The sequence below is a fragment of the Microchirus variegatus genome, assembly GCF_963457635.1.
Source record: "Microchirus variegatus genome assembly, chromosome: 9".
In the NCBI taxonomy this organism is placed as follows: Eukaryota; Metazoa; Chordata; class Actinopteri; order Pleuronectiformes; family Soleidae; genus Microchirus; species Microchirus variegatus.
This window is the reverse complement of record NC_139810.1, coordinates 12,134,464-12,206,552: the sequence shown is the minus strand read 5'-3', so window position 1 is coordinate 12,206,552 and position 72,089 is coordinate 12,134,464.

Sequence of the window (72,089 nt, the reverse complement as noted above, 5' to 3'; positions counted from 1 at the left end):
TGAAAAGAAGCTGTGTTGTTGTTGTTGTTTCCTTTATACACACAGTCTATCGCTGGATCTCGCAAACTCGCGTCCGTTCAAGATTATCGCGCGATCTTCCGTGAATACCGCTGGCTCCCAAGGCTCCGCGGCGCTGCCGTAACGCGCCCGGTGGGGATTGACGCTGGGCAGAGGACGACGCAGAACCGTGCCGGTGCCGTTCCGCGGCCGTTCCGCGTCCAGTGGAAATCCAGGGTTACTCTAACCTGTTAGCGCGTTTGGTTGCACAATGTTGCTGTTGCCTCCGTCTGTCTTGAAATAAAACAAATATCTGTGTGTGATTAAAATTGATTATTAAAATAGTTCGCAACTAATTTAATAATGAATTAGTTGGGTCTACGTTATTACACGTACAGTTGCTACCCACTAATGTGGGGCAGTAAGCCAACCAAAACAGTGGCAGTAAGTGCCGTTAAGCTGTACGCCGACTGCTGTAAAAGAAGAAGAAGAAGAGAATCAATGCCACGCCTTGTGTAGCTCACGTGACGTGATTCTGGAAGAAGTGTTTAAAAAATGGCGGAGGCAGACACAGCGAAGAACAACATGTACGACCCAAGTGGTCAAAAGTATGGCCGCACTGTACATTAACACCACATTGCTGCCCCTAAAGAAGAAGCATGTTGGAGCCATGGGTGAAGGAGATTCACGCTAAGTTTGTAGCAAGTTAATTTATCACTTATCCATCAAAAGGGACACAAATTTGCAGAAAAATTTAGATGGATTTGGCGATAATTAGTGATTAAATTGTGCTTTTTTCCCCTTTTTATCCAATTAATAATCGAAAAAATAATCGTCATATTACTTGATTATCAAAATAATAATGTGCTGAAACAGCATCGTGTAAAGTAACTGAACAGTGGTTTGAATGCAACATATGTTTGTTTATATTTAAGTTTATGCAAGAAAAATAAAAATGTATGTATTCTGGCATGAAAAAAAACTGATATATTTTCTAATTTATCAGAATAAACTGTAAGAAGCCATGCAGCTGTAGGCTTTTAATGTTTGATAACAAAAGTTTTACAGAGCGACTGAGAGAAGCTGGTATGCAAAGACAAAAATCTGATGTGAATGACAATAAAAGAGGCGGAAAGGACGGAGAGAGCCAGATACATGGAGAAGCAGGACAGATCAAAGCTGTTTTTCTCGCTTTTTGCGGCGCTTGATTCAGAGCTGCGGGTGGCCATGCGATGTGAGCAGCTTCATCCCCAGTCATAGCTCTCCGGCTTTGGTGTCGTTCGGAGAGATTCACTGTTCCCCCTGGGCTGTGCTCTTGTTAGCCAGGCAGACAGCACAAGCAGACCATGCAGAGGAGAGAGAGAAAGTTTTCTTCCATTTCCAGTATGCACTTCCACTTGCTCTTGGATCTCTTTTTCTTCTCTTTTTTCCTCATAGTTTCCCTTTGTATTTCCCCTTTCTTTCTCTCCTCCCCTGCTCTACCTTCTGAAAATCTCTTACCTTGAAATCAATGTTTTCTTTCTTCTGTGTTTTCTTATCGGTAGAACTTTTTTTTGTCCTCTAAGGATGAGTGCACATCTCACCAGAGGTAAAAAAAAGAAAAAAAAAAGACTTTCATACAGTCAGACAGTTTGCAGCACAGCGGAGGTGCGTTTGTTATGAAACTTTTAGGAGTGCGAGGTGGTGATTAAAGCTCGGTTTGCTTCTCTGCTTCACTGATCCCCTTGCTGCTTCATCTTCTTCTTTTTTTGTGCTCTTTCTAACCTTTTATTCTGCTTCTCTTTTTTCCCCTCTTGATGCCACACCATACACTAAGCTTTGAAATGGGAGGTTTTTTCTTTTTTTTTGTTCTTCAAAAAGAGCAATTGGGGGCAGCCAACAAAAGGGGGCCTCTAATAAGCTGCCGACGTATCACAGCAGAGGGTGAGTCCCGTGTTGTGTTGGCAGGATGATTAAAAGTTACCTGTGCCAAATGATTACTACTGCTCTGCCCCGGGTTCAGCTGCATTGAATGCAAGGCGGCCTTTTACTTAGCCAGAACTGTTTAATTAAAACACAGGCAAATGAGATTTTGCCACAATAAGGGACAATAATGGGTCAGCTAACTGATAGGGAGAGCTTTATCCATTCTCATTAACCACTCCCTTGATAGCATTCATGAAATGGAGGAGTCCATCACCCCGTCTCATTTGGGAGGGGAAAAAAAGGATGGAGCGGCGGAAGGAAAAGGGATGGCAGAGAGGAGGAGGCAGTGTGTTGGAAATAATACAATTAGGAAATGCTAACACTTAAAGACTTATTATTCCTCCAGGCAAACATCATGGGATGCGGCGCGGTGGTTTTGTAGAGAACACATCACCAAAGCTCTAATTGCTGTCACACGTTTAACCGCATTGAAACCAAGTCTACCAGATTTGAGATTGTATTTTCCATTTGTACACACACACACACACACAGTTGCAGTTTGAGTGCTTTGGAATTTTTGTGCAGGCTTCTCCAGTCAGCAGAATAGGAGAATGGTGTCGTAACACAAGAAATAATAATCTGTACATTTTATGTATCTATTTTATTTAATCTAAAATACAATAAAATAAGTGCCTTTATGGTCAATACAATGTTATCCCTGGTTCTGTTCAGGATTCTTAAAAACTTGGTGCCACTGAAGAAGCCTGCATTTAGTAGGGATGAGTAAAGAGAAACAGATTAAAATGAATACCTGTACCTCACTGGAATACTGAAATATCAAATGATACCTTATATTCATTCTAACTTTGCTTTAGAACCGTTGAGAATATGAAAAAGCTAGCACAGTTCGATATCATTTTCAGCTTCCCAACCATCTCCAAATAATGGTGATGCTCCCGAAATTCGGCGATGGCGTGATGACGCGTCTTCTCTCCAGTATCATGGCAAACCAGACCTCAAAAGTAGAGTCCAACAAAAGAGCCTGCCCTCTGTTGGTGAGGTAGTGCTTTTCTAGTCTTGATGACCACTCAAAGCTGCTTTACACTACAGTTTTGCCATTCACCCATTCACTCACACATTCATAGGGCACATTTTTCTGTATGTGCAGTGCATTACCTATCACTCATCTTTCATTGCCATTCACACGCTGCCGCCACAGCCGTCAGGAGCAACGTGGGGTTAAGCTTCTTGCCCAAGGACACATCGACATGACTAAAGCGGAACCTTCGAGTTGAAAGACGACTCGCTCCACCACTGAGCTACCGTCACTAGGCCTGTCGCGATATTCAATAAATCAATTAATTGCACGATAATTAAAATTAGCTCGATAATTTTTCTGGCCGCGATAATTGCATGCTTTTTTTGTTTTCCCAGTCTCTCTCTCTCTCCCTCTGTCTCTCGGGTCCTAAAGTGTGTGAAATTTGATGTAGTATGCATGCCAGGTGGCTAGGTGGCGCTGTGAAGCAATGCCATACAACAACACAAGGAGCGCGCGCATGCGCTGAAACTTCTTTCTACTTCTTTCTAGTAGCGCAGAGTCGCCCACAGACGAAAACCAAAACATTAACTCGGCGTAATTGCTGAAATGACTCCTGGATCGGTATCACCCACCCTCCAGAGTGGAAATCTTAAAAACGCTCTGCTGTCAACCCTTTAGACGGGAACGCGCCAGCGCTGCTCACGCTGACACAACGCTGAACCTGGGGCGAATGTGGTGCCAACTTCAGCGTCGTGTCAGCGTGAGCAGCGCTGGCGCGTTCCCGTCTAAAGGGTTGACAGCGGAGCGTTTTTAAGATTTCCACTCTGGAGGGTGGGTTCATTTTTTTGCGTTTTTAAGCCCCAAAAACGCCGTCGCCGTCTAAACGAACGGCACATCTGATAAAGTATTGTGTCGGTTTCACCCGGGAGCGTTGCCGTGTAAAGCCAGAGTAACGATGAGTGAACCCTCATGTCAGTCACTTGTCAGTCACATGGTGTGTGTGGAGGCGGCTAACCCATTTTATTTATTGCTTTTGCTTGTTTGTTAATTTAATGTGTTCTAGTGTTAAATATTCTTTAAAAAATAAAAGTTTATTTCTCTTTGAAAAGGTGTACCTGCATTATTATACCATTATCATTGTATTAGATGAAAATTATCTCAGAACAACAATATTATCGATTATCGCAATAATTTCTGAGACAATTTATCGTCCAGCAAAATTTGTTATCGTGACAGGCCTAACCGTCACCCTCCAATAATATATCAATAACACCAGCTGTATCAATACGCAGCAAAGGTATTGTTTAAATCTCAACCATACCCATCTCGTAGTCAACACGAGTCTCGAGTGGAGCCAGCGCAATTTACACAAGAAGTGAACGGGCACTTGCTGTATAACGTTACTGAAACAGCGGCAACAGCCGAAAACCAACGTTTCAGATTTTGAACAAATTCACTTGCCGTTTGTAGTCAAAAATAAGGGGCAAACCAGAACCAGCTCCAAATACTTGGCATAAAAACTGGTATGATAGAATAGAACCAAGATTCACTGGGTGCCTCAGTTGTCACCTCTAAATTTGATCCATCAACTACACAATGAGGATGCACCAATCTGTAGTGAGCCAGTGTGGCGGTCAGACTGATCAAAGGATACCAAGGCAAAGTTGGTCTGAGGAGTTCGTTATTTCAGCGTTTCACACTAAAAACATAGAGTACCGATCCCCACAGAGGAATACTTTGAAGAAGCATGGAGTAGGAATTCTGCCTCTCAGAGACAACATCTGCTAGAGAGACTGTCAAGAATGGTATATAAACCACAATACACACACTTTAAATAAAGCAACAGAAAAAAAAAAATCTGAAATCCTTGGTGTTTCAAGAGCCAAAGCTTTAAAACACATCAGCTGACCCTTGAGACTGCACTTGGCGACAGGCCTTCGAATGGCTCTTATTCACCAAACGGCTCATTGTATGCTCATGGAGGGTCAATTATGATTCTGACCTTGGATGAACACTTTGAACGAGGACAAATAACTGGTGCAGCTGCAGAATTTCCAACTGAAGAAAGACGCGTACGTTTGTGCTACAAGGGTTGATGGGAACAATGTCAGGACGTGGTTGCATAAGATGACTGGAGGAGGTGGCCTTGCACTGAAAAACCTGCACTACAAAAAAAACAAAAAACAGAATCAATTTAATGCAAGTGTTGAAAATCCTTTTTGTGAAGTGTTAGAAATAATTTCATCTTCTCATTTATCAATATGATCTTGAAAAAAGTGAATGTCACAAAGAAAATCACACCACATTTCATAGTTCCATGCCTCCATAGAAAACCTGAGTACATCCAGTACTTTTCATAAAAAAAACACTCACATGTATGTCCGAGTGTTTAAAGGGTCAGTGTGTAACATTTAGGAGGCTTGTGTTAGCAGTTTGTTTTACAGTGTTTCCAAAACTTCTATATGAGGACCCACTTTTAAATGAAATTAGTAAACTATCACTCAAAACTCAATATAAATCATTACAAGAGCAAATAATTCCTGAAAGATGTTTGGTAAATTAATTTAAACTTAATTTTATTCTTGTTATTTAACCCAGCAAGTGCAGGAACACATCCAGTGTCCTCCTAGTGCCGGTCCCAGACCTGGATAAATGAGGGTTCCATCATGAAGGGCATTTGGCATAAAACCTTTACCGAATCAAATATGTGGATCAATCAAAAATACTGCCATACCGACCAATACCGTTGGTTGAAACTCTGGTTAATAATGACATCGATTCTGTTGACAAACAGGTTGCCACAGGTGGAAACTGTGCTAATGATGGCCAGAGGCAAGATAGAGGCAGATGATCCACTGTGGCAACCCCTAAAGGGAGGAGCCAAAAGAAAGAAGAAGTAGATGCATAAATCATGAGTTAAAGGTTGGGAAAAATTCTGCTAATTTGATTTGGGACTCGAAGAGAAATCTCCCGTGACCCATTTGTGGGTCCTGAGTGACCCATTTGTCTTTGGCAATCACTGCATTAGACTGACATTTGACAGGTGGTTTGTGTTTATGTGACATAAAACAAAGCAGTGGCTGGTAACATGACAAGGGCTGAGTTTTTACCTGGAATCATTTGTTTCTGAAAAATCCTTTCCAGAAGAAAGGGTTTTTCAAGGGTTCTTAGTAACACGAATGGTTCCAGTAAGAACCATTTTGATCCAGAGAACCCTCTAAAACCCCTTTCCTGAATAAAGGGTTTTAAAAGGGTTCTCCTATGAGGACAAGCCGAAGAACCTTATATGGTTCAACTTAGGACTTTTATTTCTAAGAGCGTATGTTTGTCTCTCTTGAGAATGAGACGGCATGTCTCAATGAGACTACCTGTATAAATAAAAGGTTAAATGAATATGCCTTCCTAAAGTGGACATATTATGCTTTGGCATTATTCTCCTTTCATCTTTTGCGTATGTAAACGGTGTGCCATGTTAAAAAAGCACAAAGCGCTCTCTCAAAATTCTACTAGAAAATGGCCAGCCAGTGTTCCAACAGATACTTCCATAAGTTTGTGACATCACAATGTCACTTAAGTGATGGATACAAACACACAAGGAAATCCCCTCCCAGACTTGACGTGACCTCAACGTGACCTCAGACACGGATATCAATACTGCTATGTAGAGGAGACGCTGTGCAATAAGTGTGAGGGCAAAGGTCTCTCTTTAATCACTGTGACAACAGTTGGGATGTGGGAAATGTGGCGTGAGGATGCAGGAAAAGGAAGACAGAGGACATAGAGAGATAATGATCACCTGTTTAAAACATTATAGACAGTAACTGGCTGAAGAGGAAGAATATTGTGCAAAGAAAGAAGAACATCATCCTTTCTGGTATGCAAAGGCCACAGCAGTCACGTGGTGTGCTCAGGAAAGGGACGAGTGAGTGGAGGAGCTGTCTCTTCATTAGATGTCATTCATTCCTTCACACTGGACCTTTACGTTCACAAAAAGGCGTCTCCGCTGGTAACAAACTTAACTTATTTTTCCTTCCACTTTTCCTTCCTCCATGGTGGGAGCATGCTAAGCAGCTCGGCTCTCATCACTGTCTAGTGACAAGTAACTGTGGCGCGTTTTCACTTCTCGTCTTGCAAACACAACGATGACCTGGCTCTCGGCAAGAAACTGCGCTTATTAGAAAATGTACAAACATCCCCTTCAAGCACACAGCAATGTTCTCCAAAATAAAATGAGTTTTAAGGAAAAAAATAAATAAATACTGAAAGCCTTATCCTCGGCTTCTGTTGCTTGTAAAATGAGACATGCTGATGCTTTGTGTATTCTTACATGAGACAAAGACTTGAGTGTAAGAGTGCACACTGCATAATTATCCTCTGGTGAGCTGCGAGCATTTGAGAGCTAATTGTTTGTGTGTACCCTCTTTCAAACTCACCACCCCCTGTCTGTTATTATCAGAATCATTAGGCAGCGGTCGGGAACTGCGCGTCTGCTTTTTGTGCGCAACAATGGCACTGAACGGTGCTAAAATATAGCTGGCTGCTTGAAAGTCACTAAAGTGATTTTCAAATTAAAGAACAGAAACTTATGGAGGTGTGGGAAGATTAAAGATTATACTCTCTCCATGGAAAATCCATCCATCCAATTTTGCTCCCATTTTCAATAAAATATGTACGATTCCGACAGACAAACCAAAGACTTATTTCTCACATTAATGAGCACTGCACCAGCAGGAACATTACACAGGTGAGTTGCAAGCAGTAGAGTGACCAAGTTATATTTATGCAGTTTAAATCAAAGGAAAGTCATTCATATATATATATAAACACTAGGGCTGTAACGATACACAAACTCACGATTCGATTTGTATCACAATTTTTGACCCACGGTTCGATACATTCCATGATTTTTTTTTAATTTAAAAAACTTTTTCTTTAAACAACATTTAATTATATAGCAACTTAATGTAACATTTAATAACAAATATTTTGGAACACTGTGAACAGATTTGAGCATAAACAAATAAATAATCAAAGATTTCTCTCTTTTCTGTAACAAAATAATACTGTTGAAAAATACAAAGTAAACGATCAATCAGACTGGGATTTGTCCCCAAAGCATGCTGGGAAGTGTAGTTCTTCATGAGAAGCAGTTTTGTTCCGGTGGAAATAACTTGTTTTGACAAACAGCAAAGGTAAGACAACATTCAAGAAATACAAGCAGAAATGTTTGATATTGTTTTATGGCGCTTTTGTCGCTGAGTAAAATTACATAATGCGTTAATGATAACTGCAATTAATTAATCACAATTAATGCGATAATTGTGATTGTGATAATTGAATTTCGCGATTCTGTTTTCTCTGAGTGTCGCGATTTCGATATGCATATCGTTACAGCCCTAATATATATTCATACATCATATATTAAGTACATATAGATCATGTGAAAATGGCAATCAAGGCCCATGGTTCAATAATAATATTAATGTTGATGATAAATGCTGCAAGTAGCACTACCGTGCCCTCTGAGTTTTTTGTAGATTTCTTGATAAACGTGTATGCGAGTCGAGCAGGTGGAAACACGCCAATAGAGACCAATGGAGTTTGTATGGTCTCTCCATGTGCGCGTGGGTTTTCTATGGGTTCTACGGCTTCCTCCCATAGTCCTTAAAACATGCATGGGGATTGGGTAAATTGGACACTCTAGATTGACCGTAAGTGTGTGTGAGAGTGGATGGTTGTTTGTCTCTATTGGTATTTCCACCAGCTCGCCACGCCACGGTTAAGTTGCGGTTCCACTAGCATAGTACCCGGTAACAGGTACTTTTTTAGTACCTGCTCTGGCAAGATTCCAAATGTGCTGAGCAGGTACTATGCATGATGTTGACAGACTGACAGCCACTGATTGGTCAGAGTGCCGTTACAGAGAGAGACGTACGTCACAAGAATCAAACCGAACAATGCCGAACTGTAGATCTGTTAAAAACACTCCTAAAAACGTTGGTTAATCTCTAACAATTACAGGGGGAAATGTCTAAAATCTCAAAATTTAAAAAAGGAGTCTGTATTCCTGTATGTCAGACGGAGTCTGCGCTCTGTTCATGGAGGAAGTACTGAACAAATAGTTTTAATTAACTGATTCTAATGATTCAGTTACACTGAAAACAACTGCTTTACAAGTCACTAGTCACTTATTAGTGTGTCATGTGTAAAACAGTCACTGTGTTGACTCCACCAACGTTGTGGGTATCTTTTTTGTAGTGGATCTTAACTTAAACCGTGCCATGCCGACCATAGTGGAAAAGGGCCATATGTGTACCTCGTCTTTTGCCGTGTCAGAGATTTGCACAGCACCCCCCACAACCTTCTTGTGGAGGATAAAGCGGTAGAAGATGGATGGATGGATGGAAAATTAAGTGATTTCCCAAAGTTTTGAGTAATGTGTTTTTAGGCGAGTCATCAGAATCGGCTGTATTTTAACATCATGTTATATATAATAGAAAATATATAATGACTAGTGCCCTGGTTAACAAGATAATTCCTTATTCTATGGTGGTAGTCCAGAAAGTGTTGTTATTTCTCTGTTTAAAGTAGACATTACACCCTATTTCTACAAGTTAGCCTTGTTCCCTGGTGTCCTAATGAACATGTCTGTGACATGCTTTGGTCAAAATACCTTAAGGATGAAGCATCATAGCAGTTCAATCATCCTGCCAAAACAGCCCTGTTTTATGTCAGCGTCACTGAGGCTCCGGCAGCTAACAGCAGTTAGCATTTGGAAACGCGATCATTTGCCGTCTCTAGCCGGCACATTGCCGTCATATATATAATGTATCCACTGGATACGTACATTCTCTGAGGCTGGAAATTTGTGTAGAACTCTGTGCTGCACTGTGCAGCCAAGAATAGAACACTTTGCAGACTTCCACTCTTCCAGATACTATTGCCCTCCTGTAACACTTGAATAGCTTGTTAAGTGTCTAAAACAGTCGTGCATATTAGCATTAACATATAATGTAATATTAGATGTTGGTGTTCTGTTTAGCTTCGAAGAGAGAGATGCTGTTCCGGGAAATAAGCCATTCCAGTAAATCCATTTGGCATGAAATTGTGGTTATTATAATGAAAACGCCATTCACACACTCTCGACGACCAGGTTTTATTGTCACCAACTTGTCTTTAATACGAACGTGTGTGTTGCATCAGATCCTGTGTGCCAGTAAATGTCACAGCAGCAACAGATTTGTTATGTTGTAAGTTAAGAAAAAAAAAAAAAAAAAACACATGTCGCATGAGAGTAAATAAGCCTCAACAAGTTGGCAACTGCCACCAGAGCCAAGTGCATTCACAGTACTTAGAATTTAATTATCTCTACCTCCGAATGTAACTCAATGCCAAGACTTATACAGCACTTGTCAGGTGAAAACCATGAATCACCTAAAAGTCAGCATCTAGGGAGCTGTTTTCAGCTTGATGACAATCTGCCCGACACATTTTAATGGGTTTTGAAAGGACTATTTGAGCTTGAGAGGTTATATTTCTTCTAGCTCACCGAAGAGCAGAATGCCCTTAAAGTTATCTAAGAACAAGGCCGTTGCTAAACTACAAGACTTCCACTAAAACATGGATTATTCACACATACATCCACACGTGTTCCACCCACACAGTCACAAGAACAAAAGCCACTGACACACACACACACGCACTCACGCTGCAGTTTGCCAGCTGGATGAGTTACATCAGAAGTTTTATGGTGGCTTCACAAAAGTTGTGCCATAACTTCTGTGTTACAGTGTCAGCACATTTCTTTATAGCGGAAGACGGCAGGACAGCCAGAAGGCCGTCAGCTGCTTCATTAAGGATCGCAGCATATCCAATTACAGAGTTACGACTGTTTGGTTAAGAGACAGAGAGCTTGAGAGGAAGAGTGGGTCATAAAATAAAGGGAAAGGGAGTGACGGTCAGAGAATATATAAGAGCAGGGGATAAAGAAAGGGAAGCGGAGAGGGTAGGAAAAAGGAAGTGACAATACAGTAAGTAGAAGACAAGGAGGGAGACTATAAGTGAAAGCCTGGAGTTTGAGAAATTCATAATCAAATACTTTTTTTTTATGGAATTATGGCAGCACTCCAGTTTACTGCATTCTTCATCCCACCCAAATGTTTTACGGTGATGATGAGTAAAGCCAGTAATAAACAGTAAGTACTCTCAGCCAGAGAACTAAGGTGTCTGACAGGGAAAAAACAGAGAAAAATACTTACTTTGAGTAGTATACGTTATACTTGTGGAAGTGATCATTTATATTATATGAATAACTGCATTTCTTAGTTTTGAATCAGGTTTTTGGACAAGTCACAGCATAGGTATCTAGTCTCCATCGTAAAAGGTCACAAATGATGTCTTTCCCCAAATGTCTAGTTTCACTCTCAATCTGAACACAGTTTCTTCCTTTAGAAACGCAGGCAGGTTTTATGTGTTTCGTTGAAGTGGCAACATGGTTGTGACACCACACATAACAATCTGAACTACCGTTTGTGCCAGTGCTATGTAGCGTATTCAGTGGAAGTGATCATTTATATTATATGAATAACTGCATTTCTTAGTTTTGAATCAGGTTTTTGGACAAGTCACAGCATAGGTATCTAGTCTCCATCGTAAAAGGTCACAAATGATGTCTTTCCCCAAATGTCTAGTTTCACTCCCAATCTGAACACAGTTTCTTCCTTTAGAAACGCAGGCAGGTTTTATGTGTTTCGTTGAAGTGGCAACATGGTTGTGACACCACACATAACAATCTGAACTACCGTTTGTGCCAGTGCTATGTGGATGTTTTGCAACTCGACGCAGACGTCACCTGCAACCAGGCTCCTAATGGACCATACTGGTTGTCAATCACACTGGTGTTCAATGTATATCATCTATTGTCCTTTAAACAGAAGCATTTTATACAAAATGTACTTCTTTTGAAGAAGACCTGAAACCTGTGATTGAGACCATTAACTGAAGAAAAGATGAAATGATGTTGTAAAACCGAGGGAGAGGTCGGGTCAATTTTCAAATAGACTTCCATTCACATGTAGCCTGGCTAACACCAGACCACATCTCAGTCTCATTTGAGGTTAGGAGGAGACTGGAAAGGGTGTAGTCACCTCCCACGTCTAAAAGGTGTCACCAGTAGGGCTGGGCGATATGGGCTAAAAATCAAATCCCCAATTTATTTAATAAAAAATAGATTTTCGAGTTAAAACGATTTTTTAATTTTTTTTAAACTACTAAAGAAGACAAAATAATTATTCATATGATGTATTATGTGTAAATGCATGACATTTTACACACACATACACAGTGTTTCAGTGTCAGTTAATTAAAATATTTTAAATACATCCTCCATGACCGTAGCACAGACTCTGACTGATCTAGGGCCCTATGAAATCCGTTTTATGCTGGTCACATTTAAAAGTAAAATAATTAACTTGAATAAAACAGTGGTAGTGCCCCCTTATCTGGTGCAGACCGCCCCTGCGCTGTTCTGTTCTCCTCCTCCTTACCCCTACAACTCTGCAATTAATGGAATAACAGATGCATCAGATGAGCCGATGTCTTTAGTTAACTGAAGTAAATAAACATGCAATATGCACTGGGGGAAACCCTGGCCGTGTGAGTGTTTGTGAGGCGATGGCACGGGTGGTGCCACGAATGAGCGTTCCCCGGAAAAATTTCCCCAGTGCGAACATTAAAAAAGTGCGCCGTAGTAAGAGGAGAAAAATAATCAATATTTTTATTTTTAAAATCGTCGGAACAAAAAAATCGAATTAAATCGAATTAAACATAAATAAAAACACCTCTGTACCTAATTGGACAGACCTACAACCAATGATCCAGATAGTGTATGGAGAGCCACAGACAAGGGTTTAATATAAGCATCAGCTGAATCAAACAAACAGTAACAGTAGATTGCTGTTTGTGTCGGTGTTATGTCCGCTATTCCTCTGTCGAGGGTCTGTTTTACATCTTATCTTACTCGTGTGTTGTTGATTTCCGTTTACAAGCTGTCTCGCTGCAGACCCCGTCACTGCCATTTGCCCTGCAGTTCCTGCTCCGCTCAGCTCACACATCCAAACGCTGATGATGCTGGCCTCATGACTCGTCTATGGTGTATATACCAACCTCGTTCCTGTAATCATTTGCTAAAATGTCTTTATACCTGTGGTGCGTCTCAATCTCCGAGCCAATCGGCTAATGCCTGGCGACAAATTAACCTCTGAGGGCATCAGCCGATATTTTGGGGCTTCCAACGTAGACGGCAGAAATGTGGGCCAAGATTCTGTCTTCCGTTCACTGTGTAAGATTTACAGTCTGACAAGCAAATGAGATGAGAAAATAGAGTTGGAGTTGAAAGACAACATTGGATTTTTTTTTTTTAACCACTCGTGCCATTTTGGCTACTTTCTACTAGGAGCTATCAGCATATGAATGCAGATCAATTAAAAATCCAATATCTGATGCGTTTCACTCACTGTATTTCTCCTTTGCTTGTCACATGGAGCAGAAGGGGGAAAAAAGCAGAGTAGGTATTGCTGTGTTTCACACCAGACCTTTATGCCATCTGTAGCCACCACATCATAACATTTGAATCCTCACTTCATCCGTGTCACTGCTGAGGTCGACGTGCTCCTCCACCTCAGACTGCAGCCTCAGCGCCTCAATCACATCTGATGTGGAGGCCGACAGACTGATTTCTACAGCTGATTAATCACTTTCGATAGGACATTTTAAAACTCCCTACCCATCATATGAGGACAGGGATTACTGCTCTAAATATAGGCTCCACAAATATGGTTGCTAATGGCTACTGTTAGCAAACCTTCTACAAATTATGGGTCAGTGGCCATTTCCGTTGTACACTGCATGCACAAAGTGTGTTCCTGAGGATTAATTTTTATTATTGAACAAATACAGTTCTCTCAGTCAATCCAAACTTGTACCATTGCTGAAGAAATTATCTTCAAAAAAACTGGCAGTAGGTTTGGTTATTAGTTCATACAGCTTGGAGTTGGAAAATATGCATACAAATTACAATAAGCCCAAATACTTAAATTATTAATTAGTGCTGCCAAACGTTAACGCATCAACGGCATTTAATGGCGTCAACGTTAACGCACGTTAACGCACATCGCGTTACCATGACGACTGACCGGAAAAAGATGCACGTGGCGTCATGTTTACGTAACTCCGAATTGTTAAAATGAGTCTGTAAAGTAACTTTAAAAACTTTAAAAACAGAGGCACACATGACTGCTCCAGAGTCCAGTGTCTCTTGCACGTAAGCATGACGTCATGCACCTCTTTTTCCGGTCAGTCGCCATGGAAACGTGTCGTGCGTTAACGCATGTTAACCTATTGCACAGCACTATTATTAATACTAAATTAAGGTTCTCATTAGGTCACTGGAGAAGTATGGACATACACTTATTATTTATTTTATTTGTTGAATGACACTTTCTATTTCTGATGTTTTTGTTTTCCTCTGGGAATGAAGAGCACAATGGGATATTAGATGGTTAATCAGCTATTGGGATTTTTCATTCTTCAAACTATCATTATTCTCTCAGCCTTTAAAAACCTACAATCAGTCAACTCTAATCTACTATAAACAAAGTTGCAAACGGTGCAGTCCTGATATGTCTAAACCACATCTATCCTCAATCTTCATTCCATATTTCCCTACATACAATTTATGAGCTTGAGATATGATCTGTTGCGTTTTCTGTTAGCAATTTCCTGTATATTTTCCGTGTTGTTTCACAACAGCATCCACAGGTTAATGTGGCGACTGGATCCGGTGCCCAGTGCCAATACCCAGGCAGTGCATTTCCAGTCCAGCTTGGCACAGAGCCTGGTGCTGGCAGTGGGCCGTACCTGGCCAGCACAGCAGAGCAACATGGTCCAAATACCCACAGAGCCCCGAGCAGCTCACCCTCACATTAGCAGCCAGCTGATTAGCATAGATGCTTTGATATGAAGAAGCAACACACTGATGTCCCTCCACTCTGTTTTCTCTCTGCCACTTCTTTTTTCTTTTCTCATTCCAAATTTTTAATTTGGCACAACAGAGGAGGATTGTGAGAGTATCATTGTGCAAAAAATGGAGTGGGGTATTGTTTACTGTGACCTCTGATTATTATTGTTATTGATTGACTCCTCCGTTAAACATTCTGCCACTGATTTACTAGATATTTTAAAGCGAACCGCCGCTGCAAGTTTAACTGATCGTTGTGGAATAGTTTTCACTTGACTGCCAGTGTTCTGCAAATAAAAAAAAAGGGGAGCATACTGCACTGCAAAGGCAGTGGATAATGAAAGCAGCCTGAGATCAGCTCTATTGACATTTACAGTGAGTGATGACAAGAACAAAAGGCTGTCATATTCACGCACAGCCACTAAAGCATCGAGATGAAGTGAGAATGTTTTTCAATACACTGTAAAAAAGAAAAGAAAAAAAAAGAAGAAATATTTATATATATATATATCTCAGCACTGTGTTGAAAATGTAGCTTAATGCCAGATCTCATGAAAAGAGGTTTTGCAGAGGGCTATACATGAGGAGATACTGTACTGTGCAGAAGTCTTAGGCCACCATTAGATTTGTTGTTTTAGCAATGCTATAACGACAATAGAGGATAATTATTTCTATTTCACTTTACTGGAACACATCCAGAAAATATGTATGCAGTTTTTTTTTGTTTTTTTTGGGGTTTTTTTTAAAACAAAACAAAAAACCATCCTCTACAGGTGACAAGTAGTTAGCGTGATCAACCCTTACACTTGAACAATTACACAGCTCTGTTAATACCTGGAGTGGAACCTTAATTAATTCACATGAGCACAGAATTTGACAGACAGACAAAAGAACAAAGCAGGTGGTGCCTGAAACTTTTGCACAGTACTGTACGTCACACAGACCATCGCAGAACACCAGCAGGTTTGTCGATAGTTAAACTGTAAATTGGCCTTGAGAGATTAAACCTCAAGCAAATGATTTGAAAAGACCTATCGCTGCTGGCTACATGATAATTAAAAAAAAACAAAAAAAAACAAAGAATGTGGAAAGTGTTGTACTTTATACATTTTGGTTTTTTGTTACTAAAATCTAATGGTTGAGATTTAATTTGAGATACACATTTGCAAAACACGCGACTGACCCTAATTTCAGTATGAAATCAACCCTGAGCAAGCTGTGGCTCGACGCAGATAAACAAAAAATACTAACAAAATCATGTGGCTTTTTGTGATATTTAGTTTTTCTTGATTTCCTTAAAACTATTGTCTGTTACTATTTTTAGGGATGAACAACAAGATGCTTTAATTTAGTAAAGCATCTAATAAAGAAGCAAATGAACTTGAACTGAATACTATATAATAAAGGAGATTGCTGATGATTACTTTCGCACATTATGCACATGAAGCACTGCAGACTTTGCATCCCTTCTGGCTCATCGTGTGTTCTAAAAGCTGTTCCTCTTTGTCTCTGCCTCGGATTGTTTTGGAAGAGATAAAATCTACATGAGTGAAAAAGAAGTGAGTCAACAGCTGAGCCTTCATTGTCATTTCTACTCTTTCTTCCCACCTGTGTTCCCCCACTCTTGAAATCAGAGCTACATCACAGACTGATGTTCTCTTAATTATTTGGCAAACAAACAAGTTGCTTGTCATTCCATCTCAGTCGATCTCTTTATCTCCAGCTTCTTTCGTTCCCTGCTCTCTTGGCAGATTGCTGAATTATGGAGTGGCTTAGTCTAGTAGCCAGGGAGAGTGTGTTTATTTAGCAACCTTGATAACATTTATATTAGGTGTGTGGGGTAGACGGCAGAGGTGGTTGAAGGCTGGGGGGTAGAGGGGGTCATCTCCCCAGATTGGTGTGGAGTTGATGCCTGAGGGTTGTCCTGGAGCTAATCTCCAGCGCCCTACAGCTTGACACACAAACACACGGGTTTGCACAGCTATTATTTTGAGGACAGTGCATCAACTCATCCATTCATTTGGACACCATAACCAAAGCAATGTCCCTAAACTTAACCTATAACCACAATTCAAATCTTAGCCCATAACTTAAGTCACTTATTACTCACTGGCAAAATATCACTAATGCAACATGTATAAACACAATAAATAGAGATCAAGATGAGACATGGCACAATTTCCAAGAAGTAAATTGAGCATGTTCAGCTCTGTGAAACTGGAAAATCTGTTGACGTTTTGATATTCGATGCAATTTTTTTAAATAAAACTTATAAAAAGCCGGGTGGATAGAAATCAGTTATACAATAACATGTGACTGCAGCACAACTATGCTTTGCCGTACGTGTTTAATACGCGACACAATCGCTATGGAAACAGTGACACACAGTAACACATAGCAACCTAAATGTCATTGTATTATTTCACAAATATCCCTTTCATCTCTATATTTAAACAGTGGTGGTTTTTCCTTCTTATGAAAATATTTGATGTTTTGCGTCACATTTCATTAATTGCATGTTGAATTTGATATCATATCATTGGATTGTAAAGATATAATTGCAAATGTGATGCAAAATTGGTGGTTTTTGCAGGTGATTGTGTCATAATTGTGAAGAAAGTGTTGTTTAATGTTGCATTGGCTGTTCAGTTAGACACAACGTTACTTCAGTTCAGCTCTAGCCTCTTGGGGCAATGGTCAATAGTTTAGGTGTAGACAGCAGATTTCTATGCAAAAAGTCCAGTTTTTCATTCGCTATACACTGTTTACAGCCTGAATAGCAATGTGAGAGGCAAGAATGGAGTTGCAGTTGAGAGACGCCGTCGACACAGCTGCAACATTGTTGACCCATTCATACTCACAACTATATGGTTGTGAATACAAAAAGACGACAGTTGTTTCATTCACTGTGTTTTGCTCCACTAATTCTGCTGCTAACTCTGCAACTCCAGTCCACAGACTTCTTCTTCTTCTTCTTCTTCACGTTGTCATAGAACCAAACATTCTTCCACAAACCGCTTTCCAGATGCCTCGGTTTTATGACATGCACACTTTCTGTAAATCATATAAACGTTATTTCACTTCTCAAATATCACTGTGTTTGTCTCCTATATGTCATATTTAACTGAACTTTCTTATTTAAACAACCAATGTTTTATAAAGGAAAATCATCAAAAGTTACAGTGCGCAAACTTTTGCATACCACTGTATATTGTTCATCACACACATATTCTGCATATTCATGAGCTCTAGACATTGCAGTGATTTCCTGATGATGCATCCCATTATCATGGCAGAACTTTTAGGAAGCTGCTACACAAACATTAGCTTTTACTCAGTTGGAACAATTATCCATGTATCATTTAGTTAAGAGTCAAATGTAACACATCTGACTCCGATTTATCCGTGAGCTGCCAGTGATTCATCATCCTGTTTCATTGTGGAATTCACGTCAGTGGTTGGAGAAAGTAAATCAGACGTGTTAAGTGTCTAAACAGCACTTCCAGTACCCACACACACACACACACACACACAGTTGCATAACTGAAGGCCACGAATATAAAGCAAAACAAGTAAAGAACCGATGTGGTGAAAATAACAAATGAGGGAAAGTGCAGGTGCATGCAGAAAAGGTCCTTTACACACTCGAGGTGAGAAACATATATCGACATTGCTTTGATGATTAGATATTGTCACCTTTCATTACAAGATATGACTCATATGGCAGCTGTGAAATCGTTTTTTTTTCTCCTCTTCTCAACCCACCCACGATGTAGCCTTGAAAAAGTTAAAGCACCCACAGCCCACTCACAAAAGCTGTGCTGTGTCAATGGAAACCTCATTCATTAACATTCAATTTGAAAAATCTGCAAAATAACAGCGGAGTGAAGGAGAATATGTCAATGTCATTAAAAGTGGGTGTTTTTTGGCACAAAAGGTGCCGACTTCTTTCATTCCTATTTTTTGAAGCTTCTCTAATTTGGATTTACATGGAGCTGCACTAAAGACTGTTTAGACACAAGGCAGCGCATGCTGTTGATTATTTATGTTGAGAGGGGAAAGAAAAAAGAAAGAAAAGGGATTCAAGTGAAATGGTGTAGTGATGAAAGAGGATGCAATAGTGAGATCAGAGGACGGGATGTTGGTGGGGAGTGAAAGTACAGTTTAGAAGAAAGAGAAATGTTCAAGAAAATGTGTTTTAGCGAGAAGAAAAACACATTGGAGTGGGACAAAACAAGAGGAAATGCATAGTGGAAGTAGAGGAGTGTACCTGTCAGTCCTGTGCCACAAGTCCTCAGGCCATCTGCTGCACTACATCAAGAGCTTTGCATTGATTAACATGCCATTACACCCTTCACATGGTGTGTGTTTGCATATTCATCCATACAAAATAGTGTGTGTGTGTGTGTGTGTGTGTGTGTGCATGTGCGTGTGTGAGAGAGAGAGAGTGCGTGTGTGTGCACCTTCAAATGCTTGATGTATGAAATGTGTGTTCAGCAGTGTGTGTGTGTGTGTGTGTGTGTGTGTGTGTGTGTACATATGGGACTTGTTTGGCCATAATTACACCAGTGCATTGAGGTTTCCAGTTGAATGCTAGTGGGAGGAGTGTGAGGGTTTGAGTGGAGAAACCAGGGTTACAGATCAACAGGGAGTCCCTCTGGGCTTCACCCTGATTACAGCTAGACATGTGAAAAAATGGCAGACTGTGGCGGCTCATGACTGTTTTTTATTGTGGCTTCAAAAAACAATTTCATCCAACAGCAACACTTGATGAATATCACCGCCGGCCTCACGGCCATTGTCAAGGATGGGTATAGAGTCTTAATCTGTTTGGTTATGGACTGAAACGTGAAGATAGCACCAGGTGTTGTCAAGCTGTCAAGCATTGAACTAGCACAGATTATCACCACTGTTTACTTGTTTCTTGTTACTGTATTTATTTTTACTGAGTATTTTTTTGCAGATTTCTTTTTAATAAGTTTTCTTTTAATTAATTTTCTACATAATTATGTTGATGTATGCTGCCGTGTCTATCTTTAACACAGCTGCTTGTGTTCAAACATTTGCATTCTTTGGGCTTGGCCTCTTACATTGATAATATGGCACTTTTCCATTTTACAGTCCTGGCTCGACTCAGCTCTACTCTTCTCGGTATGTGTATTCAGTCTGACACAAAACTGCAGTGACGTGGTTTTATACACAACGCAAACAGCGGAGGACATCGAGGAGACCTGCTGCTCGGTCCGTGGATGGACCACGGCGTATATATCAGCCATGCATGGTTGCTGTAACGTTCTTGCTGGTTTTCAAATCGGCGGGGTTGGATTCTTGTGTCGGACGTTAAGCACTCATGACTCTTCCGGTAACGACACACTTTTGTTAACGTCACATTATACTGTAATATCGGCACAGCTCACTTGGAACCTTGCCAGATCAGGCACCAAAAAAACACCAGGTACTATCCATCTTTATCCTCCACAGGAGGGTCGCAGGGGTGCTGTGCCAATATCACCTGACATAGGGTGATAGGGGGGGTCACACCCTGGACAGTTCGCCAGTCCATTGCAGGGCCACATATAGAGACAACCATTCACTCTCACATAATTAATTTCAGTGTCCAGTGTTACTATTTACTACTACTACTACAATAATAACATGTATTATCAAGTCAAGCCAAGTAGCCAAGTAGATTAAAATCTGTTGCACAAACAAATTTCATACACTCTTAGAAATAAAAGTAGAACCATATAAGGTTATTCGGCTTGTCCTCATTGGAGAACCCTTTTTGGTTACAAGTAGAACCTTTTATAAAGGTTCCACCTGGAACCCTTAGTGTTACCAAGAACCCTTTTAAAACCCTTTATTCGGGAAAGGGGTTTTAAAGGGTTCTCTGGATCAAAATTAGTTCTTAACACTTGAAAAACCCTTTATTCGGAAAAAGGGTTTTTCAGAAGCAAATGGTTCCAGGTAGAACCTCAGCCCTTGTAGAAGAACACTTTTGGAACACATATTTCTACAATATCAATGAAAGACTAGACAGTAGTGGTCATGCGACACACTGTCGTGATGACAAATCTGCACAAGATTTCCCAATATTTATTTTTTTTATTGTTGAAATGGAGGACAAAATTAGAGTTGCAATAAGTTGTCAACTGTTACACTTCTGTTACTTCTACAACATGAGTATTGAAAGTAAGTAAGTAATGTAGCTGCTCGTTCTCTCTTCTTCTCTTGTGTCAGAAAAAAAAGAAAACCAAATTGCACAAAACTGATTCCACAGCATAATTATTGCAACACACTCTGTGACAAACTGCATCTAGCAAAACCACCCTAGCGCGTCCATGTATTCTGGTCCAGTTCTTCCAAATATAGGGTCATATCTGAAAGAACTGGACCAGAAAACATGGACCCAATCAGCAAATATTTTACACCCGGATTACTTTAACTGGTTAAAGTAAATTCACAAGTCGTTGAAACCAAACTGTGTGTCTTACCTTATGTAACAGTATCAGAGTTGTTCTCTGTCTGGCAGTGATGCTGCTGGTGGTGTGCTCTGCCAAGTCACCGTTGATAATATTTAAATTCCTCATACAACCACAAACCTCCACTGTCTCTTTAAATACATGTTTCAAGTTTTTTATTTTTTATTTTTTTACGAGCGCTCTAGCAGGAGGCATTCTTGTAAATGGATCACGCTTTAATTAGAGAAAGGCTCAATTTCAGCTTTTATTAACTGCTGTTATTATATCATTAAGCGTTAGTGCTGTCAGGAATCAGTGTGTGTGAAGATCGGGCATCGTTTTGATTCAAATGTGACAGAAAATAACAGGCTGGCAGAAGGATTATATACTTCTCTGCACTGCTGCACTGTGCACTTACTTTCACATGACAGACCTCAAATGTTGGATGCTCTGAATATTTGATGGTGAAATAAACCCCACTACGCTGCTAGTGGTTGGTGGTTTTTTTATCTTTGGAGCATGTGTGAGCAGTGAAAAGGCACACATGCGTGTGCACACACACAGCTACAGCAGTAGGTGTTTGTTTTTTTTTATCTTGGTGTGAAGCAGCTCCGATCACACACACAATCACAAAGACACACACACACACACACCCTTGGTTGGCAGTGGACTGCTTGCCAGTGCGCCAGCTGTAGCAAGAGACTCCAGATCCATCTGAAGCCAACAGGATCAGAGCAGCAGGCCTGTGCTCTCCCTCTTTCTTCCATGAGAAGACACACACACAAACTGTTTTTTATATCTTAGTGAGGACACATCACAGACATAATGCATTCCCTAGTCCCTTACCCTCACCTTATCCATCACAACTAATGCCGCATTTCCACTATACAGTTCCAGCACGACTCTGCTCGGCTCAACTCTTTTTGCTTTTGAGCTGAGTCGATACTAACAATGTGACGTCAACAGACTGCAGGACACTGATGGAAGACTTAAAATCCTGAAAACATGCATTAATCTCCAACATTTAGCAAGGACATTTCTAAAAATCTCAATACACACACAGAGGAGTCTGTATATTCTGTTACATTACAACCCGTTCAGACATATTTTAGTTCAGTGACTGTGTCAGACAGCATTTTGGCTTTGGTCATGCAGGAAGTACTGAACTAATCTTTTTTTAACGGATTATAATGATTCAGCTGCCCTGAAAAAAAAAAAAAAACTTCTACTACTACTATAACTACTACAGGCCTAAAGCCTCATCCTAACCTTAACCATAACCAGTTAATTAATGCCTAACCCTAATTTCACAATTCAAATCTTATAGTCCTTAACCATTTCCTCCGAAATTAGGTTCTGCCTCATTAGGAATAGGTTCCGGTCTCCATGAGGAGGACTGGTCCTGACAAGGTCAGTGTTTATGCCAGTAAAGGTCCCAAAGGGGTAACACGCACGCACACATGCACGCACGCACACACACACACACAAATACAGAGGGGCTGTGAGCGATAACTTCAGCTGCTGCGCTGCTGAGTCGCAGTGAGGTTCATGCTTGGGATATCGACACAGGCCACTGGGGGAAGAAGAGACAAGGAATCAAGCAGGCATGGGGTTGAGAGCACAGTCTGTGATTGCAATATGGTGCTCCCACTTTAAGCTCCCGCCCACTGCCGTCTCTCGTGGAGTCAAAGTAGCTGAAGGATCTTTGGCTCCACAGCTGGAGGTTTCGTCCAAGTTAGGAACAGACTTTTATATTATTGAAATCAAAATCTCCGAGACCCGACACATAATGAGTGCTTCCACCAAGACACGTTGACAGTCAAAAGGCAGCACATATTGACTGATATAATGGGTGAGTAATTACAAAGAGGGACTCATACATATGACAGGTGGACTATGATTAGGAGTCATGTTGCTAGGCAACCCCTGTAATCCACCACAAAGGTAGTGGGGAAATGTGCACATCACTGCACCAAATGGAAACTGTGAAATTAAATAAAACAGTTTACATTCCCAAGATGTGCACAGCTTTATTTTATCATTATGTTTTCATTTTTCCTGATATTGGTTATTGACTGATACAAACATTGTTTTTTTTTCCCACATGTAAAACATATTAGAGGTGAAATTGACTGAAAATATGTTGTTAAAACCGACTGCCCAGTGTATTGGTGAGAGGAGAACAACACCCACACTTGTATTGGTTTCCTATAACTCTTGTTTTCACCATGCCATTCCTGCAGCTTTTGGGGAGGGGGAAATGACGGCTCGATTTACAGCACAAAGGCAACGAGATATTCATTCTGTAAGCAAAATAAGATACAAGAATAGAGTTCTCCTGGACTCTAAAACCAGTAAAGGAATTACCAAATTCACAAAAAGAGAGAGAATAATCCAGCTGATGAAGAAACAAAAGCAGGCAGAGGGAGAGTGATAGCCCTCCCCATACGACTACCCTCAGGGGTTTTACTTATTTGCGTGAAATAATATTGTGACACCAGCTACAGTATATTATTGCTATGAAATGCAAGTACAATAGCACTTGCTACTTCATGTGTTCAGTGTAACGTTTTGAAAAACCCACAGTGTCTGTCTTCTCCTCCATTATCCATTAATACTGGCATTATTAAAGCCTTTTAGGCTTGAAAAGATGTCACTGCACTGCATCAACCTTTTTCATGACAGACCAAAAATGATGTTGCTGTTTTACATACGACATGCGTTAACTTGCCGCAGTGTTATTAGAGAACGAGACCTTATGTATTGCACTGAGGCACAGTGAACAGCAGAAGTGACCCTGCAGTCCCAGTCTTTGCGTGTCCCTTCACCATAATTACATCTTTGTCCATCTCCTCCTCCTCTTGAATATGTGTGAGGCTCTCTAATACAATATATTCACATAGAATTAGAAGTGTTGCTATGGGAATTTGTGTCCATTCGTTCTGAAGAGCATTTATGAGGTCAGGCACTGATGTTGGACAAGAAGACCTGGCTCACAATCTCTGTTCCATTTCATCACAAAGATGCTTGATGGGGTTGAGGTCAGGCCTCTGTGCGGCCCAGTCAAGTTATTCTACACTAAACTCGCCGAACCATGTCTTTATAGTCCTTGCTTTGTACCCTGGGACACGATCATGTAGGAATAGAGAAGGGCCTACCTCAAAAAGTTGGAGGCATTGCATTGGCCAAAATGTCTTGATATGCTGATAAGATTGTCCGTCAATGGAGATAAGGGTCCAAGCCCAAACCCTGATACAAATATGTGAAGAAAAATGGGAGGTGAATGGATTGTTCCAACAAGAATAGCTGCACAGACTGCTTGGTGAGCAATTTGGGCCTGATTTACTAAGATCCCAAATAGAGAGCGCTAAATTCTGTGTGCAATCTTAAAGATTGAGCCTGCTGCTGGTTTGAGTTTTGCGGGTGACCTACTTGGTGGTTAAGACCACCCTATTTAAATGAGGATTTTGTGCTAGTCAAGGGTTGTCAACATGGAGAAAGAGAAAGAGCAGACTCAACAGAAGTGCAAAATGAAATTTGAAGCCACTGAACAGGAAGTACAGCTGACATTCTGCGATGAGCAGATAACAGGGATGGAGGGATATGACATCCTTGAACCACAAACTGCAGACCAAGGTAAGCCCATACCCGTACAAACACACATCTCTCCCATCATATCTTTATTTTAATTTATTCAGATATACTAAATAAGAAATGAGTGAAAGCGTAGTTGAACATGTCTGGAAAAGCTTAATTTCCTGATTTACAAAAATATTTTTGTTTATGGATTTCTCAGCGGATGATGCTTCAGCAAGGGTGGAGAAGAATGTGCACAACCGCAGCCAAATGGTCTTGATCTCCAATCTTGATTACCACTCGAAGCTACTTTACACAGTTTTGCCATATACCAGATGGTCAAAAAATATCAAAACCTGAGTGGAATGTATTTGTATTTTTAGCATTTTCATGAGGAATAGTAGTGCCACAATAACCAGCTCCCACCCTTCCGTTGAGGTACCAGAGTAACAGTACACTACGCACCTACTTAGTAAAAGTAAATGGTCTTGATCTCCAATCTTGATGACCACTCAAAGTTACTTTACACAGGTTTTCCATTCACCCATTCACTCATCTTTCATACCCATTCACACGTTGCTGGGGTTAAGTTGCTTGCCCAAGGTAACATCAGCACAACCTTTGAGTTGAAAATCGACTCGCTCTACCACTGAGCTACCGTTGCCCCAAAAGGATTGCTCCCAGTGGAAACGCAATCCTGACCCAGGGCTTTACTATTCCAAAAAGTACCATACTGTACCAAACCGAACTATACCGTGATGTAAACACGGACATAATATTTGACACGTCCTTCATTTCTTAGGCTCACTAATTATAATATTGTCAAAACTAAACCTGTTCAACCTTCACATAAAGACAAACACTTTCAATTCAGCCTTAACAGTAAACATATATATTCCTCAACCTTTTGTCAAGACCAGACTAAAATAATCCAATTCCATATTTGTTCAAAATCAGATACTTTGCATTTAAAAATCACAATAATTTCCCACTGTTGGGCTTTGACCACACAAAGGTCCAAGCAACATAATGATGTTGCTGGACGAGGCACCAAATTGCCTGGAGGCAACCGGAGCCTTGTACTAAACTGTTACTATTGATTAAGTCTTAGCCTCTAAATGAGTTGTTGTAATGAGATCAATCTTAATTTTATGTGGAGACATCGGCCCCCTGCACTTTCATCGGCGTGTGATCGGTATGGTAATTTTCTTTGTTCGGAACAATGACGAACTGCTGGGCAGTGAAGGGTTTTACGTCTCACAGCACGAAAGATATAAAGCGATTTTAATGTGAAACATAAATCTACATCTTTTCTAATCTGGCCTTATGGGTGGATCTTTTTTTTTAACATGACAAATTTCGCTTGAGCATTTTGACTACATAAACAAAATGAAACGGTACCAGGTAAATAAATTTAAACATTGGATTATATCACAAGAAAGAAGAGTTCTTCTTGATTTTGCAAGGCATATTTTGAACTGGAGTTACAACTTGAACCCATCTTGTGTAACTAAGCTTAAGACAGAATGAATGAAATATGAGGATACTATCTTAGTTTGGGTCAAGTACAGTACGCCAATCTATAGTATGGTTTACAATCTACATGAGTAGATACCATACATACACTACTTTTAATTTAAGTGATGACATACAATGTTTTCTTATTTGTTTTTTTTAAGAAATTAACATGTTTAATTACAAATTACATATTTATCAATGCTTACCTTGAAATAGATATTTCAATGTCATTTGTGAAATAGTATGCATGACTGTTTCAGAACACATCTACCCTTTACTTACTATATTTTCATTCTAACATTTAAAGGGACACTGTGTAGTATTTATGGGTTTATATGACCCAAAATCCACTTTTGTAGTGTTTCAAAAAGTCATGTAAAATAACATGGTCACGGGCCGTGGTTGCATAGCCACTGTTAGCAGCGAGACGCCATGTTTCTACGGGAGCCTGTAAGGACAAACGCGAGAGAACAAATCAAGCGTCTCTTTACTTGTAGCGGAAGTCCCACCTCCACTCTCTCCGCTTCGTCTGCTACGGCCGCGGTAGCTCGCCCTCTCCCTCGCCTCACGAACCTCATCTGCTGACACGGAGAAAGACGACGAGGACAATATTTGACCGGCTGAGGATACCGTAGCGTTCTGGGAAGGGAGGGGGTGAGCAGAGGAGCAGTTCTTTGTTGTAAATTTCAGCCTCTCCTCTAGATGTCACTATAAACTACTTACTTCACCTTTAATTTTAGGATCTTATCCCCTATCTGTTGTTATTCCTCAATAGCTGTGAAGTGTGTTTCTTATTTTTATTTTATCTACCTATATTGTTTTGGTATGTATAAATAACATATATCTATCTATCTTATTAAAAAGATGAGGTCTACTATATGAACAAACAGTTCTGATGTGGTAAATATAAAGTGATGTTTTTATTACAGTTACTGTGTGTTTCTTGTGTTGGCACCTTCTTCTTTTATTGCATGATCTTTCAGAAGCATCTACCTCTAATTGTATCGTCTTGAACAAGGATAATAAAGGGTTTCTATTCTCTAAGACAGTGGCTCGGTTCTGTGTGTCAGCAGAGTGAGCAAGCCTCTAAGGTCATGTCCAAAATAAAGCAACATTTTTGAGGAACGTGCAAAAATGTGCTCAAAACATGGGTCTGTATACCGGTTAATTCTTACACCTGTAACATATTTGCAAAAAAATAATAAAAAATCTTCAGGTTAAAACCGCAGTACAGCCTTAACAATGGACTGAGCACCGTTGTCCTTGGAGGCTGAGGTGTGGATTGTTCTTTTTCTCAGTAAATACGGCATGTCACAGGGGTTAAATACCACCTTAAGGAACAATAGAATTGAAAGTGAAGGCAATTAGCAAATCAATAGCTGTTTAGAGCTGGCGGTTCCTCAGGAGGTAAAACATCATCATTCTCGAAGTGGGGTTGGCAACATTTTTTTTCCTCCCCCACTCCATTCTGAAACTTTTTTTCCCCACCCCGTTTTTGCTGCTGCTGCCGCTAATTAACAATAAAATGCAGCCCTCCAAAAGCACTTCACTGGAAAATGGAACATTGATTTTATTTATGTTTGCATCAAGTTGCTTTATAAAATATTGAGGTGGGTAGAAATGCTGTGGATTGATTTAGGCAAACAGGGAGGAAGAGGTTTGACAATATAAATTATAAAGAAGCGGTTGCTCCTCCTGAAACTTCAACATAAAGGCTTTTAATCTATCACTCTGAACACATCAAAAGAGAGCATTGATTTCTCAAAGCAATTGTTCACTTTCCAGTTTTCTGAGGAAAAACGTACGCCTGTGCAGAGAGCACTCAAAACATTTTGGCTGTGACAAAGCTCGTCAATGAGAAGAGCAGAATATTAAGGAGTTGTGTAAACTTCAGCAACACGCATAGGTAAAGGGCCAGTGCATCAATCTTAGGGGAAATATTTCAATTTGGCAGAAACTGAGAATCCAATAATAACACTTATTTTTTTGTGTGCACAGTGTATGAATTGTTGTTTTTCATTAGCCCAGGATGAGCTTTTTATGTTTACATCAGTAACTGGGTCATCGCTACAGAGGCTGCCATTTTTGTACACCGTGTTTTACAGCAGCCCACAATGGACAAACTAAATATCTTTTGAGTTTTTAATACTAACTGAAGGCAACATAATGTTCAATAGCACATTGGAAGGGAAGGTTGGGGCATTTTCAACTGCAACACAATGTCACCAATGTGCTTTAATTTCACAGACTATACCTTTAAGTTATAGCAAAATACTCTTTTTTCTGTTTAAAAAAAACAATTGAAGACGCTTATGGTTTAAGTTCAATTAACCATTCATCTTTATTTACTTAGTTACTGTTTTTAATGTCTTCTCCGTTTGGGTATCATTTTGTGAAATGTATTACAAGTATAATTATCATTATTATTATTTAGCAAGTATGCTGTAGATAATTAACTTTAATTCAATGTCAAAGGTGTTTGTTTGGTTTTTTTTCTCTTTTTCAGAAGATGCATCACTCTTGCTCCCTTGTGACTTTCCAACCAGTATGATCCGTCTCGGTCTAAAAGAGGAGCGCTGTGCTCTGTCAAGCAAAGACACTGCAGTGTATTGCCATCACCTGACTTTGGGGCTGGACCTGACAGGCTGACGGGACGTCGGCCACTGGCGCTCCTCTTTGAGGATGCTGTTGGGTCTGCATAGGACCGACACCTCATCCATCTCAGCCTCTGTGAGCCACCTGAGCCTGCCCCTAACAAGGAGCTGGGGGAATCAGGAGCTGGGAGAGGGGTGTAGGAAAAGCAGAAAGGGGAAAGGGGTGAAGGGGAGCTGTGGGGTTGAAGGAGAAAGGACAAAGGAGAGAGGAGGAGGTTAAGAAAAAGCGAGAGAAAAACAAAAAGGGAAGAGAGAACCTTGGGGACATGATATGAAGTGTTCAACAATAAAAAATTGAACAGGAGTGAGGGGGTGGTGAGGGTAGAAATGTGAAGTGAAAGGAAAAAATAGAGAAAAAAGGGAGCGAAAGAATCAATCCCTCGTCAACATGCCTGTTTGAGCCGCTGTCATTATATTATAGTTCCCAAATGGATTTTACCTTCAGACAAGGCAAGGTGACCTCTTGTGCTCAGACACTGGAAGAAACCAACAGCCAATTAGTCTTACAATCGACTCATGGCCATAGTGAGCTGAGCTGATGGGGCCACCATGTTTGCTTCTTTTCCTTGATGTCATTTTCCGATGTTTCTCAACATAACAGTTAACGCTTCAGTCATGGAGGGGTTGTTCAAGAACCTGAACATCTTAGTACCTGAAAGCTACTGTGCTTCACAATGACTGTTCATACCTTGTTTGGGATAAGAACAAAACTTTCTAGTAGTGCTTTCACACAGGTAAGCACCAGCGGGGTTCCTGGTCCTGAATAATGATGCTCTTAAAACAGTACTACCACCCTATGTTGTCAGTGGCAGGCGTTATTCAGAAATAAACAAACAGTGGCATCACTCTGGACTGCATTGAGCTGCCACAAACGGTCCCTGTTGATTAAGAAAATTGTGTTTATCGATCAATCCTTCCTTCCTTCTTCCCTCATCTTCAGCTTTCATTTACACACCCACTAATGATGGGGGGTGAGAACCAGCTTTTCCAATTAATATCTGAAAGATATTTTTTCTCTCTCGCCTGCTTTCAATTTCTGCAGGTATCTCTGCCCATGGAGCCGGTGTCTAGATTACTTACTGCAAAACCAATCACTGCCACCAAGATCCTGTGCTACAAATATTAGTTTTATTACTAACTATATTATTTCTGACCACCACTGATCCACTCCATCTCAATCTAACAGGTCAAGGCAGATGGCCGCCATCCATGGTTCAATCAGTCAAAGTTTCTGTCAGGGGTTTGTTTTTCTTTTGCAACTGTTGCCGAGAGCTTGCTGGCAGAGGTGGTTCTTCGCTACTAATACCATAAAGAGTTAAGACATGTTGTAACACTGGACCAATGTATGCTTATGTTATACCTTGGTTTGTCAATGCATCTCAGTTGTACAGACAGGCAAAGGAAATAGGGACAATGGAAACTTCATTACAATCACTATTGTCTCAGTGAACAAGTTGCATCAACAACTCTGCCTCGACTGAAGTGCTTTATTCGTGTGCCACTGAAGGCTCTGCACAAGATTGACTAACCCAACCAAAGAAAGCCAGCCATCAATAGCATTATCATGTGTGGTTAAGCATCAAACTGTTTTTTAAGGCCAACTAGTGGCTTACACTGGTAAAAACCTAGCACTGATTCATGTTTAAGCAGTTGTTAAGAGAGTGTATTATATTATCTGAGAGACAAATAAAATATACTGAGGAAATTATGCTATATTTCAGGGAAGGTGTGCATCAGGCCAACTTGTAGCGAATAGAGGCAATCATGAGGAAAAGTGTTCTTAAGTGTGACATAAGGCCATGGCAGCACATCTTAACTGTTGAGAAACCTGGTCAAAAACAAAATATACCATTTTTGATTGTCTAAAAGTTTTCCATGGTATCTGCAGCCAGCACCAAGGAAGCTGAACCATCCACAGAAATCAACAGTTTCTCGGAATTTCCAGTTAGTTAATGTAGTTAGTTGACTTATGGCTGGAGAAAATGCTTTTCTATGACTGTCTGCACTGAAATTATACATGATATACATGCCATCAGTGAATCCATTGACTTTCTGGTCAACTAAAAATGTTACCATTGGGTTTCTTCCGTCGCATTCTTCTGGTGCTACTAAAAAACTACATATGTACTGTAGAAACAAAGAAACACTTTACACCGACCGAGCAGAGAACAAGAAGAGAACGTTGGATTTGAAACGTGCTGACGTGTAGTTGATGTAGTTAGATATGGTGTCAACACGGAGGCTTTTATTCTGAAAGAAAAAAAACACTTAAGACACTTAATGTTGTATCATTGTAAGACTTTCTGTCCCACTTGTGCTGACTTCTGATGAATAGAACACAGCAAAAAAATAGAACAATTGCATATATTCTTGTGGGGGCAACAGACTGACGGTACAGCGACGGAGCAGGTAGAAGCTGACATATGGACTAAAGTGGACCTGAACGTTGGATGCGCTACTCGTCGTATACGCTGTGGCAGATACTTTACGCGGTGGATAAGATGCACAGTGGATACGCTACCTATCAGATACACATGCAGTATAATTCCAGGGTCAGGCCACTCTTGCATCACCGGTTCATGCTTTCATCACCTTCATGTCCAACCAGCACATGAAGACTCCTCCCTTTTATAAACACCAGACCCCCCCTCCCTTCTCCCTCACTCAGCTCCCATCCCACTTCTTGGCATTTTTGAAAATCAGCCATTGGGCTGTTAGCTTCAGAGGAGGGGGTGTAGTTGCCCTTTGAAATAAACAAGCAATGTGATTTGTATGTCAATAAGTCAAATGTATTTCAAAAAGCAAACAACTAAACAGAAATATTATATATGTGTGTGCGTGTGTGTGTGCGTGTGTGTGTGTGTGTGTGTGTGTGTGTGTGTGTGTGTGTGTGTGTGTGTGTGTGTGTGTGTGTGTGTGTGTGTGTGTGTGTGTGTGTGTGTTAAAGTCCTGATACTAAATTCCAGTTACCACTCCTGGGACAAAATTAAATTCAAATGAGAATGACAGCACTCCTTATTACCCATCACCACCATCTGATATCAGATGCTTCACCACGGAGGAGCACTTCATGTCATCATATAAGGGAGGTTAGTGTGATATACTGTGTGTTTTAAATTATTTAGTGTGACCCTCAAAGGATCCTGTATAAAAAATTCAAGGGTCCTTGATAGAAAATTGGGCTGCATGATGTTAGATAAACATGCGATATTCGATCATAGTTGAATAATGTGATGAAGATGACGACTTGTGCTAAGTAAACAAATACTTAAGTATTGATGTGGTGGTGGTGTTAATGTTTATGGTCCTTCTGAAACTTCCAACATGGACCCAATCTATATTTATCGCAGTTCAGTCAGGTCTTGATAGCATGATAATATTATATATACGATCTTTTGTGCAGCAATCCCTTCCATCCCTGATGTTAACCTATGGACACAAATCAATTCATGTATCAAATATCATCTGCATGTCCTGGAGATAAACAGTCACATTTTAACACTGAGGGATTTTATTGCATCGAGTCCACCAGTGACAACAACCTTCTCCCCACTCCTCTACTTTAAAGCACTCTTGTCAAAACCAGAGTCACTAAAAAGCCCTTCACTATCATTAATTAATGCAGAGTTGATTAGTTTTCCCCACTTGCCGCTTCAGAGCCCAGTTGACTTTTTCCACATGCTTATAAAATAGAAGCAGTGGTGCGGTGCTGAAATGTGGTCGATCACTGCTGGAAATTAAAGTCCAATGGAAAGTGGACTGAGTGGGTTCAGTGGAGCGTGGGGCGAGAGGGGAAGCCTGAAGGGCGTGTATGTGTGTGTCTGTTGGTGTGTGTTGTAGAGGGAGACAAATCTGCAGAGGGTGTGTGTTTTCATATCTTAAGTATCTTCAAAGATAGAGAAGAAGGAAGCAGTGCAATTTAATAAAGGCGCAAGAAGCTTATAATGCACAAATGTGGTCATGTTTGTCAGGTTTGTGCTCATTTTTCAAACTTTTAGCTTTCGCTCGTCTCCACTTGCGTATCAGTGATGCTCCGCAACGGTTCAATTAGATTATGCTGCCGCGTTTATTGTGCTGTGCGTAAATTGTACTTTTGCTTGATGAATATGCTGCAAATATGGACATGGAGCGAGAGAGAGGTGGAGGGGGAAAAACAGCCAGAGCAGGTGAGAGATATGAGCGAGAGAGCAGGAGATGGAGGGAGAAAGATCTCATGGTAAACACACAGCCTAGAGCTCATTAAAAGTGTCTCTCCGAGGGCTCAGAGGCAGCAGCAGAGTTCGACTCAGTCTAGCCCTTGTCCTCCCAGCTCCATACTAAACAGCCTAATTAGACTTAGAGTCTCTTGAGCTCTCTAATGATAGCGCTTCACAAAGACAACACAAGGAAATACAACACACCGGGAGCCGCAATCTGTAATGATGCTCTGGCTACACTTTCTTGTCCCTGTTGCTGCATCAGTAATATTAGTTTATCCACTTGTTTGTTATTTTGCTGCAGTGGTTCTGTGATTGTGTTCGGGGACTTGAGCACCTCGAATGAAAACCGTCAATACGGCTGCTGAAAAATGCAGTATTTTGGTATCCCTAACTTTGTTTGTGTATGCGTGTGAATATAGTACCATCCATATTTTACACCTTTTATGCGAGCATTTCAAACAACATAAAAACATGTATGATTATGAAGAACTGATGATACAAAGTAGGATTTTTTAAGAAAATACTATGTTTTGTAAATCCAATTCAGTGTATTCATGGATTTTTTTTCTTTCATTATGCAGATATCATAGTGACAACATATAATAATAACAAAATAAGAATGTGGGTATGATCCATACTCAGTAACAGTAAAGTTGTTGTTGTTCTTGGAAATAAATATTACATTTAGGCCTGGTGGCTCACCTGTTCAGGCAGGAGGTCCATGTACCGAGGCTACATCTTCAGGTTTGAAGCTGCAGGTTCACTTCCGGCTTGTGGCCCTTTGCTCTGTGTCTTCCCCTTCTTTCTCTCTCCAATTCACGCTAGAGTCTGCCGTCTCTGTAAAAGTACAAGAATAAAAAATATAACAGAAAGTATGATGTATGTGTGCAGGCATAAACATTTGTGAGAAAACAGAGAGTTGACCATAAAGACATTCATATTACATTGTGGAAAAATAAATAATAAGCAAAAGAGTCGGTGGAAACGTGGTTTCCCCACCCCCGACCAACATAAGTGCAACTGAAGCCCAACGGAGACGGCAAGAGCTGCTATTGGTCCTCAGGACAGGCCGAGCTAAGCTGCTCTGTGCCGGCTCACAGTGCGCACCGAGCGTCCACAGAGGCGGAGCTGATCACCGCCGACAACGTCACTGCCAAACTATAAATACGTCATATCTTAACACACACAGCACGTTTAGACTCTAAATGGCCAATTTCTCGCCTCAAATTATCTTAAAACTGCGTTCCGTGACACAGAAAAGTGAGAAATGGCCACTAACAACAACAGTCTTTCTCTCTCGGACGCTGTTGCTCACTGTAGCCAAAAGCACAACAACCTTGCGCAGCGACCCCTACTGATCGGGCAGGAAATTGCACCGCGTATCCGTCACCACGACGCAGAAGTATGAAGGCTTGAGGGGTTTCCGTGGTTACGCAGTCGGATAACGCATTATGCGGTCGGAGAAGTATAATGTGGCCTTAACTAGACACAGGTGAAACTCATTAGGACAAGGCAGACAATCATGAGGGAAGACAGGACAGGAAGTAAAACTAAAGACAAGGAAACACATGGGAAAAACTACACTATAATACTGGAAACAAGGCACATAAAAGCCAGGGGTCATGACAGTTGGGGTATTTCTAGGATACGTGAAAAAGAAAAGCAGCAAATGATTCACATTTGAGAAGCTGAAATCAACTCCACTCATTCTCCTGAAGCAACTGATTCATTATCGGTCTTACAACCTCATCTGGTTTTTTGCGTGTGTAAATTATCCGAGGTGAGAGCGTGTCTGTGTGTTTTAAAAAACCTGGGACAAGACTGTACTGACATCATTAAATGATACTGTGACTGTGTCGACACATTCCTGACAATGTGACTGAAACAGAACAGGCTGACATTTGGACAAATTTCAAATGTAATGCCATTGAGGGAAAAACTAAGTGTGTAGGAGTTTCAGAAGAGAAGCCATAGGTACAATAACTGGGAGGAATTAAACAATCCAACAGAGATCAAGAGCGGTTATAGAGGCTCATTTTAATAGAGTCTTATTTTTCTGGTTACTTTCTTATTGCAAAAGATAAGAAAGAGTGAATTAGTTTTGTTCAAGCTGTTGCATGTTTATTATTTGAAATGTGTTTTGGTCTTAATTGAGGGCTTGCCAAATCATTGCAGTTTATTTATTTTATTTTTTTATTTTTAAATCTAAAACATCACTATTATTATCAAAGTTTTAGTTACCAAGAAACTGGCTAAAAAGTAAAGGCGTAAGGTTGGAAAAAATAGGACTAAAGAAACTTGTTTTAAGATCAGGAAAAAGGCTACAATTAGATTTAATAATGTCTAAATTAATACGAGTTTTCATGGCTTATTTTGAAGGTGATTCATGTTTAAAAATATAAATATGAGGCTCCACATTATACACAAAAACTGTGACTTTATTGTTGGATAAATAGTTGATTGTGTTTGAGTTTCTGTACTTGGCTTCAATACCACCAGGCATGCTACTTTTGTAATAAGAATACCTTTTAAAATGTCAACTATGCCTCTCAACGCATGCTTTTTGGATGAAAAACAACTCGTACTACCCACACCATGGAGACCAGAACATGTGACATGAGTAGAGTATGAAAAAAAAGAGAAAAAATACATATAAATAAATAAAAAAGGAGAATAAATAATGCAGGCAAAAGGGAGTGAAACACTGAGAACAAGTCAACAAGACGAGGGCAGCAACAGACAGACAGACAGACAGACGGCTCTCTGTGTTTGTCCTTTATCTTTATCGGACTTGGAGGAGAGGAGAGAAGAGCGTGAAGGGGCAAGAAGAGGAGCAGAAAATTGAACGCTCAGCTAACAGGCTTTTTTTTTTTTTTTTTAAAGCAAAGCTTGCTGGGGGCATCAAAGGCGATGGGGGAGTGGAGGGGGGTGAAGGGGCATGACAAGCAAGTGGGGGCTACAAACAGACAATAAACAGTGTAACCCCCAAAGGGGAAAAGCGAGTTCAACTCTGCTCCGTGTCTTTACTTCCGAGTTATGATATCTCCACAGTGAAGAGGCAGCGTGTTTCAGAGCTGCTCGCACGCGCAGGCATCATTTACATTAAATGTAATGTATGCTTCATGGAAACACATACATTCATTTCATGCAGAGATGACGAACGCAGGAGCAGAGCAGTGCACGGCTCGTCTGCAGACGCCCTCTCTCTCTCTCGCTGACAAGCAGGATTAGAGTGATTTGCTGTGATTAAGTAGTTGCCAGTTAAGTTCATGCAGGTTTTTGTAATAGTTTAATTCATGGCCAAGTCGACGGGTTTAAATGAGATTGTAGAGAGCGGTTCGATTAAGCTCATTAGACATTTTGAAGAGGGCAGCCTTTCTCGCATCCCTCTTTTCCTGCAATCAGATCCGGGATGAACATGGGAATTAATTAAGAAGAGAGGTTCCTGCTGTCCTGTTCCACTGTGTTTTACTGTGTGTGTGTGTGCGTGTGCGTGTGCGTGTGTGTGTCTGCAGTCCTCATGGAGACCAAAACCTGTTTGATTAATTTGGCTTATTACACAAACAATGTGTCTAAAGGTGCTGGGACTTCAGTTCAAATCATTCTGCATGTATTTGGATTTAATTTATAATGGTATTAATTATTTTACCTTATTAAAATATCTTATCTATTTCCCCAATCGACATCGTGTGCTCTTAAAGAAGGCTTGAAAGTATCCATTGAGATCATGTGTGTTGATCAAGTTCCCATAGACCTCCATTGAAACTGAGCTATTTTTGAACCAGCAAATTCACCCACGAGTGGCTATTAAATCCATTTCATTTCCTGGTTGGGTTCAGTAGGAAAGAGCAAGACTACATCCATTTTTTATATAGTCTATGGTAGCTTTCCAGCCTGTCTTATCTGCTTTGACCAGTTTACCTGCTTGTCTGTTATCGACCACTGCCCACATCCTGCCTTTGCCTACTCTTTGCCCTTAGCTGCTTCTGTCTGCCCTAATAATGATGAACATTTTTGAACTTTCACCACGTCTGTCTGAATCATACCATGAGTCGTCCTGACCCTGAGCCATTAGGGATTGGTTTTATTCTTTACACAGGTGTTAGAAAAGCCATTGAAAAGAGGAGACATGGCAAGGTGACAGAAGAGTGTCAGCAACAAATTACACAGAGTTCATTATTTTGTGTTTTTTTTGGACATTTACACATTTACATTTTTGCCTTTTCTGCAGAGGCCTCATTGGTCCTTCAAATCTTGTTCTTTGTGTACGCTGAAAAGGCAGTTAATGATTTCCAATTGAAAATTATTCTAAAGATCAGCAACCAAAAGCCTGTGTTGGATGTCTAAAAGTATGTTTCACTTATGGCCCCTTTCCACTACGTTGCCGGCTTGCCTCACCTCAGCACGGCGCGGTTAAGGTTGCATTTCCACTACAAATTAGTACCTACTCAACGTGGGCGGAGTCATCGCTGCACGGCTGCACAAAACTGCGGTGACTTAGTCAATTTCAAATGAAAGTGAATAATTAGAATCAGTTAAAGCTCCCATAGAGTGGTCCTATCGCATATATATGTGGCCCGCCACGGCTAAAGGGTGCACAAGTCGGCCCAGCGCAAAATGAGTAAAACATGAAAAAAGATTTGCCTGGATTAGTGCCCTGAGCAGGATGTGCTGTTCAGTAGAAGTGATCCTTAGGTCATGATTCCAGGCTTTTTCACACCGAGCCAGAGAATTCAATAAAACCCAGCATTCTCAGCAGTGGCTGAATTGTATTTTTTCAAAACTTTAGGGTTTCATAAACAAGGTAATGGCAGAGATACACACCAAAAAAATTCTGGTCTACGGGAGCTTTAATTAAAAATATTTGTTCAGTACTTCCTCCATGACCGGAGCACAGACACCGCCTGACACAGTCAATGAACTGAAATACAGTGGCAGGGTTTGTGATGTCGCTCTCCGCTCGCAATCAGCAGTGCTGTCCCTAAATACACCAGACTCCTCTATTAAATATTGACATTTTAGACATTTACCTGGTAACTGTTCGAGATTAACCCACGTTTTTAGGATTGTTAAGTCTTTTTAACTGATCTAAATTTCGGCATTGTTCAGCTTGATTCTTGTGTCGGACATCTCTTCCTGTGGCCGGCAGATTGGCTCAGCTCGCTTGGAACCTCACCAGAGCAGGTACTAAAAAAAGTACCTGGTACCAGGTACTATGCTGGTGGAAACGCAACTTAACCGTGCCCTACCGAGGCGAGTCGAGTCAGTGGAAACACGCCATTACTCTTCACAGACACTGACCTTACCCTGGATTTCCACTGGACGCGGAACGGCAGCGGCGCGGTCGCCGTTGCAAATCGCTTCCATTCTAATCAATGAGAGCATTCCCACCAGACGCGCTGCGGAGCGTCTCAGCAGCGGCCCAGAAGCGGCTTGCCGCGCCGCAGCGATATCGATAGGAATCAGTTCTATTTTTTCCGTTGCCGCTGCCGAACCTCGTAAATTTCAACGAAGCAGATCGCACAAGACAGGAAAAGCGACACAGAATCAAAGTAAAACATTTCCGCCCCCCTTTCAAAATAAAACACAATACGCAGGTAATATCGCCTGTCACAACTTCACATCAACATTACGTCGTCACCGCTGCTGCCAGGTAAACAGTCAATTAATCAGAGCGTCTCGGAGAGTCATAATGTACGACGAGAGACTGATTGTTGAAGTGGAGAAACATAAAAACATTTATGACACCAGATCAACAGTTCTTCCACGTCGGAGAATGAAAAGAAGCTGTGTTGTTGTTGTTTACTTTATACACACAGTCTATCGCTGGATCTCGCGAACTCGCGTCCGTTCGACATTATCGCGTGATCTTCCGTGAATACCGCCGGCTCCCAAGGCTCCGTGCCGCTGCCGTAACGCGCCCGGTGGGGATTGCCGCTGGGGAGAGGATGAAGCAGAACCGCGCCGCTGCCGTTCCGTGGCCGTTCCGCATCCAGTGGAAATCCAGGGTTAGGCCCAATCTTATTTCTCATTTTTAGCAGTTGAAATGTTCTCCTTGCTCGAGACACACTTTCAAGAACATTATCAGGTAAACAGATGTTTTGCTATGTTTGGTATTGCAACACGACATAGAAACCAATTTTAACTTCACGATGTCAGCCTACAACTCTATATATACAGGCTTGGGGAGTAACGGACGACATGTAACGGCGTTACGTAATTAGGATACAAAAAAGCAGTAACTGTATTCCGTTACAGTTACAGAAAAAAAAGACGTAATCAGATTACAGATACATCTGGAGAAAATTGGGATTATTAGTTGGATTACAATTAAAATTATGATGATGAATGATGAATGAATGTGAATGACTGAATTAATCTAACACTTGCCAGTGCAGTAATGCCGGGGGTCGTACCTATGTTCCCCGGGTCCTATGTTCCCCGTTTTTCCCAAAAAAGTTCCTATGTTCCCCACTTTGTATGTGACAGGGGAACATGGGACCCTTTTTTGAAAAAGGGTAGGGTTAGGGTTAGGGTTAGAGAAAGGGTCCTATGTTCCCCGGTCACATACAAAGCGGGGAACATAGGACCCGGGGAACATAGGTACGGTCCCGCAATGCCGTATACATGCGCGCACACATTACTACAGTTCACGACAAGTCAGTCACAACGACATTCTGCTCTCAAGTGAAGCCAGACAGCTCATTATAACCTCGAGCGCTAGAGAGCAAAAAATGCTTTAACTGCGTGGAAATGTCGCTTTTACTTTATTTCTAAAGAAGTAAGGGGGAACAACATCACTGTACAGTGCAAGCTATGCCTCCCAGCTGTGCACACACTTCCATCGTCCAAGGACTCCACATCGAATTTAAAGAAACATTTAACGGTAAGCGAAACTGCGAACGTTAGCTAGCTACACAGAAATTCTGTTAGCTAAAGTTAACATTAGTTAGCCTGCTAACCAGGCTCTGGCTGTTATTGTTATTGTTAGTACTACTGCTACTGCTGCTGCTGCTACTATTTTGGGTCTGTGGGTGGTGCTGCTGGTGACCGGGATGGTACGTGTGAAGTTTGAGCATGACGTTCAAATGTGAATACCGTAACATAATTTAGCTAAATGATCACAGAAGTTTTTTTTTTATTTCTGATGTGATTTAACATACTGTAGTGCGAGGGCTCGTTTTGTTTCGCTCTCGTTTGCCCCTGTTAAAATTACATAGTTAATACAAACTCAACACTTACTGTGTCTGTCTCATATAAAAAGTCCTGTAGCATTAATAGCTCAATAGGCTTTTATTGTGAAACATTTGCACGGACTTCATCGTGGAAAACTCGTTGACTTGCGAGGGCCCCATAGGCACTTTAAATGTAGCTACTGCCACCTTGTGGGGCTTGTATGTTGCAAAATTGCCTGAAACACCTGCAGTTACTGAAATGGGTCACTAACACTTTAGATCCCAACAAGTAAAATAGCATGATTATATTAGGAAATTGTATGGGTAATTTTGGGGGACATATAAGTGACACACACGCCCACCCTATAGGTGGGGGTGTTTTACAACTGCTATTACTAGAAATAGTAGTTACAATAATTCTAATAATAATCGTTAACCATTATTATTCTTGAATACAGCTGAATTGTTAGTAGTCAGTGGGTTAGATAGTTTTAGTGGATATTTCTTCTTTCTTTGTCTTTATTTGCATTTGTAGTGCGGTAATCCAAAAGTAACTTAAAGTAATCAAGTTACATTACTTTAATATCGTGGTACTTAGATTACGTTACTGACTTCATTTTTTAACAGGTAATTAGTAACTGTATCGGACTACATTTTTAAAGTAACCCTCCCAAGGGGCAGCTGTGGCTTAGTGGTTAGGGCTTCGAGCTCGAGACCGGAAGGTAGCCGGTTCAATCCCCGACCAGTCCGCAGCTGAAGTGCTGTTGAGCAAGGCACCTAACCCCGTCACTGCTCCCCGAGCGCCGCTCACTGGCATGGCAGCTCACTGCGCTGGGTTACATGTTCTACACCTCACTGTGTGCTGTGTGTGTTCACTAACTCACTGCAGAATTGAATTTCCCCTTGCGGGACTTAAAGGGTTCTTAATCTTAATCAACCCTGTCTATTTATATATCAATAATTGGGGCATCCTATGCATATAGTTCAATGTGCAAAATGGAGGGGTAGGGCTAAGTGGAATGGGCAAGGGGTGAAATTGGATTGGGCCTCATTTTATTATTTGAGAAAATATAACCAACTAAACTTTGAAGACACAAATGGCACTAAAAATATATAAATGACCCTGTCATTACTGCAGCTGACCTGAAACTGGTGGCTTGTGTGTTTGACTGTATTCTTGTTCTGGGTGACAAAAGGTGAGCAACAGTTAGTTCGCTCCAGTTACCTTTAAGCTATTGTTGGCACTCAGAATCAGGACAGTGACTAGTCTGGCTACCAGCTGTCTCAGATTGAGGCTACTGTTGAGGGAGGTCAGAGTTGGCTACAATGGAAATAGTCTGTGAGAGAAACACAGGTATCTTGGCCTCATAAAAAAAACTTATCAGACTTTCCAGTTACACTCAAGGAGTTGAATGAGGCAGGAAACAGTGAAACGGGTCAATAAAAAGTGTGTTGCAGCCAAATGAAGAAATGCAGCGTGTACCACTGGTGTAGCCCATGGTACGTTCTTCCAAAACGCTGAAAAGAGCAGTGACACATTTGGAAGCGTGCCTTTCTCTGGCTCAGTTAAAGTTGGAGTAAGCCACCATCATTTATGATTAGCCAAAAAAGCTCAAAGGAGAAAACCCTGTGAAACTGTGGATTAACCTGGACTCTCCTCAAGTCTCACATCCATTGAAATCCGGGGATAATTTTGCTCGTCCTTATTTATATCTCATTCACAATGGTGGCTTTTATTTAGCACGGCAGAGCATGAATTAAAACCTGGGAGGTACTTCCCAGAGTTAGAAAGAGTCACAGGAGAAGATTGATAGCACTCATGTATCATTTTCTGAAGGAGCTACAGGTGATTTGCTTAGCTTAGCAAAACGACTGGAAACTGGGGGAAACAACAAGCATGGCTCTCTGAAATAGAGCAGTCAAGTCAAGCTACATTTCAATACTCAGTGTGTTAACGATTTAAAAAGTGAGTAACTGTACTCTAATGCAAGAATGAGACCTTGAATTGTTGATTACTGCCTTTGCGATTCGCTAATTACTGCTTTAATATGACTTAGATTTGAAATTCATTGTTCCCCCTATTATTACGTACAAGCAAAGTGGAGTTTGATGTGGTAGTTATGCACTGGATGGCGACTCTGCAAACAAGCGTATTTCACAAAATGCCACGTTCCCTTTTTGCGGCTGTGCACTCCAGCGGTTTATGAGTCTGGATTCAGTGCTAAAGGTTGACGCTACTTTCATGTTTTTTTTCCCTATTAATTACAATAACCTTTACATTCATTATGCGTACCATGTTACTTAGAATAACATTTGTTTTCTCACCTCACATTTGTTACCACAAATGGCAAAGTTCAGTGCCAGTGCATTTTGCCTAAATAATAGCAAGCCTGACAGTAATTATGTGGATCTTGTGGTAGAGACTGAAGCTCCGTGTTGTTAACCTTAACGGCACCATAATTGCAGTTCACAGATAAAGTGGACAGAAAAGGATTTCAAAAACATATTTTTGGCAGCTGAGAGTACAGCTTCAGCTGGAAGAAGAAGAAAAAATAAATTTTCACTGAATGCAATATGGGGGTTTTGAAAAATTGTCCGGTACTTATGTACCATCCATGTTTGGCCATCACATTATTTAGCAACATGTTCTATATGCAGGTGTAGTAAACAGATTATCTACCATCGGGAATAACTGCACCTGGATGACCTGATTTTGTTTGCTGCTCAGTATAGAATATTTTTTTCTACTGGAAGAAATAAAGCCAGTTTGAATCAGCGTGTAAATTAACAATTTCAACATATTTTTTGTACTTTATGAAGTACAGACTTTAATTTAGCACTGTCAAATCCATCCATCCATCCATTTTCTACCACATTATCCTCCACATGCGGGTCCAGGGGGGGGCGCTGTGCCAATATCAGCTGATAGGGCGATAGGCGGGGTCACACCCTGGACTGTTCGCCAATACATTTCAGGGGCCACATAGAGACAAACAACCATTCACTCTCACATTCACACCTATACGGTCAACTAATGTCGTATTCACACACCAGCCCTTCTAATTCGAATCCTAGTTTGTTTGCTCGGAAAATCTGATTCGTTTGGGTAGGTGTGAATGTGTAACCAAACGCTAATCCGAAGCAAGCTCTGGTCTGTCTAAAACATAGGTCTCTGTACAAAGCAGGGCATTGTGGGAAAACACAACCAAAACATATGCGCGTGTCAGACAATAGCCGGGAGAAATGTCAGTATGTGTCGTATGTTCACATAAAACGATAGGATTTGATGCAGCTCCATATTTTGAGCTGATGTGGAGGAAACAGAAGTTGTCCTGCATTAACCAACAGACGAGCGCGTTTTCTTGTTCATTGTTGTCTCGTCTTCTCCGTCAGTAATTCTTGATGCAGCGCCACCTCAGGCAAGGAGGGGAATAGGTTATTGAAAAGGTTCGGTTCATTTCACTAAAGTGCGAAAGTGTGAAAGCAAACTCTTTTAAATTTGTGATACAAAGGACGTTTGCAGTTGATTTCATTGTCGCATTTCTTCGTCAGGGATACAAATATGTGGCAACAGATTGAAAAGTGTAAATAGATGCCATTTAGAGATTTGCTATTCCCTTTGTCTTTGTCTGTGGCTGCCACGGCCACTTTATGTGGTTTAATCTTAACGTTTAACACTCCAGATGAAGACAAACGATATTCGTAGCTGTTAATTATTCAACACAAATTCATGGAGGATAGCTTAGTTAATTCAAGAGAGAAAGCATTCACACTTCAGTGGACAATCCCGGCAGATTGACAGGAGAGCTGGAAACATCCCGGGCACTTGAGAGTGATGCTTGTCACAAATTAGATCTATCATTCGGCCCCCAGACTGTTAACTTTTCACTTTATTTATCTTAACAATCTTTTTAATGTCAGTTTTTTGTGTTGTCTTTTTTTTTCAATGTTCACACTTTGAAGTTATCTTTTATTTGGTTTATCTTAGTTGTAACCCAGCTGTGTAGATTTTGGTTATTAGAGAAGCCTTTAGGGGAATCGGTTCCAAACAACAGCAACTGTCATTGTTTAGGGATTTTCTCCAATAATGGGGTTCAACTGCTTCACTGAGCAGTGTGATGAATAAAATCCAAGCAGAAGTAATGGTTTATTTGTATTTATGAGGTTTCTGTGCTTTCCCCTTAATAAGCTGCAGCCTGCTGGTGGGGCCAGTCGTGGCAAAAATAATTCCATGCAGCCAAAATTCCTATGGAAATGCTAAAGTTTCCCAAACTAACTGAAACTTGAAGAGCGGGGAATGCATTTAATCCAAATGCATGAGGTATCCAGATGATTAAATGGATTTGGCGCTGCCATATGAGACATGGTATGACATGTGCCATGACAAATGAGAGAGTTTGGTGTAAATATTTCACACCATTACCATCACATACTTTCAGTGAAGAGGTGGTGGGGAGAAAAAAAAAAAATGTTTACAAACTTTGACAAACAAAAGTTCTGCAGGAAGGTGTTGTGATGGTTACCGTGGTTATATCTACAAACTCCCACGGCAACTTTGAGGCGAGAACGAAGGCAAACGCGAGACACGATAACACTCATTATACGCTAAAACAGCTCCGCAGTAACTAACCAATTTCAACAATTTACATTTTAACAATTTAAATCAGTAAACGCAGCTTGCCGTCGGCATGTTCACGATCACGCGGCATCAAAAAAAAGGAGACTTTGGTGATGAAAGTTGAAAGCCACAGTGTCCTTCTCTTCACACTGCCTACACGCCTCCTTAGCAACAGGTTCGTCTCCACACCTCAGCCCTCACTTTTATGACTAAATCTACATATATCACGGAAAGTAATTACAGTCACGGAAAGATAAACCTTTGTTTTTTGTTTTTTTTTCTCTATTTTTCTCAGCAAACGTCCTGCTGCTGTCCATAAACTCCACAGCTGCGCAGCGCGCGCACACTGTGTTAGTGTTGCATTGCCTCATCGTCTCACCTCTTTAGAAAAACATTCATCACAGGTAATGAATGACAAAAGTCGAGATCCTTAACAGACTCTGTCATTGTGTCGCTTGGCTATCACCGAATGAGATTATCGCAAGTGATTATCCGCAGATGTGTATCACACGTTTGTTGAAGCACATCAATCACCTGTGCTTTCTCTCCTGTTCATCCAAGTCAAACTGCCCAGTCACCATGGATTTTTGGGTCCACTTAAAGGAGACTCCGCCTCATGAGCTGCTGAGCCTCATGTCAGGAGGAGACTTAGAGCAGTGTGGGGGATAGTGTCTGCTTCATTTGGCTCATATTTCATCATTAAAGGGATTTTTTTTCTTGCCATTAAAAACATCTCTGTTCTCCAGACAAAGTCAGAGGTGTAGCAGAGAACAGTGTGCATCAAAATATCCACATGCTCCTCTGAGTCTTTCTGGTTCTGATGTAACGGATAAATCTTTCAGTGGTAGATTTAGGCTAAAAGAAAATACACAGGACAGCAGATCTTCAAAAGAGTTGTTAGAAATATCAGCCGTTCATTAATCACAAACACTGACGCTCATCATATATTATTTATTCAGCACATCTATTTGAAATGAGGCACTGTTTATAGTATTTCTTTACAAGTTGTTCAAACATATATAGATGTGCTTTAGGCTAGAAAAAGGGATCTCTGCACCAGTTTTTCTTCTGCGTTAACCAGAGCATCAGACACACACACACACACACACACACACAGTCTAAGTGAGCTGCTGCTGGAACCTGTGTAGTGAATACAGTATACATTTAAAGCTGCTCAAGTAAGGAGGAGGTTCTATACTGGAGTCACGCCATACATGACACTTTGAACCGTGTTTGCCATCCATCTTAAATCTGCCCTCAACAAGAGAAAAGTCCTCTAAAGACGGAAGAAAATAGACCGTCCAATCTATTATTTTTCCCCAATAATGTGTCAATGTTAATGTAATTGTTCTCATTAAAAGAGACTCGTGTTGGAATAAATGATGCAGGGATTGTCATTACCCGATTTATAAGGAAAAACTGAACAAGGTCAAGGAATTTAAATAAAATAATTAAGTTATTCTTCGAAAAAAAAATATTTGTATTTAACATTTTGTTTGAGTAGTCCTTCTTAGAAATTAAACATCTTTCATTGAGTAGATATTGTTATGAAATAAAATTGTATTAGTATAACCGAGTGGTTATGTACAGCTAAAAAAAAAAGAGGCTCTTGACATGAACCACTTCCACAATCTTACATAGGACCATTTCATTTCAACCTCGCTTTCAAAATAAGAGCCACTGTCATTTGCATTTGATTACTTCTTATATAAAACCCTTGTCATAATGCGTAACAATAATTTAAAAAAAACAAAAAAAAAAACAGCTTGCAATCAGTAACTTGTAAAATAAAATACACAATTTTATGATATATTTCACTCTACAAAATATTTTTGTCTGTGTGTGTTAGTCGTACCACAATTGTCATTATCAGTCACAGGACGTAGTCACACTTCACAATAGGGGAGGGTATCGGTCAGTGTCGGTCCGATACTGGTCAAAATGATGTCTTTGAAATGGCTCAGCACAAATGTGTTGTTTAACAGCTTCACACGTTCATAAATGTTCTAAAATAACTGTACTGGAATAATATAGGTAGAAAGTCAAGTTTTGGGTATCGACACAAAAAAGTGGAATCGGGACATGCCTACTTCACACGTGCACAAATCAAGTCAAATTTTTGGTAACAGCTTGGCAATTAATTTTGAAATTGGAAAAACGTTGATCGGTGTGTGTCAAGCCTGGAGATGATGATCGAATGTCTTGATTCAGTTTTAATGATTTCTTTGTTATGTGGAGCAAAGAAACAAAGAAAATATTCACCTTTAAGAAGCAAAAACAATCAGGCATCTTGTTTTAATAATGAAAAGGCATAAAATCGATTATCAAAATTGTAGCCGATTAATTTAGTAATGGATTAATAATCGATTAATTTGATTCTATTAGTTAATTATAGAAAATATATTAAACATTTTAACATCATTCAACATCTTTCTTAATAGATTAGTGGTAAAAAGAAGTCGTCACACTACTTCCACATGCTTAGAACAAATTGGGTTTTCGATACAAATCGGGTTCTGACAGAGACACAAAGAGAAAGCTTCCTGTATCCACTATTCTTTCCCCCGACTCCCCTTCTATCTCTCACTGTGAATTCCCCGAGCAGCAGTGCGTCCTTCTCTGGCATTCTCTGCGTACTCAAGGGTCAGCGTGATGTGGCTCATTTTCACTGCGAAGAGACACCTGATAAAAGATGTGCACTGGGGGGAAAAAAAAAAGGCGGCTCATAATCTCTTGCCTATCACACTACAGCTGCTGGAACACAGCGAGGCAGAGCCGGCAGTGGATACAGTGGCATTGTAATTACCTCTAATTACTTTGTCTAAAAACAGACACATATCACACACACACACACACACACACACACACAGAGGCGAGATAGATTTGTACTCCACAGCGTGTAATCATGCTGCAAAGGATCCGAAAAAGGTTTTTGGTGTGAAAACACCATAATGATAGAGCGTCCTGACAATGACTTTTTTTTTTCTCTCCTTGGTCTACTCTTGTTTCCGACCTTTTCAAAGCACTTAGGTCTATTGTGAGATTTGTGAGATCCGTTTTGAATGGCGTTATTTCACACTGACTTGGAAATAATGTAAAAAGGATCCCTTGTATGGGAGGGCAGATAAATTACCTCGCAAGAGTGTGGAAAAACATAAAGTAAAATAAGAGCGCACAAGAGAGCCTTGTGTTATGTGCAGCCATCATTTTTCCCCCCCATGCCTCTCTTCTTACTCTTATATCCATCGCTCACGCAAACACAAACAGACTTTGGCAGACGCTGCAAGAAAACACACACTGATGATAAGTGGAGCAAACACTTCCACACTTGCACGAGTCCACAAACTCAAACACACTCTGCCAGTGGCTCTGGTAAATCTGCCTATTTGCACATGCTAATACCATGATGGCTTTTGCTGCATTAGAACCTCCCCCAGGCTGTGAAAGTGGCTGCTGGAACGACTGACTGTATTTAACATTAAAACCTCCAGGTTGTGATGCAGCAATATAACATCAACTATCCCTTCATGAATTCATAATTAATTGCAACACAATAAATCGCACAGGGACGTTCGCATGTGGAGGTGAAGGTAGATTGGGAAGTAAATGGGAATGCAGTTACACACGTCTGTGTGTGTGTGTGTGTGTGCGCGCAAACTAACAAAGACGACATATTCATACACACAAGGCGTACAAATCTTAACCTGAGGCTGTTGCCCTGGCAACCTTGTCTTTGAGGGAGAAAATTCTTGCCAAGGATACAGAAAAAAAAAAGGGTGGAAAAACACTTGCAAAGCAAAATCAATGGAGAGTCTGCGGCGCTGCATTCAAACAACAACATTACACAGGAAAACACTTGGTGGTGATTCAGTGTGTGAAATTAGTGCAGTGATTTAGGGAAATAATTGTGATCCTGGTGGCTCAGTTGTCCGGGACATGCACCGTATTTGTTGTTTGGGGAGAACTCACAACACCAATCTCTCTTGTTTTGTCTTCAAATTGAAATAATATTGGTTCCTCCACGGGTTTGGAAAAAATCTATGAGGGCTGTCAATAAACTAAAAACTGTAGTGGCTTTCAAGGACAAACAAGAAGTTGCCATTATGACCATGTTTGGGTGTTTTTTCTCTACAGAAAGAAACACCAGTGCCAATTCCTCTTTGCATAGTTTTGCTCACTTGTGGTGTTTGTGCAAGTATCTATTAATTTTCTATAAAATCACACAGCATGTCTGTCAAACAGAGGGTGTGTGTGTGTCACCTTTCTGTCCAGTCATTGAGGAACTATCACAAGCGAGCTTCAGAGCAGCGTATCGCAGACGACGCACTTGCACAACCACACTTTGCATCACCGTAGTTACGCAACGGTTTTCCCTTTGCAATCAGAAAAATCGCAACGGTTTCTGAAAGCTGAGAAGTTGCACGTCATAGCCTATGTGTGATTATGATGGGAATCGCGCTGTTTCAGGAAGCCAGAGAATCAACAGAGAGTGGGAAGAACAGACTCAAAAAATCATATTGTAAATATGTTTCTTACTGTTCCAATTTCCAAATGTAACACTTTTTGTACAACTGCAGTGCTTTTCTAAATAAACCTTTTTGTCTTTCTTCATTTTAAAATGTTAAAACAGTATTTCAACTTGCAGTAAATTGTAAATAACTGTCAGATATTGGTATGTTATTCTGGAAAAAGTGACAAAAGCACTTAGCAACAACAAAACAAGTCCAAACCCACAGAGGAAGGTTTAAAGTATTGGTAACATGAAAATGAATTTATGTTGGGTCTCATACAGGAGGTTTGATTCCCGGCTCTGCAAGTCTACATGTCGATGTAAAACACTCTTAAGCTCCTCAAGGCTGTGAATTGCAAAACTGTAGTGTTAAGGTAATCATCAAGTCTAGAAAAGTGCAACAAAAAATAACAACTAATACTGCTGGGTTAAAATTGACATTTTAAGGTTATTCTGTTCAAATTTGTCATGGTCACTGCTTGATTTGATGTTTTTAAAGGTTTAGTATGGAAGTAAATGGCTTGTTTATATCACTTCTCTAGTCTTGATTACCACTCGAAGCTGCTTTACCCTACAGTTATTGCCATTCACCCATTCATACAGGGCGTCAGAAATTGAACCCTCGACCTTTTAACCACTCACCCACCATTTTAGGAATTCATAAATAATTAAATCACATATAAAATGTCATCATGTATCAAAATGAATGGAAAATATTTCAACAACAATAATTTGCCTCACTGATAAACACAAAAAGAAGAAGAAAACACTGATCTGCAGTAACATACTTTACATAGACCTTCGTGTACATTTCTGACACTATTAAAGTGGAAATACACATTTTGATCATGCAAATATTGGTGCAAAGATGTAATAATCCACCAAGGTATAAGTTCACCTGGATTTTCAACAGTATAGAAGATAACACACATTGATTTGTTGCATATTATACACCCCAAAAACCCCACCCATGATTATGTAAGAGACACAATGACCTTGTTTCCTGCTGTTAAATTTGCAAAAAGGGCTTTTTTCAGCACTGCCTAAATTCACTCCACAAGTTTAGTTGAGTTTAGTGTCGTAAAGGTGTGTGAAATCACGGTGACATTGTTATTCTTACAATATTTGAGTCCTGAGTGCTAAATGCTCGAATATGTTAAGCAGCTTTTCCAAAACTGTGTCTGGTTGCAGTTTGATGCAACTTCAGTTGGTTTATCAGAGATTTCTCTTTAAAAAACAGCAGCCTGATGCTGCTGGAAACAAGGGAGAAAAAAAAAACATTGCATTGAGCTGCAATAAAAGCACCACAGAGCGCAAGGGAAGTGAATAAGTGGATGATAATTCTCTGTGGCTTGACTGACCTGACTTTGCTTTCACATTGCAAACCCCCGTGTGATCCGGTGTTGACATAAAAAAAATAATATTTTTAGATCACCAAGGTTTATACAAAACTTCTTCTATGTATGTGTGGCATAGAGTCATATGCAAATTGTGAATTTTAAAATATTCAAGAAAGTGTAGAAACAATGCGAGGGATCACAGGAAACAAGAGGGGGAAAGAACGGGAGAAAAGGGCCGTGAGAGTTACCTGCCTTTGCCTCTTTCTGATGGATGGCCTCGCCTGCAGCCCTACCACTTTTAACACTGTGCTTATGAGAGCCGGTGTCTTGCATGAACACACATAGAGACAGAGAGGGGGGGGGGGGGTAGAATGTGAATTGGTCAAACTACTCCCTTTGTAGTTTCTGATGTGTTTTGTCCCTCTGCACAAACTCTTGTAGAACGCCAACTCAGCTCTTTTTCCCCAGGCACCCCCGTCCGTGCAGCTCCTCTTCTCAGGACACTGCATATTAGATAAACTAAAAAGTGTTATCCCTAACCTCTACCATTACCAGTTCATGCCTAACCCTAAACTTAACTTGACCACAATAATTCAAATCTTAGCTCTAATCTTAACCAGTTCACATTAGGTTCTACCTCATTAAGACCATGGTTTTGGTGTCCAGAAGGACTACTGGACCTGACACAGTGTTGATCTATCTTACTGCTACTTGTGTGAAGACTCTCTTGCACTTTCTTGTCAAAACATTGAAAATGACACTTTTATTTTATTTATTTTTATTCCAAGAATAGATTTTTGGACATCAACATTAAACTCAACAAGAAAACGCAGAGAGCACAGACCTTTGCCAAGTTTGTCACCGGCATTTTTGTAATGGACTGGATTCCAAAGACTTTCTAAATCTGTTTTGAAGATCCATATTCTAGATCAGAAACTTAGTCTGATGGCAGAGTGTCTCATCTTGCATCCACATACCAAATTTGAAATTGGGTGAGACATCTAAATATCCACCACTATCACTACAACGTCTTCCTCTTTCCCAAAAAGGAAATCCACAAGTCCACAGTGCAGATGATCCAGTGTGATCCTAAGATTTACGAATCAAGAGTCCCAGGAAGTGTTCCGAGCATTGAGGAAGCATGGGGAGTCGTGTGTTCATGCACAAGGTGAGGACCTTAAAGGGCAGGCCAGCAAATCTATATCAGGATTAGCTTTTGCTTGTTACAGACACAGATTTGCAGTGTTCCCACACTTTGGTTAATGTCAAATTCAAGGACCTTTCAAAGGACTTTCGAGGACAAATTCCCTCCAATTCAAGGACCTAATGTGACCCAATGTCGCCCACGGCATCCATTTTTATTGATTTGCAGCACACTGCATCTGGACAAGTGAGCTCTTGGGATTTTGGACAACTTCAGTCTTTGTACTTTGGTTTGTGAGATGGAGATCTTGGAATTGTATTTCACAAACATCACTTAATTTTGCTCTTGCTTAACGTGCATCAAGCAATGCAGGACGCATGAAACAGAAGGTGGCATTGTAACAAACAAGACAATTACCTAAATATCAAAGACTTAATCCAAGCACTTTCAATGCCCATGTCTATTTAGGACAATTTTTAAAAGGATTTCAAGGAGCCGTGGGAAAGTTGTTGTTCCCTGCACTCTTCATTATTGTCATGACATTCAAAGGTAATACCACAGCCTCGATAAAGCACAGCGCCTTTACCTCAATATTCATCACATCAAGAGATGCACACAACATCGCCTTGAGCCCTCTTGACGCAAAAGACGCATTTTATCGCTTCATGACTAAGCCCAGAATTATTGTCAGCTGCGTCTCTGTGTGACTACAATTCTTTTTTGACAGCATTGTGCTGGTAGCTGGTACTAAAGATGACATGGAGTCTCCAGTCAGCGTCATAAATGCAGGCGTTTTTAGAACAGGTTCTCCCACAGTGAAAGTAAACCTTAACTCTGGGACACTACAAACCTGAGGAAAGGCCGTGTGTGGTGTACAAAAGAAAAGAAAATGAAATGAAAAGGTCTTATTCTCTGCTGTGTGGGAACCACTGCTGTTCTTCAGCGTTGTGATCCTAAAGTCTACAACAGATGGTAGCGATTGCCTTTTCTCAGTTCCCACCCAAATCACGAGCTCGGAGTGTTTGTATGCGTGTGTGTGTCTGTTTACATGCTGGTGACGGGAAAGAAGGAGGGAAAGAAAAAGTGGCGAAGGATAACGTGAGTGACTGCGACAAGACATTGTGGGCCACGGTGCGGGGCCCTCCTTCCAGTCTGTCTGTCTAGCGCCCCACCTGCCTTGTCCGAGCGTCCATCTGTCCATTGCACATAAACCCACTCCATCAGGCACCAGAGCTTTAACAATACATAGCACTGTTTTTTAAACTCTGTGATTAGCACTTTGGAAGACAATAGTTTTTTTTTCTTTAAAAAAAAAAACACACAAAGAAACGCTGTTTCTTCTGAGACGCAGCTGAAAATGAGATTCACCACAAATGGCTGAGCAGCAGGGGACAAGTGTTGTTGGCTCTCACCTGTCATCGCGCTCAGTCAGTCAACATAAACAATATTATGGGCTGATATATGATCAGTGGGATGCAATACTGGGATGCAACATACATTAACTGCATGCTACCAGTGGAGGATCGACGTGGAGACTGTGATGGATGACAGTGCTTTGGAATTTATCAAGCAAAAGCTACGAGAAAGGCAGCAGTAATAAAAAATATATATATATATATATATATACTAGAGGGGAAATGGAGCATATGCACCTTGTTTTAAAATATGATTTAAAGGCTCTGAAAATGAGCCTTAGTACGGGCAATGTTGTGTCACAAACAAATAAATTATGGGTGCTGCATTTTTTTTATTATTATTTTACACTCGGTTAAATTTATGTGGTTTTTTTTGGAGGCTACACAGACTGTAAGTGACATTCAGCAGTAACTCTTCTTATAAAGTTACTAATGCATATGTATCACTATTACATGCCTAACAAAGACAGAGCAAGATGAATATTCATTTGCACTTGTGTCACTGTCCACCTGTCCAATATTTACTCTCCTTTTATCTATGTTAAATTCTCCAGTGCCTCCCGAGGGAAGCTCCGGCTCCTCAGCTACTAAATGCTCTAATTTGTTCACCAGCTGGTTGTTAACTTAGTGTGTCTGCCGTCTGGCAGTGCACTGAATCTACAGTAGGGTTCTTGAGGTCCTGGCAGAAAACACTGACCTGTCTGGGAAATGGTGCTGATTAGTCTAAACCAAGAGCAGAAATACGGGCTGTAAAAACCAACACCAGTTGAAAGACGTTAAAATGGAGGCTCAATGGACAAATCAGCCAGAGCATGAATCTGACAATTTAAAGCAGAAGCTTAGTTCACAAGCTATGCGAAGGCCACTGTATTTCTCTGATGTGCCGGGGTCAGACAGATTCCTTTGAATTAACCGATTCTAATGATTCAGTACACCAAACAAAACATGTCACAGTAGTTTCAGGCTGCCAGGCTAAGCGTTGCTTGTTTATATATTTTAAATATATATTTTTTATATATACCACAGATTTTTCTAAACCTGGGAACAAGGGCGCTGCACCGCCATGTAATCAGCGAGCGCCCCCTTGTCCAGGTGCCGATTGAAATCCAAGTCACACTATCAAATACATCATTATTACAGTTACATTGTTCTTGTCAATTGGTTTTGTCTTCATATTTAGGGATGCACCGATAATTCGGCGGCCGAAACACAGCGAGTACACTGTGGAACAGCACCTATTAAATGCTGGAAATTCTCTTTGCGCAAAAGTGAAACTTGGCTGCATACAGCACAGATTATGAACTCTCTGCGACATTTACTTAAGAGATCAGCTCATCTGATGCATTCGTTATTCCCTTAATTGCAACACGAAAGCATCTTCTGCACAAAGATTGAGACCGCGGAGTAAAAACAATGCAAAGTGCGCTCTGCTCTTAAGAATCTATCACCACATTTTGCGAAGATCTACTCGGATCTCCTGCACTTCATTGTGACTGTACTCGATCCTCGTCATAAAGATCATTATTTGTATGTGGGGATAAAACTGCATCTCGAGAAATAATCCACTCTGTGTTGGATACGGAGAGTCCGCTTGGAGACGAAGAAGCACACGGTGTAGGAGAGGGAGTACAGTGCAGCACTGGCCAATTACTTAATTAGGATTTAACTTAAATGAAAAGAATTGACATGATTTATTTTAATTTCTAGAGTGTGTCTTTTTTTATTTTTATTTTTTACAAAAACACAGTGGGCCGCCAGTGGGCTGCCTGAGAGGTCCTACCACCAGGTTTAGCAGGTTTTCTGGGGGAAACCCTGTACTCTTATGCTGTCACTCCTTAAAAGGGCTTAAAGGGCTTTTTGAGGGTTAAGACTTTTTTGTTTTAGGGATACAATTGAGTTGACGGTTAAGGTAAAGCATAGTTGTGATGGGTAAGGTTAGGGTAAGGGGCTAAGAATGCATTATGTCTAATTGTCCTCACGACACATGCTGTGCAAATGTGTGTGTGTGTGTGTGTGTGTGTGTGTGTGTGTGTGTGTGTGTGTGTGTGTGTGTGTGTGTGTGTGTGTGTGTGTGTGTGTGTGAAATCTCCCCTCCTGCTTTTTGACGACACACACACCTTAGCTTTACACACTCCTTCTTCAGTGGTGCAGCACAAATGGGAGCAATGAGGCATTAATCAGTGGCTGTTTTATCCCACACCTCTGATGAAACATCACAGCTAAATGTTCCTCTTAAAATACTTTTTTTTTTTTCCGTTTTAACTCACACCAGCTAATTGAACTAATGTTAAAAAAAAAAATTGTATAAAATAATGGTCATCTGTCTCATTGGATTTCTGGCGCTGGGAGTTTGAAATAAGAAAAGACAACATGGAGAGAACACATCTGACACATATTACACATCAACAGACTTACTGTCTTTAGCAGCTCATAATTATTGTTCAGGATGCTGAAGCATTTAAATATAGAATGCCCTTCTCTGTCGCGCTGTTACTGTCGCTTTGCTTTCGACTCTAAGTGGCGCGTTGTGATTCACTTCCACAATTTGAACTTTATGTTTTAATAATGTGAAACACTAATTCTGATTAGGTTGTTAGGGCTCTGGGGGTCAGGGAAGTTAGACAGACACACAACTTCTCCATGTAATCCATGAACACTTCCCTTCAACCTGAATGTATTAACCTTGTCAGCTGTTGATAGTGGTGGGCGGACGCCTCAGGAGTCTTGTTTGCACCAGACAGATGACCTAGAGTTGTCTCTAGTCGGATACAGTAAGAACACAGAGGCTTTCTGGGCAATCGAAGCTGTCACATTCAATCACAGTGTGGTTACATAAAAACACAAAGACAGGAAAATAATAAAGTTGTGTTTTTTTTGTTTGTTTGTTTTTACCCCTCTCCGAGAAGAAGAGTAGCCTCAACATTAACTTCTTTCATCAAACAGCACATAAATATCCCAAAGTTTACCCACAAACTTTGAACTAACTAAAGTTCAAACTCTCACTGTGGGTGAACATTGTATAAAGAGTGAATGTATAAAGTGTCATAAAATGTAGGAAGTTGATTTGTGTTTGTGACCTGTTGGAACATTTAATTTGATAACTTACTTCCGACTTTATATTTATTGTCGATAATTCAACTAGTTAAAAGTTAAAAGTTGCATTCTTATTTAAGTATCTTCTATTATGGACAAGTAGGAGCTTATCCCACTTTCTACTTAATTTTTTCACATTTTCAGCAGAGTACGATAACATTAACTGGAGCATGTTTTACTGTGTTGCTTAAAACCCTCTTCACAACCACAATTGTAGTCAACTAATTAATGCATCGTCACAAAAAATAAAAATGTCAGTCACCTGTGGAAGAGACAGGCCTGTAAAAACACCATCCAATTATAATGAACGAATTAATTAATTGGATTGTGATGCATCAATCAAACTGACCGCCCCTCCTCTCTATGTGCGTACACCTCTTCTGTGCATGAATTGCACATGCTCAGAAGAAAACCGCTTTTGAATAATTGCTGCGTTTGAAAGGTGAACAGTAAAAAAGGGCTTCACAGAGTGGTACACTGGCGACACATGGACATCACCAGGTTGTTGATCGTGGCCTGGTAGATGTTGTCCCATTCCTCCTACAGAGCCACTTGAAGTTGGCGGCCATTCTGGGGAACTGGAACCCGGTTCGCTGTCGTTCCAGACTCTCTGAAACGAGTCCACAGGCGACTGACAGTGGAATAATGCACATTCAGTTGTGTTGCCACAGCTGTAACGCCCAATCCAGCACTCAGCATGCCAATGGCACGCTCCCTCATGACTTGTGACATCTGTGGCATATTGACAAGTGACAAAAGTCCATATTTTGGTGTGCCCTTTTATTGACCAGACCATAAGGAGTGTCTGTGTACTGGTCACGCATATTGACTACCACTCTGCCATGCTGCACGACACTCGTGAGTTGAAATACTCAATCTGAGATTGCAGTCAATAGGAGTGGCCAAGTGACACTGGACTACTGGGTTTGAGCAAAACAATTCATTCTATAAACAAATGCATCAAGAATCTGAGCAAATGTCATGACATTCTATTTTTGTTCACCATTTCAAGTTTGTGCGTTTATATTTTTGTTGAGTATATCGAGTCCACATTTTACTTCTACAACTGTGTAATGCGTTATCCAACTGCATAACCACGGATACCCCTCGAGCCCTCATAGTTCTCCGTCGTGGTGCCGGATAAGCACTGCACTGGTTGTTACGCTGGTGGCTACAGTGAGCAATGGCGTCTGAGAGAGAAAGACTGTTGTTGTTGTTGCAGCTGAATAACATTGAAACACAGATACTTCTGATACAAAAATGGAGACAAGAAAGACTGAGGAGACGTGTCCGGAAGGTGGTATGTGTGTCCACTAAATGTACCGAGACTGATGGCAGGCGAATTTAACAGTCTTATTGGACCAACGAGGGACATGGACAAAGAAACCCACTTCAGGTAGTTCCGAAAGACAGCTGGCAAATTTGATGAACTTCTACAGCGTGTGCTACCTCATATTAATCATCAGGGCACCCACCCGTTGATGCCACCCAGAGACTGGTTGAAGACCAATCGCAGCCCTTGCCGTCTACGTTGTCCCTTTAGGGAGTGACGGACACTTAAAAATATTTCATGCAGTCGGAGACAACCGAGAGGCTCTGCGATGACATAGAGCGCTCTCCGTAACGATGTAGAGCACTTTACGCAGGAGTATAAATTGGGCTTTAGCGTCACCAAAAAGTACTGAAAGTTACCAATGCTGTGCAGTGCTTGTGAATCCACGTGAAACAAATGCTCTTTGTAAACAAGTGTTGCGCGTTCCTGTGCTGTGGAGGCATAGCTGTGGCTGGAAGTCTGAAAGGGGCTCAGACATTTGAAAAAATAGTCTGCTCGAACAGAATCTCCAACCCTAACTTTAATGTCTAATGTAGAGAGTATGTTTTCAAGGTGGAGCCCAAGAAGACCGACGACAAAATTAAAATAGCAACCAAAAAAAAAAAAGCTATTAGAAAATTAAGATCCTGTAAAACTTTACTTAAAATTTCATTTTAAACTTTGCACTTTTGAAACTTTCATATTTCTCTCAATCGTTCAGCCGGTCTCACGGTGCTACAGTGGCTAGTATAGTTGCCTCACAGCAAGACTGAAGAATTCTGAATGTCACGGCTTTGGATCGAAGTGGATGGAGTAGAACATTTGTCTATAATTTAACTTTAACTTTTTTTTTTTTTTTACACCCATGTCGGCCACCTCTCTCACTGTGTGCTATAACTGTCAGCAGCTGATGCTGGATCGGCTCTGTGCTGCTTTGTCCTCCGCCTTTGGCTTCTACTCTGCCCACACAGGTTGCATTACTGCCCAATGGTGCAGACATCGAGCCAGACAGAAAGAAAAGTGGATAGAGAGAGAATTGGATGGAGAGGAAGGACCAACTTTTTCTACTAAGAGGAAAACTTTTTTTCAACCTGTAATATTAGACGAACTTATTGTCAACACAGTTTGTCGAACCGCAGCTCCTTTCATGACAAGTTCACTTCCAAAGAGTCACAAAATCGTGTTAGTTTGATTAACATTGAACATGTTTCCAGAATAAAGTAATGTAATCTTAATGCAATTATCAGCTCTAAATATATCTGCTGGAGGAAGGTTAAGTCTTTCAATAGTTGTGTTTTAATCGTTTTCAAACGTTCCATAGGGCAGAGCCTCGTCAGTAGCCGGCACTATATGCAACGCACACCTTGGTGCGTGCGGCATGTGTGCGGAAGTACACCAGGGGCTTTAGTCGGGTCTTAAAATTCAACTATTTCAAACTGCTTTAAACCTGTAAATATATTTTTTTTTTTAACAGGGGCTTTTCTGTTCTTTCTCTTTCTCAATTTAGATAATTTCCAGTGCAATTTCATCAAATTTCATCGCAAAGAAGCCATTGTTCTTCTACCACAGTATTATCAGGGTTCAAATTAAATTGTATACATTAATAGTATGGGAATTTCAGACATTTTGAGAGTCGATTGTCGAGGTCCATGTGTCGATTTTTTTTTATTTTTACAGCAGCAGCAACGGCTCAAAACATGGCTGTAATATCCATTATTGACCATCAAAGCAGCGATAAAATAAAAATAGGGGGGCAACAAAAAAAAAATTAAAAAAGCCGAGCAGAGAGTTTTCTCTCTGCTGGCACAGGTGTGTCGCCAGGTTTTTGAACCTGCACTTGTTGTGTACACCAGAGTGCAGGATCTTGACTGGGTGAGATGCCGTCTTCAATCGTGTAGACGGCTTATTGTTGTGCCCCCCACCCCCGTCCTACACATTAGCGCAAGCTCGTTGGCACTGCACACACAGCCACTGGAGAGAACTGCTGTTGTCACCATGTAGGCTAATGTAGGGCCCCATGAAATTTAATTTTTTTCCAAATTCCGTTTTATTTTTTTCCAAATTCCGTTTTTTCCGTTTTAATTTTTTAAAATTCCGTTTTAATTTTTTTTTTATTCTGTTTTTTTACCTTTTATACTTACTTTACCACCATAGAATTTGTGCTTTTTGTTCAATTGTTTTCACTTAAGTTAAATCCTAATTAAGTAAATGCCAGTGAATCTTAAAACAAGCCATGCAATGCTGGTCACATCTATAAGTAAAATAATTAACATAAATAAAAAAGTGGTAGTGCCCCCTCATCTGGTGCAGACAGATTTCTGCGCACCGCCCCTGCTCTGTACTGTTCTCCCTCTCCTGCGCCGTCCGCTTCTCCGTATCCGACTGGATCATTTCTCTACACGCAATATTACCCCTACAACTCTGCAATTAAGGGAACAACAGATGCATCAGATGAGCCGATGTCTTTAGTTAACTGCTCAAAGAGAGAGAATGTTCTCTGCTGTGAAGTGAATGCCGCGGGGAGTTCATAAGTTTCACTTTTTTGCGCAAAGAGACTTTCCAGCATTTAATAGGCGATGTTCCAGTTTACTCGCCGTGTTTTGGCGTATTTGATGCTGTGACGAGTTTCAATCGGCACCTGGACAAGGGGACGCTCGCCGGTTACACGCGCATCGCACTTGTTCCGCGGTTTAGAAAAATCACCTGTGGTGTATAAAAAAAAGTATATAAAGTAAATAAACAAGCAACACGCACTGGGGGAAACCCTGGCCGGGTGAGTGTTTGTGAGGAGATGCACGGGTGGTGCCACGAATGAGCGTTCCCCGTAACATTTCTCCAGACAAACGATCCTTCTCCTCACGATGACAGCATTTCAGTCACATTATGTCAATTTCCACGATATTCCGCGTTTAACATTAGATTCCGTTTTTATTGGCCAATTCCGCGATTCCGTCCGCGATTCCGTTAACACGGAAATCATAGGGCCCTACTAATGTTACAGGTGACTGGCCACACACTCATCCTATAAAGCAGCCTTTGAGCACCACAGACAGCGGCCAAAGCTCCATAGTTACCTTACCGACCCGCCCTCACCTATTCCATTCACAAAAAACGGGCCGGTGACTCGTCCTCCGCAATGCGCACACCATCATCTGAGAGCGCAGGGAGCCTGGACAGCAGGATCACCTTTTCCTAAACAGCTTCCTTAACCTTGTCGGTCGTAAAATTGACATGTTTGTAACACTTCGACTTTTTAAAAAAAAAAAAATGTTTGTCCAGGTGCGCACGTGTCGATTGTTGATCGTTTTGTCGACAAAAAAGTCCCATCCCTAAGTAAGTACATTTAATGCCAACTGCACTATGGTACCAGTTTTAAGCATATTATGGTGAATCATTTTGGATTCTAAGCCCCAGGGAATTATTAATTACCGTGTTTTGCTGCATGACTACAAGGCCCCCGAAGTGACATGAGGAAAAAAAAAAAAAAAAAGACGAAAAAAAATATTTGTAATCTCGAGTTTTAAAAATATTTAAAAAATTACAATAAAAATTCAAAAAAAATGTTTTTCATTATCTTTTGGAAACTCGAACTCTCAAGTTTACAAATTCAAGATCTCAAGTTTCTTTTGACTGCCAGCAGCTCAAACATCTTCAATTGCACCATGTTCAGGGCTTCTTTGGTTCAGCATCGTGGACAGTGGTGAGAGAGAGAATGCTTCAACAAGAAGCATTTTGCTTATGCAAATAAATGAATCTGTTTATGTTTAAACACAAAATAATTTTGTGAACTGAAAAGGAATGACAATGCTGCTTGCGTGCGTGCGGAGGCCTCCGTTGCGATGGCGGAGTTACAGCCGAGGTCAGTATTAGTGTGTGTATCGCAAACAAACAACAACCACAACGACCGTTACTAATTGCGTTATCACAAAATTACAATATTGGCAGATGGAAGCGTGTTTCGTTTGTAGTAGGCACTGGCTATTACATTTGTTGAAAATGTATTACGTTTGTGGGATTATTGCGACACACGTATCTATAAACACACAAACATAAAACAAGTATCCTGTTAAACTGTAAACGTCACCGCGACTACTGCTAGCTTGGTTGTAAACTAGTATAAATAAAACAACTAATGATGAATTCAAGAAGAAAATGACTGTCCAAGAGGCATTAGGCTCTACTTCAGAGCATGAATGAGGCTGAGTCTGACGGAGATGCAGCTTCAGGGAGTGAGTCTGTGGGATCATCTGACGTCAGTACTGACAGCGATTCAGATTCTCCCTGTTCGCAAAAAAAAACGCAGACTGGAGTCTTGTACTCCTGCTTCTACCGTCACTAATTCAGGTAATTATCCAGGTATGAAGTGAAACTCTAAGTAAACAATGGTATTATCACAATCAAAGTATAGGGCAGGAACATCACCACAGATAAGTTTTTTTTACTTCACTTGAGTTACAAGCTAAGAAAACCAGCCTGGTTGGCACAGTGAATAAAATAAGAGCTTCCCCCGCAGGGAAAGACGTAAATGCCGCTGTTCACAACACAGGTGCTGAAAAGTGAGAGCGCATCACTCGCCGTGTATCAGGACAAAACTAAGAAAAATCTCTGCATTTTGAGCTCTGTCCACACGGCTGTGACAATCACGAGTGGGCAAAATTCTAAACCAGACACTGTGACCTACTACAACAGCATCAAGTTCGGTGTGGATGTGCTGGATTTTGGAGTTTTTTCTAAGCGCTAACTTGTGGCCATGCGAAGGACTGGCGAACTGTCCAGGGTACCCCGCCTATTGCTCTATGTCAGCTGAGATAGGCACAGCACCACACGCGACCCTCTGGTGGAGGATAAAGCGGTAGATAATGGAGAGCGCTAACTTACTACTTACTCATATTGATAGCTGTAAACGTTACATTAGTGATGACGATTTGACTCATTAGCCTCAGTACACATATTTAATGTGTTTTAAGTAACGTTATAACAGATCCGTTTACTCAGCTGTTGTTTGTTGCGACAAGCATATATCATTAAAGGTTTAAAGAACGATCTTAATTTTCTTAATTTTTAGTTAACATATACCTTAAACACTTCAACCTGAAAGCTAATGATTGTTATATAAGAGCAGTTGCATGCAGGTGCGATAAACTGTATGTTATACATTCAATTTACATATGATCCGATTAGTCGACTAATCGAAAAAAATAGTCTGTGATTAGTCGACTATCATAATAATCATTTGTGGCAGCCATATTGCTCAAAGAAGGAAAAAGTGTTTCCAGAATTTCAGAAGCAAAGAAATACAAATTTTAGAAAAACCCTTTTTATATATTGTCTTTGTTTTTCATATCTTTGCTAATCACTGTATATTTTACTGTGAATGAGCTGCTGATGGTAACACACACACACACTGATGGCACCAAACTTGACATGAGAGACTACAGAGTCTCATATTCATAAGAATGAAATATGAATGAGCACTGTGTGCATGAATATTGTGTCATTATTTCCCATTGAAATAAATTAAACATTCATATTTACTTTTGCAACAAAGTGGATATATCAGTTCTACTGATGTTGAATATTGTATAAAGGGTGGCTTTGTTCCAGCGTGGTTTGATTCTTTTTGAGTAAGATTGTTAGTGCAGTGCTGCTCACAAAGGCCAGTGAATATTGGGCCTATTTAAAACATTATAATGTACGAACAGAGGGGAGAGTTAATTAAACATAAAATAAACATTTGTGTCATTGTTATGCCTTACTGCAAATGTATAACATGATGTAAAATAAATAAATAAAAAAACTGGTAGCAGATATAATCTGGAGAAAGATTTTTGCCAATGAAAAAAGCTCAAACATAATGGAGAGTGAGAGGACTTCCATTACATGGTGTTTGGTTTAACCTTTTTACCCTTTCTGTCTAAAATGATGGATCCAAATCAGATCAACAGATGTGACTCCAGGATTCACATGTGCAAAAGACATTCATAATAACCAGCGATAGTTTTCATAGCACTATGTGGGTGGTGTATTCACTCAGTTATCACCTCTGGTTCCATTATAAACGTCATTTAAAACCATGTGTCATTCAAGGAGCCGTTTATGTACACTGCACCATTATTTTCTAAAATATTTAACGAACTGAAAGCCTCATCTTTACACCTGTACATGCTAAGCTATTAAGTCTAGCATGTAGGGTTGAGTGATAATAAAATAAGATGCAGTACCACGCAGAATTTAAATATGCAGTGGTATTAGTTTCAAAATTATTTGCTGCACAATATTATATTAAATACATCGATGGAAAAAAAGACTGACCCTCACATCGGTCTGTGTGGGTGGGTTATTAGGTCCTCTATGTTTTGCTCTGCTGTTTATTTGGATGACATTTAATTGCATCAACTCCATCATCTGACATGAAGTGCTTCATCAAAGAGAAACAGTTCTAACTATATTCACGTGTTTCCACTGGCTCAACTTGGCTCACCACGGTTGTTTTGTGTTTCCACTAGCGATAGTACCTGGTACCAGGTACTTTTTTTTTTCTCTGGTGAGGTTCCAAGCGCGCTGAGGAGGTACTATGTGTGACGTCGCCCAGACTGCCGTCCACTGCTTGGACAGAGTGCTGTCACAGGAAGAGGCATGAAGACGTCTGACAACAAGAATCAAGCTGAACAATGCCGAACTGTACAGTAGGTCAGTAAAAAACAACTTAACAATCCTAAAAAAATGTATGTTAATCTCCAACGATTACAAGGGAAAATGTCTAAAATCACAATATTTAACAGAGGAGCCTGGTGTATTTAGCGACAGCACTGCTGATCACGATCAGTGAGCGACCTCACAAACCATGCTGCTGTATTTCAGTCCAGTGACTGTGTCAGACGTAGTCTGTGCTCCGGTCATGGAGGAAGTACTGAACAAATAGTTTTAATGAACTGATTCTAATGATTCAGTTACACTGAAAACAACTGCTTTACAAGTCACTAGTCACTCGTTTGTGTGTGTTGCTTGCAATACAAACTCATGGCAATTTCCTGCAGCTGTGCAGTGATGACTCCGCCCATAATGAGAAGGGACTATTTTGTAGTGGAAAACCAACCTAGACCGTGCCGAGCCAAGGTGAGTCGAGGCAGCTGGGACCATAGGTGGAAAAGGGCCTTAAGAGATGTTTTGAACATGTCTGTCACCAAAATTATGCAAAAATGACTCAACTAGTGTTATTGAAACTTGGTGGACGAGTGCAGCACAGACCCATGAAGTAACAATTAACATTTTGGAGCTGGTGGATTCAGGAATCATTTAGAATCCCCTGCAACTTTCAAATAACAATACTAAGATTGCACATGTAGAGTGCCTGAATTGATGAACAGGTGAAATCTGAAGTACAGCTGCATAATGATGTGAATTTTACTCCTGGCAGAGTTATGTGTGCTCTGAGCACTTTCTAGTTTATAGGCTGGTTCTCAAAAGACGTTTCAAAGGCCATGGAAGTTTTCCCACCCCTGCTTTTTTAATCACAAAAGCTCTGCAATGCACTAATTGGCGACACTTCTTTTTGACAGGATAAAACGGCTCAACAGTCAAATTTAAATGTTGGAATTTTGCTGCAAGTACAAGTGGAAATGCCCTATTGTACAGATATTCCTGGTCACCAATGCAATACATTTTCTAGACTGAAGGCATGAGCAGGTGCTGTCAGACTAACCATTACAGCGAGTACTTAGATTAACACCTGTCTTTGAGATGGAGCAAGTTCCTATCAGCCTGGGCCACAGACTGACAGTGATGGGATCAAAATTACACATCTGCTGTGGATTGGCAGTGCATTAGCTTGCAAATGAGCCTTTCTAAATATCTTTTTCAACACAGAAATGTTGCAATGAGTGGCAGCCATTCTGCCTTCGACATCATCTCAATATTTTTCCTCCTCTAGAGGTTTTGTAATAGCTCTACCTAAATACCTTGTTCTGCTTCAGACTGAGTGTTGCAGCATTGTCTGACATCCTGTGGATGTCAGTGAAGTCATTCATCGCCACTAGAAAAATTCCATCATGTAGTAAAGGACAGTAAAGTGTATGTGCGCACTGCATACAAACTATGGTTATAGTGTTCCCTAGATTGGAAGGTTGATTGTATACAATTTGTATATAAATTGATGGTTACCACACTGTGTGCATTTGGTTGTTCCAAACAGAGCTGTTGCAAAGGGTCAGGCAATCTAGGCAATTTCCGATAGGGCATCGAGTTGGGAGGGAGGTCCCTAACGGACAACGGATACAGCTACACAGCAGTGACACCTGACAGGGGAGTCAAGAGTCTGCAGGACACCTATGAAAAAAAATACTGCAGCAACAACACATGGCCACCTGTCATTGCAATGATTGAGTGACTGCCCCATCTGTGGTGGCGCTGGCAGCAGACTGACGGGTGCCGAGCGTGTAATAATTAGAGATAAACAAAAAACATGAAGCGTACACACCTCTCAGGATAAGCCAAAAAAAAAAAAAAAAAAAAGATAGACAAGAAGAGGAGAGGGAATAAAAGAGATATTGGTGAGTAGTAATAGTAAGTAGTTATGATGCTAAGTCAGTGGAGTAGCTGTTTTTAGACAATGTCATTTACTTTTAAAAGTTAATAGAAATCTTGTAAGGGGCCCCCCAATGTTGCTTATATGAATTATGGCTATAAGTACATATGCATATTCATAAAATATAAGTTTTTTAGTTTTTTAGTTTTTTAAGTTAAAATAATAGAATAAAACTTGGTTGACATAACATTTAATTACTTTTCAAGGACTTCCATTCATTTGCATCATGCTGTGCCGATCTCAGCTGACATAGGGCGATAGGCGGGGTACACCCTGGACAGATCGGTAGTCCATCGCAGGGACACGTAGAGACAGAAAATCACACTCACAATCACACCTATGGTCAATTTACCTAATTCCCATATTTCATGTGTTTGGACTGTGGTAGGAAGCTGGATAAACCGGAGAAAACTCACACACAAACTCCATTACTGAGCAAGAAAACAGGGAAAAAACATGCTCACAACCAAGGAGTGAAACCACTCTCCTTTCCACTGAAAGGAATACAAAGACCATCAAGGTCTTATGAAGCTGCAGCGACCCAAAAGGCGTGAAGGAGTGAAGCTTTTCACCCCCGTTTTATTGCCTCCAATGATGACCAACACAAGATTCCTGTGTGCCATGGAGGCCAAGAGTCAACTTGGAGCAGACAAAAACAGACACACCCACACAGATACGCAAACCAAGCACTAGGGTTGTAACAAAGTTACAGAGCTGCTTTTTTGTTTCTTTTTGCTTTGAGGGATGACATATTTGCAGGACAAAGACATCTCAGCTAGTAAACAAACCAAAGACAGTAGTGTAGGAGCAGGTGTATTTGAGGAGGAGTTATACAAACAATGGAGCCATATTTTTAGAAATGCCTGAACAGAAGCCTGGATAGTCTTTACTCCATGTTCTCAGCCATTATTTCCTAACATACACAATGTCCAAAGAGGAAAAACTCTGCATTTTCTTGACACACACTTAAGTTAATGTATTTATAATGTGGGAGGTACCTGGGTATAAAGGTTATTGTAACCGATAGATTAAAAAAAATGTGTTTCAGCATCACACGACTTTGCAAACCTAATTTGAAGCTGGCTTATTCCAACAGTCACGTCTGTGACTTTATGCCCTCGTGCCATCAAAAATCCTTATTCCAGAGCACTGTTTGAATTAAAGGGCCACACAGGTCTGCTTGCCATATCCAGTGTGAATCTTTGCAGGCAGTCTGAATCACAGCATGTCATCACTTTGTTTGTAGGAAACAACAATCTGACACCTTGGATAGGAGTGACGGTGTGCTGTTGCTCTCTGGAGAGACATTCCCCTGGCAAACAAGGATACTGTCAGAATGCACAGACACGCGCGCGCACACACACGCACAGATAAAGACGAGGTGGCACACAAGTCGAGCAAAGGAGGCGGGATCAGAAACACACACTCATACACACAGACACGCACTTAACAGTAGGAAAGATTGTTGCCAGTTCCTGTCAACACTTTCACACATCTGTGTCTTCCTTGTCTCTCATTCATCCCTTCTTCACAATGACAGGGTCCAGCGGGGGTGTTGTGTGAAGGACATGAGACAAGGATGCTGTCAATGTGTTGTGTGTGTGCACTCAGTCAATTGCAGGGAGGGTAATTCAACAAAACAATAACACTTAATTTAAGAATAATTAAATTAAATTAAACTGATCCAAAATGAATAATCAAGTAAGGCACTACTCATCCAGCTATGAAACTTGATGATATTCAAAACTGAAATTTTAGCTGCAGCCGTCAATAACGCCAAAGAAATGGACTGCTTCTTCACACTCATATCCCCCAACATTCATTACAAGAAAACTAAACTGATTATTTTAATACTCCGACTGATCTCGACATCGGCTCTACAAAGTAATGAGCAAATAAGTGATCCATCTCACATCCTTAACTCCGAGTACGGGTGTGTGTGTGTCTTCGTTGATCGGTTTTGAGTTGCAAAGTTCTTCCTCGCTTCCTCTGACGTTTTCTCTGCTTCTTTTTCACCAGCTCTGCCACGATGAACGTCTAAAATAATGACATCGTTGCCTTGATCTTATCACCGGTACCTGACTAGGGTGTGTATGTGTGTGTGTGTTTGTGAAGTGCTATGATTATATGAGACCGGAGACTTTGCGAGACCTCCTGATATTGAGGAACACATTAAGTCGGCGTAGGAGCGAGGAATCAATAAGTAGGTGTGTTTTCCATTGGTAAGAAGGTGAAGGGATATTAATTGTTATTATTTGGTGATATCATTTATTATGTGGTCATACTGAGTAAGGGGATAGTGGGTCATGTGCACCGGGGCGGGGATATCAAGATAATATGTTGACCTGTTCACTTCCTATTGTGTGTGTGAGAGAGACAGAGAGACAGAGAGAAGGTGAGCTTGCCTTATTTTTTGTTGACAGCTATTTATCTTTGATCATATTGTGATCACTTTGAATATGAGTTTGTGCACTTTATCATGAGCTGATCATCTTTTTTTCATTAATAAATAGAATGAATTTAAGAAATTTAATTGAATTTAAGAAATCTCAGTGGATTATTTGGTTAAGCACCTCAGACAATCAGGCCCAACCTCAGTCCCTCAGTGACTCTTTAATTATTTTGAGTCCTACCATCGGGGGCCCCTGATCTTGCAAGGCTGGTTTTCCTGCAAACAGACAGTAGAGAAAGCCTCTAATCTTGTTGGGGTTGGGGTAAAAATCCTGCATAGTTCTGCTTTAAAAGCAATAAAATAAGTGCTTACAGCAGCATCTACATCTGCGGTTGTGGTTAATTGCTAAAGTTTAGTGTTATCAATATGTACCGTAATTTCTGGACTATAAGTCGCTACTTTTTTCAGACGCTTTGAACCTGTATAACGATGTGGCTAATCTATCGATTTTTACGAGCTAACGGCCTCCAGGGGGCGCTCTTGCATGAAGTGAGACAGACAGGTTGAGTGGCAAAGAAGACGCATTTTGTGCATTTAAAGTGGCACAAGTGGTTAAGTCAGAGGCTTGGATGCCCAGCGGCGATAAATCATTCACCAAAACTGGCCGCATTCGAAGAGCAACTTTTGCTTAAGTCTGCCAGTGGATCCCGACAGCGTGGGGCAGTGTGAAAAAATCCATGGACTGCTGCGTGATGAAGAGAACGGCACATGCACAAATTCACCTAGAGACGAAAGTGACAGCGAGGCTGTTCAAGTCAGACACTGAAGAAGACGACTTCAGTGGTTTTAGTGTGCAGGAGGAAGATGAAAATAGGGATCAATTACTTTTCTGGTAGGTTGGTTATTTTTTTAAACAGCTGTGTTACAGGCACTTTTTGGAAAAGTGCATTTAACGTGGACACCTGTGGCTTATAGACAAGTGTGTCTTATATATGTACACATTTATTTTTCTTTCTAAATTTTCACCGTTTTCACTGTTGTATTGATACATTATCTTCGCTGCTGTTTTGTCATGAATGATTGTTGTCAGGAGAATACCTTCAGGCATATTTGAAATGTGATGCAGCAACATTGAGCACAAGACAAAATTACTAAATGGTGCATCTTACTGATTCGCCTCACAGTCTGGTTGATTTAGGGCAGACAACTGCACCACTATGAGGAAAATTAGAATCGTTGGATAGAGTTACCTGAACCTAAGGCCTTTTTTTGAGTAAACAATACAGTCTCACAACAGAGAAATTAAACAAACATCACTAAATATGTATATATATAGCCATATACACAGATACAGATTCCTATCCAGAGGAGCCGCTAAGATGAGGAATTAAACCGGCAACCATCCTTCAAACCCTTGTGTGAATGATGCAGTAATTATAACACTTACCTTACTCCAACCTGATTTTAACGCTAATATGAAGAGATCTTAGTAAAAACTGCTCGCTTGTAAGCGCCAAATGTGTGTGTGTAGTTTTTGGGGTTTGTTTAAAAAGACTTGCATACACTTTACAAATTTGTGCTTTGTCTTCACATCTGCATGCCTGATTGGAGGGTATTCAGCAGTTTGGCACACATCAACGGGGTGTATTAGCGTCACCTGAGAGCCTTTCAGCTGCCCTCAAACCTCACCAGGCGCCACTTCTTTTTTTTTTTTTCAACAGGCTGAAAATGGAGTTGACTGCAGCTGAGTTCCCATGAGAGTACACACCACAGGTGTACATTTCAACACGCCGCATGAATAATAGCACCATTTTGTATTGAGGGATTTTTTTTTTTTACTCTCCCTCTTATTTCTTTCAACCCTCTCTGGCTCTCTGGAAACCGTGGCAGCTCACCACAACTGGGACATTTCTTCAAAGTAAAAATATTGACCTTTATAAATAGAGGTGGGCGACTGAGATGACTACTGCCCACTATCTGTGTATCGCTCTATGGGGAAAGATGCATTTATGCAACAAATGATGCACGAGGCGCACTAAATGGGTTGACTTGCTCTTCTGGAGAAAGAGGATGACTCACCCTCAAAACTTCTCTCAACATAAAAACCCGGAGATGAAAAGATAAAATACTTGAATGCTTGAAATTTATAAAAGACATTCTGCAGAGTGTAGAAGTGAAAAACATTAATAAATATCTCCCTGATACCAAAAGCTTCTGCTGAATAGGACGAACTTTGCCATTGCTTCTAAAGCATGGAATTACAGTCCGTGAACATAACCTTCACTTTTTGTGACCCAACACTACAAATTAATAAAACTATTTTGTAACTTTTAAAGGTACCAGAGACTCTAAAATTAAATAATATATAAAAAAAATTCTACACTTTACACAGGATTTGGATGGAAAACGATTGCAGGAGGAGATGGAGAATTTAATGAATATCATGGTCCTCTGAAAGCATTTGTTCAGTCCGACATTTTGGTTCACACTAATTTTTGTTCACACTAATAATAACTAATAATCCCAGCCCTATAATACGGTTGCTCACCAGTCACGGTTAATTGTCTGACGAACAGCAGTCATTGAGTTGGAAATAACAAAAGAAAGAGCAATGAAAGATGAACGATTGTACGGTCACCTAAAGTATTAGTGTTCGAGTTTTTTCTCATTGTTTCTGCTTGGGTCACTGAATTATTTGTTCCTTCCTGTTCTTCTCCGTTTCTTTTCTCTTTGAATGAAAAGAATTATATGCAACATCCTTCTTACAGCTGTGTGACTGAGTTTACGAATTACATAAATGTGTCCATAGCTAAATGTGTTTTTACAGTGATGTATGCATTGTATACTGTTCAAACATAACTATATTGTATTACAGTGTATAATTATGCCTATACAGTGTGTTTTTTTTAGATGGGCCGACAGATTCCCCTGTAATTACCAAAGAACAAACAGTATACTTATAACCGTGGTAATTACCTGAACGTGGTCAGTTATTTCTGTGGAGTTCAGGGACATACTGCTGGTCCTGGACACATCTATTCTTCATCCCTGTTTATGTCTCTCTCGTAATCTTCTCTGTGAAGAAAGCGGAAAGGTTTTTATTTATATGTAAATGTCACCAACCATAGATAATCTTATGGA